General features: G+C 43.6%; 2 protein-coding genes and 1 long non-coding RNA gene across 3 annotated transcripts; 1 reads left to right on the top strand and 2 right to left on the bottom strand.

The window, feature by feature from the left end:
• Window positions 1-12,908: 12,908 nt before the first annotated feature.
• On the bottom strand, window positions 12,909-19,814 carry LOC140847281 (uncharacterized). Its single transcript, XR_012127121.1, has 3 exons — window positions 19,669-19,814; window positions 18,949-19,224; window positions 12,909-17,418 (listed from the first exon to the last, which is right to left on the bottom strand). It is a non-coding gene; the product is annotated as an uncharacterized lncRNA (long non-coding RNA).
• Window positions 19,815-38,239: 18,425 nt separating this feature from the next.
• ALG2 (ALG2 alpha-1,3/1,6-mannosyltransferase) lies at window positions 38,240-42,092 on the bottom strand. The gene is made up of 2 exons (XM_037003925.2): window positions 41,538-42,092; window positions 38,240-39,162 (listed from the first exon to the last, which is right to left on the bottom strand). The coding sequence occupies exons 1-2, from the start codon at window positions 41,883-41,885 to the stop codon at window positions 38,260-38,262; spliced, it is 1,251 nt and encodes a 416-aa protein (XP_036859820.1). The 5' UTR covers window positions 41,886-42,092; the 3' UTR covers window positions 38,240-38,259.
• Window positions 42,093-42,206: 114 nt separating this feature from the next.
• Window positions 42,207-50,112, top strand: SEC61B (SEC61 translocon subunit beta). The gene is made up of 4 exons (XM_017655515.3): window positions 42,207-42,345; window positions 42,540-42,637; window positions 47,006-47,107; window positions 49,825-50,112. Exons 1-4 carry the CDS (start codon window positions 42,343-42,345, stop codon window positions 49,910-49,912), a joined length of 291 nt encoding a protein of 96 aa, XP_017511004.1. The 5' UTR covers window positions 42,207-42,342; the 3' UTR covers window positions 49,913-50,112.
• The last annotated feature ends 13,022 nt before the right edge of the window (window positions 50,113-63,134 follow it).

Here is a 63,134-nt window from a genome sequence, read left to right as displayed (position 1 = left end):
TATTATTAAATCCTCACCCCCCTCTGGTGTGGTTACTATCTATCAACACAGTTGAATGTCCGTATGTTATGGAATCATTGACTGTGTTCCAATGGAGATTTATTTTCATCTTCTTATCTAATTTAAGGATGTGTGAGAATGGGCATCATTTGTAGAAGTAGGCTTTTTTTTTTCAAGGTAGATTTGAACAGTATCCTGGAAATGAGGACTTCGCTAAGAGAACTGAATAAATTGTGGTAGAAAGAGGTGTGGTCCTCAATTCCCTGACTGATGCTGGGAGAAGATCTGCAGATAGAATTGCTCTCACAATGAGTACTAGTCATTTCAATTCAAAGACAGAACTTAGGGATTTTGTTTTTTCTTTACTCATTATAAAGAAGACATATCACCAGAATGTAGGCCTTTTGTTGAATGTTGGAAAAAAGTGAAATAATTTTTCATACATAATAGATTCAGTGAAACAACGTAACCAGTTTTATACAGTCTCTTCTGCCTTTGGTATTTCCTGATTTGGAAAAAGTGTTTTAAAAATACACGGCTTGATGACTTATCTTGCAACTCTACTGTTTTTGGTTGCTAATTGAGGATTTACAAAATAGTAGGACTATTTTGAAAGATGAGTGAAAAAACTTGATGTTATAAAAGCCAGGGCTCAGCCATGCATGATTTTTAACAATTAGGAAAGACAAGTAATATTAAATCATCATGAAAATAAAGGATTCTTTGAACTAAAGAGAAATGAAAAAAAGAAGAAACATAAGATAGCTGGTTTTTTTCCTGTCGTGTAAGAATAGAAATATAAAAAGGGATTGGCAACTCAAAAAAAAGGGAGAAGAAATAGTTGAAGGAAGGTAAGAAAAAGAGCTAAGAAAAAGTATTGGTGTGGACCATTAATGGCTATATTAGCATCAAAGTGGGCTTTGAGACAAATATTACTAGAAATAGAGGACATTCAATATGTCAAGAGACATGAGACAATTACTACTAATGTATATGCACCTAACAACAGAACCCCAAAATACATTTAAAAAGTGACAAGTTTGGAAGGAGAAACAGTTCAATAATAATATTTGGGGATTTCCATATCCTACTCTCAATAATTGATAGTGTACTCTTTTTTATGCTTTTTGTCATGTTATTCTATCAGTCAATTTCTGATATTTGTAGACCACCACCCACCAACAGCAGAATGCACAGTTTTTCAAGGCCACATGGAACATTCTCTAGGAAAGCCCATAGGCTGTGCCATAGAACAAACTCAATGAATTTAAAAGGATTAAGTCATAGGAAGTATCCAACCATGTTGGAATTAATTATAGGTCACCAACAGTAAGAAATTTTGAAAATCCCTCAATACTTGGAAATTAACCCATTCTAAATAATCCATGTATTGAAGTAATCACAAGGGAGATTAGAAAATAATTTTGACCAAATGAAAATGAAGACAACCAAAATTTATGGTATGCATCTAAAGCAATTCTAAGAGGGAAATTTAAATACCTATATTTAAAAAGGTATTTAAAACCCGTGAAAGTAGATGCAAACTCCTTAACACAGTATTAGCAAGCTGAATCCAGCAACAAAGAGGTAATAACCAGTACCAAATAGGATGTATCCTTAGGGCTGTAAGCTTGATTTACTTTCCAGAAATTTGTTTTATTACCATATTAATAAAAGACCCTGGAAAGGCATTTGACAGAATTCAGCACCCATTCTTGGTAAAAATTCAACAAACTACGAATAGAGGGCAACTCAGCTTAATGGATTTTCAATCTATGAAAGACCTACCTAACAAAGTGGTGGAAGAGTGCCTTTCTTTGAAATCAGGAACAAGTGAAGAATATCCACTCTCATAATTTCTATTTAACATTGTAGTGGAGGTTCTAACCCCTTCCTGTTTTCCCTCCTTCCAAAAAAATTAAAGGCATTCAAGTTGGAAAAAAAAAAACTCTACTTACCAATGACCAGATCCGGCAAGATCCTAAGGAATATACCAAAAAAAAAAAAAAGCTACTAGAACTGATCGGTTTAGCAACGTTGTAGGATCCAAGATCAATATACAAAAAAAAAAAAAAAAATCTATTAAAATTATTTGTATTGGCAATGAACAATCCCCCCAAATTAAGAAAAAAATGTTCCACTCAGAGTAGCATCAAGAATACAAAGAATATAAGTATTTCAATGAAAATGACAAAAGTTACTGGGGGTAGTTAAGGATCTAGGTAACTGGAGAAACATTTATGGATTCGAGGATTTAATATGTACTATTAGAATGGATTAGAAGATTCAGTATGCACCATTGTAATGGCAATTCTCCCCAAATTGTTCTGTAGATCCAATTGAATCCCTGTCACTATTCCAGCAGGGTTTTTTTTTTGTTTTGTTTAGAAATTAGCAAACTGGTCCTAAAACTAATATGGAAATGCAAAGTACCAAAGATGGCCAGAATTATTTTGAAGAAGAACAAAATTAGAGGAATTAACCTACTCAATTTCACAACTATAAAGCTGCAAAAATCAGGACTGTTTATTGGTATAAGGATAGGCAATATAGTGCAATGGAACAATATGGAGAATCCAGAAATAAACCCTTATGTATATGATGTATTGATTTTTGACATACGTGCCAAGATAATTCAACTGGAGAAAGGACAGTCTTTTCAGTAAATGGCGCTGGAACAATTAGATACTCATATTTTAAAAGATTGGAAGGAATGGGAGAAAGTTACTTTGATCCTTACCTCATTATGGACATAAAGGTAAAAGAAGTAAAGGCTATAAAACTTATGGAAGAAAATGGGAGAAAATCTTCATGACCTTGAGTTAGGTAAAGACTTGAGTGTGATACCAAAAGCAAAAATCCATTAAAGAGAATATTGATGAATTGGACTTCAATAAAATCTTTTGGGCTTTAAAAATCATTTTTAAGAGAAAAAGATAAGCCAAATGTGCAGAGAAAGATTTTACAAATCATATACCCAATAAAGGGCTTAGACCAGAATATGTTAAGAACTACAACACAATAAGACAAATGATCCAATTAAAAAGTCAAAAGATTTGCTAGTCATTTTCCCAAGAAAGCATATGAATGACTAATAAAAACAATTTCTTAAGGATTATTGGTTAAATTAAAACCACAATGAGAAACCACATTCACTTAAAATGACTGTTGTAATAAAAAACAATGCCTTCCCCCAGACAATACCAAGTGTTGGTGAGGATGAGAAAAACTAGAATCGTCATACATTCCTGGAATGTAAAGTGGTACAGTCCCTTTTGCAAACAGATGGGCAGATTCTTAAAAAGTTAAATATAGACCTACTGTAGGCTGAGAAAATCCATTTCTAGGTACTATGCATAATAGGGCTGCCAGATAAAAGACAGGACACCAAGTTAAATTTGAATTTCAGATAAACAACAAACAACTTTTTATTACAGCCTGTCTCAAATATTTCAGGAGACATACCAAAAAAAATTGTTACCTGAAATTCAAATTTAACTGGGCATGCTGTATTTCAATTTGCAAATCTAATCCAAGAAAAATGAGAACATATATATTAACACAAAGAATTGTAGGTGAATGCTCATAGCAGCAGTGTTCTTCATAACCCCAAATGGAAGCAATTGAAATGTCCACCAGCTGGTGAACTGAATTTTTAAAGTATTTTATGTCTCTAGTGGTTTACTGTCCAGCAATAAAAAGGGATGGACACTGGTACACGTTGCAACATGGATGAACCTCAAAACCATCATGCTAAGTAAAATAAGCATGATGAAAAGACTGCAAACAGGCACAAGGGAACTTTCTGGGATGATGGAAATGTTCTAAAACGATTATTGGTCATGGATGAACATAAATGTACTAAGTCATTAATAGCCTACAGGCATAGGGTGATGCATACATAGTGTATGTATGCTCCAATAAACTTAAGACAAAAACCTCACTGCTACTCCTCCCACCCAGCGTACCTTACGTGCTGGTCCTACTGAGGCACCCTTCTGTTCCCAAGGCGCCCTCCCTGCCTGCTCAGGCTCTGCTGACTGTCAGACCTGCACATTCCCCCCACCTCTGCCACGCGAACTGAAATATCCCCAAGGCTCAGCTCCAGTGGATTTCCTCCATCATTACTTCATCCTGCCTTCTGGTACATCACTGATCCCCTGTAGGATTTCATTCCCGTTTTACCCCTTAGGGGTTTTTAGGACTCTCTCTCCTTCACACCCTTCCCTTTCTGAGCCCCTAACACCAGAACTAACAGGATAGCTTCTGTGATTATTTGATGCTAACTCTGCTGGGCCCTTGGCTTAGGGAGCATGGCATGTGTGGGGTACCCTGTAGAAGCACAATACCGCTACTTAGGGGCATCTTTGCTTCCTAGCTCCCCACACTCCCTTTATGAGGCTGTGTCACATCCTACACAGGCTTCCCCCAAAACTCTCGTCCTTGAATGGCTGCGAGGCCTGCCTCTGCAATGGGAAATCAGAACCCCGAGAATAGGGGCCGTGTGTCATTCATTTTAGTGAACCCCTTGCCTAGCCCAGGGTTTGGCTCAGAGCAGTCCCCAAGAAGAGTTTGAGTGAATGGACTTCCAGTTAAAGGAGTACTAAGTGAATATGAACTAATCTGAAAATGCAACTCTGGAACTGGATATTTCATTTTACAGAAGCAAAGCCTTTCTCCCCGAGGGAGAACCTGCCAGTTTCTTGTAAAGGCATTCCAGCTCCCAGCTGCTTCCCCTCCGGTCATCGAGGAGAAGACTTTTCTGTCCTTACCTCTTGGTTGCTCTTCTGTTTACTTAATCTGTCAACTACTTGCATTGTCCTTTTATCAGTTTGTCTTTTTCTCATACTTGATGTCATTTTTTTTGTTTTAAACAATGGGTTCTCCTTAGAATCTAGCACCTTTTAGTAACACAGAAGTTTGGAGCTTTTGTTTAAATTATTTTGAGTGAAATAATACTTTTACATTCTTGAATATTTACTGAACATTAACTATCACAAACCCTGTACATATCATTCATCCCTTTCTATTTCTTGGCATATACTATCCTTCCAAATTCAAAAACAATCCAAGTTCGTATGTACAGCATTCCAGACCTCAGCCCAGCTTCTGATTTTAGTGAACTGGATAATTTTGGAAGTTTTTCCAAATCTAATATTTTGTGATTCTAATACAACTTTTTTGCTTTATGCTTCTTTTTTAAACCATTAGGTGAGAGAAGTCTGCTTTTATCTTATCAGGATGGTGATATTTGTAACCTTTGCTTTAAAAAGGATCCAGACTTTGGTTTATTAGATGCAGGACCTGGGTTTTTAGGGAATGTAGGGTAAGCATGGGTGAGTGTGATGTGGGAAGCCAGTGCTTGCAGAAGACAAATCGGGTTGGGTTGGGTCTGGCAGCGTGTCTTACTTAGCAGGTGATTTGATTCCTCTTGGACTGTGGTGATTTGGCCATTTGAGTCATTCCAGAAGCCAGTGTGTGGGTCTGTGACTCTGGGTGTGCAGGAACCTGGGCAGTATTTGGCAGGCAGTAAGCACTCAGTATCTGCTGAATGCCTACACGCCAAGGTCACGGAATCTTGCGTCCACTCAGCCATTCTTTCTGCAGCTTCCAGAACATAGGGTTACACTGCTCGGTCACCCGTTTTCCGTGACCAAGGGTGCATTCATTTTGGAAATAATACTTATGTAAAGGTTTTTTAAAATTAAAGTATCATGGATATACAATCTTATGTTGGTTTCAAATGTATAATACAGTGTACCCATATTATTAAATCCTCACCTCCTCTAAAACAGTTACTATCTATCTATGTAGGAAGATGTTACAGAATCATTGACTGTATTCTCCATGCTGTACTACCATCTGTCTCTGTGACCAACTTATATTGTGATTGCAAACTATTATGCCCCTTTATCTCCCTCCCTCTCCCCCACCATCAGTCCCAGCGCCTCCCACTTATTTAAAGGTTCTTACCTGGTACCCAGTTACTCCTCATCTTGGTACCGCACACAGAGCTTTTGCCCCAGGACAGCCATGTCAGAGACTTGAGACAATGTCTCTTGGCTCAGTTCCTTGTTAGGACAAACAGACCCCTGTGCTTGCCCAAGCATCTCTCTATGATCCTTATTTCTTACTTATATTCCTAGTAATTCATGCTCCTGATAAACCAGAAGATAAATCAGATTTCAGGTTTGTGCAGGTTTCAAAAAGGTAATGTTTTTCATAAAGCAAAACAAAAAGCCTTCCCAACTCAGCATGTTCTCCAAGAAGTTCTCAGTAGATGGCAGTGTTGGTCTTTCTTTGTTTTTTGGTCTGGTTCGGGTGGTGGTGGTGTTTTGTTTTGTAAGACTGCATAGCTGAGGTTTCTGTCTGGCTTTAACTGTTCCAGAAGGTGTAGTTCTTTTCACTCGATCAGTCTTCTTTGCTCAGGACCTTACCAAAAACTGTTAAGTCCCCTAGACAGGCTAATAATTAAGTAACTCTTCAAACTAGTATTCTATATACAACATTTTAATTACAAAAGTTATACATGCTTGTAAAAATTCAAAAGGTACCGAAGTATAGAAAGTAAAAGTGAATAAAAGTTTTCCAGGTGTTTTTCTGTGCATATAAAATATGTATATAACATTATATATAAATGGGGGTCATGCTTTTTATGTTATTCTGCAACTTGCATTTGTTTTTTTACATAGTGTGCCTTCCTCCACATCAGTACCTGATCCTCACCCCTCTTTCATGGTTTATAACATTTACATTATGTTCCAGAACTCTAGTCACGTCTTCTAGGCTTGAACTTCTGAATACTTAAACATAATAAAAAATAACATTGACCATATTGTGGTTATGTAATATTAATCACTGCAGAACAAAGTGTGGTCAGAACTATAGAGAAGTAAAGAAAATCCTATGTATTTAACCCCTGCCAACTGAATGTCAAGATTCAAAGCTGTTTTTTTTTAAGTGGAATCTCCCACTTTATTTTTAATTAATTTTTTTATTGAGTTATAATTGATATACAATATCATATTCATTTCAGGTGTACAAAAGTGATTATTTTTATACATTATGAAATGATCACAATAGGCTTTATTACCATCTGTCCCCATACAAAGTTATTATAATACTGTTGACTTTATTTCCTGTCTTCATTTTTATTTTCCTTGGCTCTCATTGTTTTTGATTAGCTTATTTGTTTCAATCCCATGTTTTCTTGAAATCTCATTCTTACATTCCTTTTGCTTTGCTCAGGTACCCCCCCTGAGTCATTTGTCAGTTTGAATACATCCAATATAAGCTTTCCCTGCATAGCTGAAAATAACTTCTCTCCACTGATGGCTGGTTTGGCCTGGAGTATAAATCAGGCTCAAGCTCATAGTCCATTGGAATTTTAAAGGCACGGTTTATAAGTGTTTCTTATGGGAAATCTGAAGTTAGTCAAATTCTCATTCCTTTGTAACTGACCTATTTTTTTTTTTCCTTTCTGGAAGCTTTTAAGATGTTACCGTTGTTCCTGGGGTTCTGAAGTTTCTATAAGTGTCTAGGTATGGACTTTTTGTTTTTATTTATCCTGCTTTATCCCAGTAGGCTCTTTCAATCTGATGGATTGTGTTTTCCCTAACTCAGAAAAATTTTCTATTCTGTCTTTGATTCCCCACCCATTTCTTTAATATTGTTATTATTATTTTTGGTTCTTTCTTTCTCAAACTCCTACTGAATGAATGAATGTTGACCTTCTGGATCTTTCCTCTGTCTCTGGACTTTTCTTTCATTTTTTTACTGCTTTGTGTGTTTCCTGGGTTCTAGAAGATTTCATTGACTTATAGATAGCTGGTCTGGTTTTAGTCGTAGCCATTCTATTATTCCTTCTCTTTGCCAGATTTTTTTATTTTGCAATTATTTTAAATTTTCAGAAATGATCTCTTGTTCTATGATGGTGTCCATTTTAATGGCAGCTAGCTCTTGCTGTACGGATTTAGCATCCTCTCAAATCTCTCCAAAGATACATAAAAGTTTTTCTCATAAACGTTCTCTATTGTAGCTTACCTTTTTCAGGATGGCTCCTTTTGTTTATTTATCTTTGTTTAGCTCTTTCATTGCTTTTCCTCAAATGTTTGGTGACCCATGGCTGTTCATCCACTTTCATAAATGAATGACTATGTTAGTCTGTCTAAATACCTGGTAAGGCTGTTTCCCGGGGAGGGCTGGCTACAGGTTCCCACAAGCTGTCAGGCCATGTTGTGGAGCAGGGACACCTCTGGACTGCCTGGGGATTCCCATACCTGCCAGTGTAAGAAGAAGTATAAATAATGGACTGGAGCACTTCTCTGTGTTTTTCTCTTGCCTCTTCCCCTTGACAGATATGTCTGTGTGGATGTCTAGAGTGATTTTAGGCTCTGTTCTGCTCCTCTCTTGAGTCTGACATCCATTTCAGGATCCCTTCCTGGATAAATCACCCACAGTTTTTTAGAGGATACTTTTGGGTCCTAGAGATGCAAGGGTCAAAATTTCTACTAGTTGCTCTTTATGGGTTGAGGGTATGTTAGTGGGTAGAGGGAGGGAGAAAGGCGGGAATCATACAGAATTAGCTCCTTGTGAAGAGTTCCAGTGAATTCATTTTCTCTATCTTTATCTTTGTTGGGTTTTTGCATGATGGGACTTGGTGCCCCTGCTGATGCCCAGTGGGCCCACCCGTTATCCCAGCCCTGGCTCTGCCTCCAGAAGCTTTGAATGTAGATGCCTCAACTGAAGGAAGCTGATTGTTGACTGCTGACGGCCTCCTTGAATGGTCGCTTTTCTCTCCATCTCTCCCACCCCAATTGCCACGTCCTCATGCTGGGTTCCAGGGTCCTGAATTAATCTCGTGAGAAAGCACTGGAGATTGGACAGTATCTACTCTGAGCTTTCTACCTTTCTAAAAAGAAGAGAGGAGCCAGGAATTCACCTAGGTTGGAGGAGGAAGGGAAAGGTTTGCATGTTGGGTGGGGTTAGGGTGGATGGGATCCGTCTCAGAGCAGAGAGAAGATCTTGGGGATGGGGTGGGGGTGGGGGGGCTGCTCGCTGGGCCACCTTGGCCACCACAGTATTGTCACATTTCTGTCTTTACAGTTTTCCTTACTCCTTTCTGCCTCTATTAATCCTGCCTAGCTCAAAACCTGTACCTTCACTACGGGGATCCCCGTCGCCAAGCTAGCAATGCCCTTCTGTCTCTTACACACACACACACGCTGTTTCTGATTCATGCAGTCTCCTTCTGTCTCTTACACACACACACACACACACACACACACACACGCTGTTTCTGATTCATGCAATGTCCTTCTGTCACACACACACACACACACACACACACACACACACACACACACACACACACACACACACACTGTTTCTGATTCATTTCTGTGTCCCCAGAGTCTATCACAGTGGTGCTTAAAGAGCTTAGGAGCTTCTTGTGGAGCAAATATCCTTTTTAAAATTTTATTTTTGAACAGGTAATACACTAACAGGATCCACAAATGGTACAGCCAATATGGAAAAACAGTATAGACATTCTTCAAAATATTAAAAATAGAATTACCATATGATCCATTTATCTGAAGGAAATGAAAACAAGATCTTGAAGAGGTATCTCTACTCCCATGGTTATAGCAGCATTACTCACAAAAGCCAAGACATGGACTCAACCCAAGGGTCCACCCGTGGCTGCATGGATAAGGAGGATGAGGTGTATATATATTTTTCAGCCACGAGAAAGAAGCAATTCCTGCCATTTTCAACAACTTGGATGACACTTGGAGTCATTATGCTAAGTGAAATTTAAGTCAGACAGAAAAATTCGAAAGGTATTTCATATGTATATCATGTATATGTGGAATCTAAAAAACAAATTCCTAGAAACTGTGTAGAATGGTAGTTACTAGAGGCTGGGGATGGAGGAAATGGGGGAGATATTGGACAAAGGGTACAAACTTCCAGTTATAAGATTAAGAAGTTTTGGGGATCTAATTTCACAGAGCATGGTGATTATAGCGAATAATCCTGTATTATATATATACTTGAAAGTTGCTAAGAGTAAGTCATAAGTGTTCTCACCACATAAAAGAAAAGGTAATTATGTGACCAGATAGAGGTGTTAGTTAACGCTATGGTGGCATGAAACATTTGTGCCAACATTATCTTGCTGGGTACCTGACTCCCTTAATGTACCAGTGGGAAGAGATCCGCTTGGCCTGTTTAATGGGCAGGCGAGTACACTGTAAGTCTAGCTCTTAAACCCAGGAAGACCTCCTGGGATTTTTCTCCGCTCTCATCGCTGTCAGAGGGGTTAGGTCTCTGCCCACCTGCAGGGCTCTCAGCCTGAACTTCAAGGCCATTAATCATCCGGGACCAGGGCTGCAGGAACAGCCTTACTAGCAATTAACCTACAGTGAAGGGAGCATTGTTTTCCCCTGCCCGCTCTTCTTTCATCTCCACGCCCAATTACTCTAAATTAACATTTACTAAGCAAAGTGCCTGTTAATTGGAAGGGCGGTAGGAAGAAAGGCCACACACCTACCCAGTCTAACTTAATGACCTCAAAGGAAGCCATTAATTAGCGGGAAGCGTGGCACATTCAGATCTCCTTGGGACCGTAGCGCGTTCGCGTTCCTGAGCTCCGCTCTGCCCCTGACCCCCTCGCCAGCACTTCAGCTTATGAAAACACACTCATAAATAAGACATCACTTTAAAGAATGTCCGTACTGGCTGGGGTCTTTACAGATGCCTGGAAACAATCTTCTTACTGTCTAGCTGGGGAAACTGAGGCTGAGAATAAGGAAGTGGGCTGCCTGGGGGCCGCAGGGTCAGTCGGCTGGCTGCTGCCCTGGCCTGGCTTTCTCCCACTCCGCCACTGCCTTCGCAGTGGCTTGAAATGTGTGGCAGCTTCCCTTCTGATCCCTGGATGCCGGGCACCCGAGTTTGTCAACTTGCATGCCGCGGAAGGGTGAAAAGCCAGAGGCTTCTGGGAGCGTGAGGAGGGGCGGGTGCCTGCCCGGGGCTGCAGGGTCTCCAAGCAGCCGTCCTAGAATGCCGTCCGGCAAGGCCTGCTCCCCTGGTTCCCCCCCACGTCCTCCGCCCAGCCGTCTGCGCCCCTGCAGCCCCTTCTCCCTCACCTCCGCCGTCCTGCCCCTGTGAGGCCTTGGCGTCACTCACCCCAGCTCTTCCTGCACCTGGCGGCCCCCTCGGTGCCCTGGCCAGTTCTCTCTCCTCCAGTCTCCACAACTTCCTGCCGTGCTTGAAGGCTCTAACTCATCCCTCCATGTACTTCTCAGACAACCTCACTGCCCTCCCCAAGAAAATAGACACCCTGCCGGCGTGGGGGTTCGCTTAGCCTCCCTTCCGCCCTGCTGGGCTCAGCTGGCCCTGTCTCCAGGTGTGGCGGTGCCCTGAGCCCCCTCCCGGCTCCGGGTCTGTGGCCCTCAGGACCTCGCTGCTCTCTTCTCGCTGGCTCGTGCGCCTCGCTCTCCCCCGGATCCTTCCCCTCCCGGGAATACTCCCCAGGGGCGCCCGCCTTAAAATAGCCCAGCTCTGGGCCAGTCATCTACGCATGACATGTCCTCACCTCCCACCCACTCTCAGCTGCCCCAGAGTCATCCTTCCAAAGTGCCTAATGACCTCCTCATTATTGAATCCAGGAGACGTTTTAGGTTTTGGGGTTTTTGAAATATGACCTTTTTGCAGAATTTTCTCCTGTTGATCAGTCCCTGCCTGTCTCCATGAAACCACTCTTCCCTTCACAGGCATCTCTTTCTGCTTGTCCCTTCAGGTGCCTTCTCTCCTTGGCAAGCATTCCCCACGGGCAGCCCCATCCCCTCTGGTGGCTTCCATTACCAGCTCAATGACCACGGTGGTGGCGGTGATTCCTGAGTGGTCCTGAGTCCAGACCTGCCTCCTGAGCACCAGGCCTGTCAGCCACCTGGGAGATAACTCCCTTGGGGGTCTTACAGGCATCCTACACTCACCATGTGCACAGTGAGCGCATTATCTTCCCCCTGTCTGCTCTCCCCTAGGGCTTCCTGTGTCATTTAAAGTACCCCCATCTCTCATGTCCAGTCAATCAGTTAATCACCGAGCCCTATACTTCAGTCTTACAGGGGCCTCTATTCCCACTGCCATTACTTTAGCTGTGACAAATTCAAGTCTTACCTCCCTACTGCCAGAGTGATCTTGCTAAACCCATGTTTTATCAAGTCACACCCTTCAGTGGCTCAGCACTTTTAAGCAGGTTAAAGACCAAGCTTCGTAGAACATCTTACAAGCCAGATTTCTTGATACCATGTTGGGAAAATCCATGGACTAGGGCAAGAATTCTCATCTCAGCCTCAATTTTCTCACTTTTAAAAATCAAGCAAACATCCCTTCAACATGTTGGTTCTTGGAACTTTGATGCTCATTTCCTGATTTAAATCTTGAAATGCTTCCATGGAGAAGGTATTATTGTCCCATTGTTACAGATGCAAATACTTGAGTCTTACAGGATATTTTCACAAGATAGTTAAGGCAGGATTTGAACTCTTGTCTGATAATTCCTATGCACTTTCCATGATCCCAGAGTTGAGCAATCCAAGGGAGCCTCTGGGGGTGGTGGGCACCCTGACCACGCCACAGGTCTGAGACCTCCTCCCTTTGCAAACATCCTTTCTGTGTGCACACGGTTCTGTGTGCACACGGTTCTGTGTGCCTGGGCCCCCACCCTGAGCTCTGGGTCAGAGAGAAGCTGTGCCCACACGGGGTCTCACACGGGGCAGGGATGACAGACGAGCAGAGGATCAATAGCCATCTGTCTGGGCTCCACTGACAAGCTAATCTTTTCAGTAAACATTTCATTAGCTCCTGCCAGGCTGCTTGCACCTGCTGACAGGAGAGGCCAACTGGGGGGGCCGGGGGGGCCTGTGCTTTATCACAGGCTCAGATGTCAGCAGGGTCTCCTGGCCCTCAGGGCCAGCTAAGCTCAGCTAGAAGGCCAGTGCCACACATGGCGGAATCCAAGTCATTCCCAAGATTTCTGCAAATTTCTGGAGACTTATGTTCTTGTTACCTCTAGCTCTTCCCTAGACCTTCTGTGACTCACCGTCAAAATGAGACCCCTCACGACCCTGCCCTGTTATAAACTCTTATAATTTCACCATATTTACTACTGCTGCTGATACTGAGGTCAGTTGTATTAATAATACTAACAACAAACACCTAGTGAACACCACGCTTGTGCCAGACACCACGCTTAGTGACTTACATGCTCACTTTTGGTGAACGCCACAGCAACCCTATGGGTTAGGTGCTGTTTTACTGCCCCGTTTGGCAGATAATCAGAGCCCCTGAGAGGTTATGTGGAGGAGCAGGAGCTAGAGCCTGGGGTTATCCACTCCTAAGCCCAAGTCCTCGCCCACCATATTGCATCTGCAGTTCGTGGAATTAGCTGACAAGCTTCTGGTGCTCCCAGCAGACTGAGGTCTCCGCAAAGCGGGGGAAGTAACTCTGATGGCTTCACCACTGGGTCTTCGGTGCAATGAATTTTTTAAAGATGACAGGAGGTATATTGCTCATGAGTTAGTTTAGCCTTTATTGCCCCTAAGCCAATGGCAATAAGAACTGATTTTTGTTTGGTTTGATTTGGTTTGGGGAGAGATGTTCGTTTTTGCCATGCAAACTCACTTTTCTCTTCAGGTGCTTCAGAGGAAGGCTGCTTCCTGCACAATGACTATTTGGGGTGACCTCTCATTTGGCCTCACCACCTCTGTTTCTTATGTCCAGAAAGTTTCCTTATGCTAGCTAGCTGTTAATACCTCTACCTTCCTGCTCTGTAAACAAGCTGCCCCAGTTCTGCACAGCTGGGTGTCCGCACTGTCAGATTTACCCAGGAGTCTGGAGCTCTCCACTTCCTCGTGTTTCCCCTGCTCAGTCTCCTGCTTTGGGCAGCCCGCCATGGAATTCGGGGTCTGGAGGTGACTTGATGGGGACTGGGGTGAATCTGTCTCAGGGACAGCCCAGCAGCTTGGTGGCATCTGGGAATGTAGGCCCACTGGTACCAGATCGTTCCTCTTTTCATATTGCTGGGAAAGGACCCAGCCAGAACTCACAGTGTCTGCCTCTGAGGTCCTTGGTCTTAAGCAATACATCACAACATCCCCATCAGCCATGCTGTTTGAAGAAAAATAGTAAACTATGATAAGCTAAAATAAACAATGAAAATCACCCATGGTGTTTCCACCTAGAAAACCACAGTCAAATATGTGATGTGGAGGGTAAAAGCATTCAGATTTTTTTCTATACATATATACTAGCAAAAAAGTATTAATTATCATATCAGCAAATGATTCTGAAGTCAGATATTCTCATTTAGCATTATATGAATGTATTTTCATGTCAATAAACACAGATTTATTTAATTTTTAGTGACTTTATGGCATTTTAGTGTATGCAGAGTATGATTTATTTAACTAGTCCCCTATCGATGTGCACTGTTTTTAATTTTTTAGGCTTTTATACAATGCTGCATTGAATATCCTTGGACATATATCTCTGTTTACCTCAGTTTCTTTCCTAAGATAGGGTTTCTCAATAGTGACACTATTGACATGTTGGACTAATAATTCTTATTCTGGGGGGCTGTCCTGTTAGCAGGATCCTTGGCCTCTACTTACTAGATGCCAGTAGCACCCCCTACCCCCCAACATCCTGACCACATCTGCAGATTGCCAGTGTCCCCCCGCTGGCAAGATTGCCCCTGCTTGAGAACCTCAGCCCAAAGTACAAAGTTCTTAAATCAAAAGATTAAAGAATATGCATATTTTAAGACTTTTGTTCTTTATTTTCAAATTGTCTTCCAAATGTTGCATGATTTACTCCCACCCAATTCGCCACCCAAAATTTTACCAATCTTAAAAGACAAAAACTTCTTTCCCTGTTTGATTTTTTGAGTTACTACTCAAGTGAGATTGAACATTAAAAAAAAACCTATTGATTGTGTTGACTGTTTTCTGTGGTGAATCATCTTGTTTTATAATATACTATATTTTTTGGAGTATTTTTTTTTCCATGTCATCTTTTAATATTAAATAAAATGTATGTGTTTTTCCTAGCTTGCTGTTTGTCTTTACATGTTGATATTTGTGGCAGTCTCTGTTTGGAAGTTCTTAAGAATCTTATAAGCAGGTTCCAGGCAAAGCCTTGCACGTGTGCCCCATTGTGGCTCTGGGTCCTAACCAACCGTCTCCATCTTTGCCTGCTAGAGGATCCTATTTGGGTCATGGTCTTTTATAAGATCTGCTGAGTGCGTATTATTGTGTTTGAGTGAAAAGTTCTTGCTCTGAAAGCTTGTCAGGAAACAGCCTTGATCTGGGAAGACTGACCCGGGGCTTGATCATAATTAGTTCAGGTTAATTATTGCCAATCTGTAGCTTTGCAGCACAGGGGCCTGTCTTCCCCTAAGCTGGGGCCTCTGGAGGTTTCTTTTATGAGCTCTGAACCCTGAGGGAGGACTTAAAGTAATGAATTTTCCTGTAATCAGATTTGAGGGTTTGTTCCCGGAGCCATCCAGTCAATTGGAGAATTGAGCACTGACCGGTTTATTTGGCCAAAGGATGCGCAAGATGAAGCACATGGCAGCCGAGAAGCAACCCAGTGAGTATACTGAAAAAATGACTTGACATTTTACAGACACCTACCTCTTCTATTGCAGGAAGCTTTTAGGGGGAACAGTTTCATTTACAAGGAGAGGATATCATCTGGGAGCTATTCAGGCATGAATAGGTCCATGGTGTTTCCAGGGTCAAAGAGTAAGAGTCTAATTAGCCTTGAGTGAAAACTTGCTTCACCTTAAACTTCCCAGTGGGAGTAACACAGTTTGGATGTATTTGTAAATATGTAATTTCCTCAACATGTCTTCAGCATTCATTCATTCATTCATTCATTCAATCACCAAGGGCAGTGGGGATGTAGAAGGCATGACTCAGGGCTCCTGCCTTGTTTAAGGCACTAACATGCCACCTGTATAATCGGGAGAAAATAGACGCTTTGTGAGAGTTCGTGTTATGTGCATTTGGGGTCACAGTGTGAAGCCTTGTGGCAAAGTTAGTGAGGCTGGTTCAGGGAACAGGAGGATGGTGAGAAGGGCCAAAGTGGGGATGAATGGTGAATATGTGCCACTCAGTGAATAGGCAGTATGTGGGCGCCAGTCCTTCTCCCAGGGGAATCTCCCATTTGAATCTCAGAAAATGCCACGGCCTCACTAGGTCTGAACCTGGAAGAAATTTCTTGCAAATGAACTTGCCAGTCAAAGAAGAGGAAAGGGGAAGTTCAAAGATGAGTTGTGTTGCTTTTGAGGCCATGGGGCCAGAAGCAGAAGGGCACTCCCAGGGAGCTCCCTTCTCCATTGGCAGGCGCCGGAACAGCAGCAGGCCACGCTCAGGTGGGAACCCTTGCAGAGAGCAGTGAACCTAGGCCAGAAGCTCCACCGGCCTGGAGCTGGGAGGCGGCTAAGCGGGAGAGAGATGTAGGCTGCAGAGGGGACCCCTCTGCCCTCTGATCCCCCACTGGGGGGAATTGTACATATCCTCCTGGCTCTTAAGTATGTTCATTTCTTGTTTTCCTTTGCAACTGCATGATTTTTCTTTCTTTTTAAAGCAAATCTCTTGGGTGATACAAAGGGAATTCTTTAGATGGAGTTTTCATTCAACCCACTTCTCAGGAGCTGCTCACTGGTTTCAGACAGGAATGTAGTTTACCTAACTTTAGATAAAGAATGTTCTAAGGACAGAAATTCCAAAAGTTCACTCTAGAGTTAATTCTATTCTGTAGTTAATTCCAATGAAGGAGAAAAGATAGAGGCAGTCAAAGACAGAGGCATGGGTTCAACTCAACTGCCTTCTCTGAAGATGGGGCAACACACACACACACACACACACACACATGCACACACATACGCGTGCATAGGGACAGCAAAGACATGTAGGGACATGGTCAGGATGGTAGCCCAGGGTGGCTGAGATCTGTGGAAAATGACAAAAAGGCTTGGCTGCTTCTGCTCTCTAGTTCAAAATTGCTCTTAAATGCTGGAAACAGAGGCCTGAAAAAACAATGGCTTAAACAAAATAAGGGTGCATTTATATTCTCAGGCAGTGCTGGGGTGCTTTGCTGGCTTCACAATGCCATCAAAATCTTCTTTCTGCTCTCCCATCTTTACTTACTGAATTGGTTCCCTCTGCAAGGTCACCTTAGGGCCCAAGATGGCTGCCAGCATGCCTATTACATCTGTATTCCAGGCAGGAAGAAGGAGGCTGGCAAGAGTAAAAAGGGTGTCTTCCAAATGTGTAGGCTACTTTTAAAGTAAGTCCCCAGCAATTCCTCTGATGACTTCGGCATACATCTGACCGATGACCTCATCTATAAAGGAGATTGAGAAGTGAGGTTCTATTGTGGGGCACATGGCTACATTCAACAATACAGGAATTTTTTACTAAAAGAGCCAAGAGAATGGACCATAGGGAGGCGACTGGCAGTTTTTGGCACAAAACATTGTCAAGGAAGGCCATGAACAAAGAAGGGAAAGCATTTTCCGCCCCCCCTCAATCTGGGGTACACGGTACACTGTTAACAGGCAATAGAAAGCCTCAAGCAAATTCATTTCCATCCTTTCTTTAAGTGTCAGGGGAAAGTTCAGACCCAGGGAAGTTGAGGAGTCAGAGCAGCATTTGGGAAATAGTGGTACTGCCAGAGGCTGCCTCCTTACCCGCTAGGCATGCCCACTGAATCACAATCTTGGGCTCACAGCCTGGAAGTCTGCATTTTGCCAATGCTTGTATTCAAGTTTGAGATCGACCAGATGACAGAGCTGTGGCTTCGCTTTACAAATGCTTTGCCTTGATGCATTTACGTTCAGGTAGCTCCTCCTGGCCCACCTCAAAACTCATTTTTCTCTTCACTATTTGGTATCTGGATAATTTTCTCAGCTCTGCTCAAAGCAGCTTGCATTTATCTTTATTGCTGCTCTCTTTATTGATTTAGGTCTATCTCTGTAATTCGTCAAACTTGGATTGTATTTTAATCTTGTCCTCCAAAGTAGCTAAGATCCCTTCCAGCTTTGTATCATGCAGAGATCTGATTAGCTGGGTCTCGATTCCATCCTTCAAGTCATTAATGAAAGTATTAAAGGGTCCTGGGTTAGCATGAAAGTCCTCAAATTTCTCAGCTGTCTGGTTCCCATATCTGCCCCTGACTTCTGTTTGCCACAGTCATAGGTTGGTGATCACACCCACCATTTCTGAGGTAGCTTATTGCTTCCCCATTCACAAATCCATGCATGTAGTACAATTCCATGCAGGAAAAAAAGAACCTATTAATTAATCAATTCATTCATTCATTCATTCAATAAACATTAGAGGAACAAATGCCCTTAGGCATACTGTGTTTTTCCTCTCACTCCAAAGGCATGTTGGCCACAGGGTGAAGAGGTTTATACTAAGTGTGTGCATTAGAAAGATCAATTTTTTAAAATGTGAAAGTCAGCTCAGCTCCATCTTTGAGATACACCATTCCAGACTGAGCCAACCTCATGACAAGCAGCTTCTACATGATATTGCAGTAAGAGCTCACTTTTCTGAGCATTTCCTAAGTGCCAGTCTCTGTTCTAATCCCTTTATATGTGTTCATTTAATGCTGACCATACTCCTATGATGTGAAAGCTGTCCAATCCTCATCCCTTTTCTAGATGGGCTGAGGCACAGAGTAATTAGGCAGCAAGTGTAAGGTGCCAAGCTGGCTGGTGTCACAACAAGAACTCAAATTCGGCAGTCTGGCTCCAGTGCCCACACTCTGGGCCACTATCTTTCATTATGGTAGGAAGGATTGAGTGACCGATTTGCTTGGAAATGCCCACCCAGGGCTCAGATCCCAGAAATTATCAGAGGGACTTACCAGGGTGCCCATGTGTTCTCATCAGTTGTCATATGGAATGCTTGAAAATTGTCGGTCAGTATTATTTGCTCCTCTTGTATAAATGGAAGATAGAGGCACCAAGATAGCTCCCCGAGAATCAATCCTCCCAGAGGCTTGTCTCAGGGGAGACATGCCTCACAGTCACCGCCTAGGACTCCTTGGAGAGCGGAGGCAGCACACGTGAGTGAAGGGACAAAACTGCAGGTCAGAAGTTCAGTCCAGACAGAAATTCTTTCTGTGTCCTCATCTTCGAACCTATAGCAAAGCACCAACAGGTACCGCACCTACAAAGCCCGCCTTTCTGCAGAGAGCTCAGTAGGCCTGGGAGACAAGGCTGGGCCAAAGTTTTCCCTCATTCAACAAACTCACTCGCTTGCCCCCGGCTGGGCCTGGCCTTACTCCAGGAGCCGAACGAGATGAGTCCCTGCCTTCAGAAGCATAAAACTGAGCAGACATCAGCCACAGGCCCCACTCGCACCTGTGGCAGAGGCGGATCAGAGGTGTGGGCCCCAGGCTGGGGCCACAGCTGTCACCTGCTTCAGGAGGGGTGGGGAGCTGGGCCGTGAAGTCAGGTCTCAGCAACAGCTGGGGCTGGGCTGTGGTGAGTCCTGAGGGGGAGCCAGCCCGCACGCCTGGCCCCAGGAGCACCGGAGCACGGCAGACAGGGTGCCAGAGCACCGGACAAAGCCAAATTCTCACCTCAGACTCAGTCCCTCGGCCAGGCACCCAGGAGCTCTCTCCTGAGCTGATGTACATCTCGTCAGTCAGCTGCGCCAGAGCAGCGAAGGCCAGGGGCCCCCAGGATAAAAACTGTCTGTCGCCACCACTTTTCATTCGGCCAGGGAGAGGAGGCAGCGAGACTGACGGGTCTTTGTTCTCTTGAGTTGCCACAATAGAGCATTTTGCCCTTTGGCCACCAGAGGGCGATGGTCGTCTACGCATAGGACAGTCCCGTGGTGACCTCGGGGCAGCGCCTGGGAGATCTGGGAAGTCGTGAAAGGTGACTTTTTTAAGGAAGGATGACGGGGGCTTCTCCCGCCATGACTTTAAAAGCCTGTACAGCGGCGTTTTCCCATCCTAGAGAGCGGCCTAGTTTCAGCATCGCTCCTTAGGTACGAGGATACGTGATCCGGGGAGTCAAGGCCCCTATCCCCCGACCCCCAGAGGCTGTCCGCCGCAGCCTTAGTGCCCCCTCCGTGAAATGGGGCGCACGGCCTGCCGCCGCTGCCTCACCGGCCGTCGTGAGGTGCAAACGAGAAGGAGGAAGTGAAGGAGCCTGAAAAGACATGATGTCTGAAGACGAGAGGTTTCGATCCAAGCCCCTTCTACTGGTGTTTATTGCCAGTGTCCTTCCTGTCGCGGAGAGGGCGCTGGGGAGCGAGGCCCCGAGCACGCTGGAGAGGAGCTGCCCTCCTGCTGCAGAGGGCGCCCGCTCTGAGGCCGACGGCAGAGCACAGTGTCCCTACACCTGAGACCTCCAGGGCAGGAGGGAGGTGGGGCCGCCGGCAGGGGCTGGTGGCAGCCCACAGGGCGAGAGCTCTGGTCCCTGTCTGGCAGCCACGGTGGGACCCAGTGGGCAGGAGGTGGCAGCTCTCCGCGCCCCCAGCCCTGCTGCTCCAGCACCGCCTGGCCTGCGGTCCTCGGGCTGTTTTGACATGGGAGGTGGCGGCAGAGAGAGGGAGATTGCTGAGGTGGGCGTTTAGGGGAGAGGTGAAGGGTATCCTCGATGCACAGGGAGCCCGGGGACATGCCCCCCTTCCTTTGGGCCCTGACTTCCTCACCTGTGGGCCGGGTAGGTTGGACTGGGTGTTCGCTGACCGCTGTCCCCTCCCCACCCTGTCCCAGAAGTCCACACAGAGCCCATCCTGGGACTAAGAGTCCCTGATCCTGATTCCGCTCAGCAAGCAAGCACATGCCTCAGCCCAGATGCTTCTGCCCCTGTGGGCTGACTCTCTGGGGCCAGACATCCTGTGACCACATGCAGTGTCGGCCCTGGACCTCGACGTCCTCCCTTCTTGCCAAAGCCCTCTCCCCTCTTGGTCTCCAGCACGCTGCCCACAAAGGGGCATTTTGTCTCTGACAGCTTCTTTCCTTTTGTCTCCATCTGCAACCTTCCTACCCCAAGCCAAGGTGCTGTCCACAGCTTCATCCTCCCTAGTCCCCCATCCCCAGTACGTGACCCACCCAGAGCCCATACTGGGGGCAAGGGAGCCATTCCAGAAACAGGAGCCGGATGAATATTTAAAGGAAAGTAGTAAGTAGTATATTAACAACTTACATGGATATTGTAATGATCCCAGTGAAATATTCCCTCACCTCTTTTTCAAATTATCATTCCAAACCACGGAATACATTAGGTTTTATGTTCTACTTGCTTCTTTGGAGAAATATAAATCTTGGAACATCATCTTCATATGACAGGGCAAAGAGTCCCCTGGGACACAAGATGTTTAAGAGCATTAACCAAGAATCAGAAATAGTTTGCAATTAATATCGGGGTTTTGTTTATGGGCACAAATAAATTCCTAGTCTAGAGCTGACCTGTAAAAATCTGTCTGTGATGAAAACTCTGACTGCAAATGATGGAATGGGAAAACAGTGTGAATTTAAAGAGGTGATTTGCGGGGCAGGCTGGCAGTGTTTAGGAGCTAATATTTTCTGGCCATAAATTTGTATGCTATTCAAACATTCCTAGTCACCTACTAAAATAAATATGATAAAGACTAGGAATTTATATCAATGCTTCACAGCCATTCAAGAAGGTCACGTGATACAGAGCTGTTCCTTTCTCTGGGATCATAGAAAAGAGGCCTTCTTCACCTTCTTCTTTCACTAGTGGTGATGCTCAATGACTGAAGGTAGGTGGGGGCCCCAGGGGAAGAGCACGGCTTTGGGAGTGAGAGGAAAACCACATTTGCCTTCCCGCTTGTCAGCCTGTGTGGAACTGGCCGGAGCTCTCACTTGTTCAACACCCATCACAGACTCCCCTTGGCACCTAAAACTAAGTCTGACCCTCCAAATCCTTAGGTGGTCTGTACAGTCCTCTGTGATTTGACTCTGCCTCCCTATCCAGGCTCATTTCCCATCAAACCTGGCTTTTGTGACTCTGTACACATTCTCCATTGCTTGGTCCCTTAACCTACAACTTCTGCCCAGAACGTCCCTCCTCTGGAGCCATTTGGCCAATGACTGCTGATTTTTAAAAACAGCATAAAAGTCATGTCACCTCTGAAGCCTTCTCAAAGGCTCCTTGGAAGAGGTGGTTTCTCCCTCCTCCAACTTTCTTATGAACCCTGCATGTCACTCTCTGCCTGTCTTGTGACCTTGCAGCCAGCACAGTGCTAGAACCTGTTTTCCTACCTTGCTGGTCTTGGACTTGGCCAGAGGGCTTGTTTAGACCAGTGGGATGTGACTGCAAGAGTGAAGGCCTTTTTTGTTCTCTAGTAATTCTTCTATTTTCCACAAGAAGAATGTGTCTGTGGCAGCTGCCATCCTGAGGAGTATATGGAGTCCATGGAGCCAGTCTATCTAACGCAGTCCTTGAGCAACTCCAGCTGCTCCGTGGCTTGGGGCAGGGCTGCCACAGCCACAACACAGATCTGTCAGTGAGAAAAACAGATGCTTATTGTTGGATGGCACCAAGTTTTGAGGTGGTTGGTTGTGCAGCATTAGTGTGGCAATAGCTGACTGATACACCTTGGGGCTGAACCCCAGAGAGGACATGTGTGTGTAGAAGAAACCACCGGCTATTTTGGAGCAATTAAAAACTACTGGGGCTGATGTTCTAAGCCTCTCAGAGAAGTCCATGTTTGGCATGGAAGTGGTGGTGCAGCTCCTGGCAGGCAAGAGAGCTAGAGAAATGGGCTGAGATAGTGCTCTGGATATGTGTCTGACTCTTGGATGGAGACCCAGGGATCCCCACATGCCTGGTGGAGGGTGAGACGCCTCTGGGAGGACTCTTTGGTGTTTATACAGAGGTCAGCACAGGGAAGCTATGAGGTGTGGGCTCTGCACATCCGGGTTATGGGAGGTCTTCAGTTATCAGCCGGATCCCCCAGACCAGACAGGACCAGCCACTGCCAGAAGACTCCTGCACAAGGGGCCCTACTGTACGAGAGCATAGCGGTGATAAATCCATGTGGTTTTAAGCCACTAAGTTTGTGGTGATTTGTTACAGCAGCAATAGGAGCTGAACACAAGCCAGAAGCAATATAATGACCCAGTGAGAGAGGGCCGGGCAACAGAACTATTGTTCTGTAAAGAAAATGTAGATATTTATGGAAGATAGTAGAGAGCTGTGGTTACAAGTCAGGCTCTGGAGAAGAATGGGTCCTGGGATCTGATTCTGTTTCTGTATTTGGTAGCTGAGCTGTGTGATCCTGTGCAAGTGACTTATCCTCTCCTCTCTAAGCCTTAATTTCTTCATTGTAAATCTCATATTGTTGTGAGGACCCAAATGGGCCTGGTAAGCTCCCACTTAATGGTAATATCTATTATTATTATTATTAACAATATTATTATTACACAAAAGGACCTTCAGCAACATGACTATCATCTCAGTGAGGATGGCTTTATTTTTGTTGTCCTCATTTTCTGAGTCTTCCATAATGGATAACATTTCCTTTGGGGTAAGAAAATGCAGTAAGAGATGAATTCAAACAATTAAAGAATCTGGTAATGTTTAGAGTTTTGAAAAAGTCTAATTTATTCTCAGGTAATGAATTAGACTTCGTTGCTTCTTGGATAATATTTTCATCACTTTAATTTTTTCTGAGCTAGTTACAAATATTTTCCATTGTCAGTTCTTTTAAGTCTTTTTAAGAAATGTACAATATGTGTACCGTCTTCGATCTGATTGCTTTTGCCCTCATGGCTTGCTCCTGTGGTCTTCCCGTGAAAGGGACTCCGAGTGGGGGCAGCAGGAACACAGCCCTGGGAAAATGTGGGTTGGACGCAGAGAGGCTGGCCTTCTGAGAGGAGCAGGGAGGCAGATTGAGATGTCCTGGGACAGTCTTGATACTAGACTCTGGCGGGAAAATGCGATGTTAAATTGTGATTCTAAGCCAATTATGGTTATTTAAGAGAGTAATTAGTTGTGGATATTTCTTTGCAAATGGCTTGAAGCTGTGTCTTTACTTAGTTATGTAAATGTTAGCAAGCAAAGAGATTCATATTTATAATTTTAATTCACCAAGCATAGTGTCCACCATGTGCCAGGCAGACTGGAGAATGGATTTGGGTGAGAAGTGGTGAGTGGATGAAGAGAAACATGAAAATGAATAAATCAAGGTCACCAGCTTTAAAAAACTTATGATCTACTTTAACATTTTCCCACATTTACTTTCTTTTGCTATTTCTTTTTAGGTTTTTTTTTTACAAAACTGTTTGAAAGCATCCCTATCATTTCAGCACAAATCCAAGAATAAGAATATATTCATGTGTCACCATATACTATTATTACTAAGATCTATATTCAAATATCTGTAAGACGCAGACGGGGCACCCAGTAGCCACGCTGCAATCATGAAGGAATACATGTCTATATTCAAATATCTGTAAGATGGATTCTTTTTTAGCTCTTTTGATTTTTAATATACTCTGACTTTGTTGTTGTTTTTAATTACCCGGAGTAAAACTGACCTTTGATCAGTGTAGCCAATGGCATTTCTGTTCCCTGAATAGCATTTGCTTGCATTGCACACTCCTGTTTGAAACAAAGTTAGCGGGTTCCATGGGGTTTGCCCAGCATCTTCTTATTAAGCAACAACAAATGCCTGTAAGGAAACCTGGCCGTTTGCCTCCCCTTCACAGCTGTACCCAGGAAGTGCTCAGGCTCTCATCTCATGGGCCATCTAATTTCCACCAAGGCAAGAGGACCTTCTGCTGTGGCCAGTTTCAAACTGACACCATTCAGTTAGGCAATATTTATTAAATGTCTGCCATGCCCTGGGCTCTTTCCCGTGTACTATATTGTTAAATGTTTACAGAAACTCAATAGAGCATTATAGTGACTGCATGGGGAATATTACTCATCTTTATTTCCTTGCACTCAATTTGGACTCCTTGAGTTCTTCTTTCATCATGATTATTTTATCTTTCTGCTTCACTTACTAGAGGGGACCCTCCCCTGCCCTTCTTCCTCCTTTCCTCTGTCTTCTCTCCGACTCTCTCCTCCTCCCTTCTCACTCCCCCTCCGATCCTCCCCTGGCCACCTCCCCATCGTACCCCCTTGGCACTCCCTCTCCCCTTCCACCTCTGCCTCCTCTCTGATCACCCACACTGAGCTCCCTGAGGACCGGGCTGTCACCATAACAGTGTCCCCCACCTGCTGAGAGCTCACTGCACCCCAGGCACTCGGATGATTCTCTTCAGTCCTCACGGCAACACTGGGAGGCAAGTTTACTGGTGATGATGCTTTAGGCTGTGTGCAGCTACAACCCACCCAGCCGTGGAGCCACCAGGAGGCCGTGTAGCCTTCTTGCAGCCGTAAGTCTGTAGGAGGGGCTGCTGCTCTGGTGCGGCTGTCTGATGGTGGCACCGAGGGCTCTGGCCTTCTGCTCTGCCACCCGTCCCTCGTGTATTCCTTCATGATTGCAACATGGCTACTGGGTGGCCCGTCTGCGTTCAAAGGCAGGAAGCAGGCGGGGAAACTGAGTATTGAGTTTGTTTAGCTCTGCAGTGGGGAGAAGGGAGAAGGGTTGGGAACGTCCAGTGAGCCATCTGCCTCATTATCCGTCCCACTTCTACAAAAGCAAAACTGGGACTCGGCATAGTCAGTACTTGCCCAAGGGTCACACTACTGATAGTTGCAGAGAAGAATTTGAATATTTATCTGTTTCAGTTAACTTCACGGAAGTTGTTCAATAAGCATTTCTTATTGGCTGAGGGCCCTCGATAATGCGCATAACTGCACCGTCCTCATGCGCACCTCTATTCAAAGATCTCCGGCTGCTTCCTGTATGCCAGCCCTGGACTGAGCACTGGGGGTCCAGAGAGGAACCAGGAGGACACACAGATGATCCCAGTACAGGATGGTAAGGGCCCCACTGAGCTGGCGAGCGAGAGCAGATGGAGCAGAGCATCAAGAGCTAAAGCTGGGAGATGCACCTCGCCCAGTGTCACCACCTAGAAAGTGGTAGAGGAGAAACTCAAAATCTGAGTTGTCTCCTTAAGAGCTGAAATTCTGCCCTCTCCCCCTGCAGCCCTGCTGTGCACAGCAGCCCCTGGAGTGAGCGGCTCTGGCACCTAAGTAAGAAATGCACCCTGGCCCAATGTAGGTGGTTTCTGAACGACGAGGATTGGCACTCACAGCATTCCACAGAATCCATGCCCCGAGCTTACTGACAATGAAAACACTGCGTCCACAGAGCAGCTCCGCCTGAACACCTCTGGCTGCCGCGGCAAGCTACCACAGACTGGGGGCTTAAACAACAAATGTTTGTTTTCTTACCGTTCTGGAGGCTGGGAGTCCAAGGTTAAGGGGCTGTCAGGGTTGGTTTCTGGTGAGACCGCTCTGCGTGGCTTGTGGATGTCCGCCTTTTCGCCGTGTCCCCACACGGCCTTTCCTCTATGTGCATTCAGAGAGAGAGAGAGCTCTCTGGTGTCTCTTCCTGGACTTACGAGGACACCCGTCCTATTAGATTAGGACCCCACTTGTTATGGCTTCATTTAATGTTAAGTACCTCCTGCAAGGCCCTATCTCTAAATGTAGCCACAGTGTGGCTTAGGGTGTCAGCATATAGATTTGGGGGCACACAGCTCAGCCCTTAACACCTGTCCAGTGATTTTACAAATATTTTGGTTCCATCTCAGTGAGGCCCAGCACAGTGTGGATGGCTATCTGGATCACCCACATGCTAGATACTAATTTTCCTCCACTGCTGACCATTTCCCCCACTCTACTGAGTTCCTTCAGCTCTCCACTTCTCCTGTAGATCAGGTGGAAGGAAATGCCAGTTTATCACAACTCAGAAAAACCTGAGCTCAGCCCTTAGTTTCTTGCTGAAGTCTTTTCTTTGCATCCTTCCGCTGTGGAAGTTGAAACTGCCGGATACTCAGTACCCCATCTCCTTTGCACCAACCAAGACCATCCCTGGCTTAGCCAATCAGACACATTGATTTGAACTGCCAGCTGATGAAGCAGAGGAGGAATCCTGAAGAAGCCATTCTGGCAAGGTGTTCACAGCAGCAGCAGCTTCCCAAGGTGGCAGATCTGGCAGCGACATCTGAATGTAACATCAGAGAGCTGGCAATGCACTCTGCGGTGTAAGTGCCATGTGTCTCCATGGCGGCAGCCAGGTGCTCTCCACTGGGGTTCTGCCGGATGGTTTCCAACTGTCCCAGCTGTCTGGTCTCCAGGGCTCTCTCATATACTCTGTGTGCTACTTGATGTCCTACAACAGATTCCTTGTCTGTGTACATTACTCAGAGTAGATTTCTGTTGCGTGCAACAAAGACCTCTGGCTGATGCGGGCATGACATCTGGAAGGGCATGCAGGCACTATCTATTACTGAAAAGAATAATAGTCTTACTACTAGCTTACTATGAAACACAAAAGATGCCACTAACTTCCTTTTTTCATAAATAACCTTTTTATTTTAGAATAGTTTTAGACATACAGAAAAATTGCAAACACAGTGCAGAGAGTTCTCATGTACTTCACACTCAGGTTTCTCAATCACTAACACCTTATGTTAGTATGGCACAGTTGTCACAGTTCGTAAACCACCACTGACACATTCTTACTAACTAAAGTCAAATGTTACTCAAATTTCTTGTTTTTACCCAATATCCTCTTTCTGTTCCAGGATCCCATCCAGGATACATTTAGTCCTCATGTCTCCTTAGGCTCTTCTTGGCTGTGACAGTGTCTCAGACTCTCCTTGTTTTTGATGATCAGTTTTGAGGAGTACTGGTCAGGTGTTTCATAGAACTTTCTATTGGGATTTGTCTCGTGCCTCTCTCATGGGTAGCTTGGGGCTATGAGTTTGGGAGAGGAAGAATAGAGAAGCAAATTGTCATTCTCATCACATTATATCAAGAGTACATCCTACCAACATAATTTATCACTGTTGATGTTGGCCTTGGTCAGCTGGCGGAGGTTGTGTTTTTCAGATTTCTCCACTGTCAAGTTGTTTGTTTACCCCTTTGCACACTGCCCTCTCTGGGAGGAAGTGACTGTACAGCTCCCAAATGAATGGGCAGGGAGTGATGCTCCACCTGCTGGAGGGTGGGGTATCTATATACACTGTTTGGAATTCTTCTGTGTGGGAAATTTGTCTGTTCTCCCCATTAATTAATTTATTTAATCATTTACTCATACCAGTATGGACTCACAGATCTTTCTTTTCTGTTTTGGGTTATAATCCAGTACTACTTTATTTATCTTGTTGCTCCTGTGACCCATTGACATACCCTTTCAGAAAAGTGGGTTTTGAATTTAATTTTTAGTCCTTTTTCACTTCTTGGCATTGTAAGATGCTCAAGGCACATCTTATATATTTTCTGCACCATCCTAGGATGAACCATATTTCTAAGGAGCCTTGGTCCCTTTTGCTGGAGAAGAGGACTGGAAACCAAAACCTGGGTGCTATGTCTGTTTCTGACTGAAGAACTGTTGCCATTTTTAGCCCTCTGGTCTGAGAAGGCAAGGAAATACATGTGTGTAAAGTGGCCTGTGCATGTACACAAGCCGATAAATTTGTCTATCTGTGACTGTATTAAGCTAACCATAAATTAATATTGATATCTCTAACTCTAACTTATTACTGCATGGATCATTCTAAGCTTATCCCCTTCTTACCTTTAAACCTCACTCCAACAGTGAGAGACCACCTGGCTCCCACCACCTGCCTTCCCTTTACTTAATTGTTCAGTTTCAGTACATGTACAGTGGCTTCAGCTTTGTTAGCCTTCAGCTCCATGGGAAACAATATGCCATTCTTCTTGCCTTTAGTTTTACAGATACTGCTAATTTCCACAGTTACTTAGGGCAGCACCTTTGGCTCTCATCTTTCTGTGCAAAATTCCTCTTTTCCCCTGTTTGTCACATTTCAGTTCATGTAGAGTCAGCCTCAGTCTCCAGACCCCTTCTTTTCTCCTGTCCTCCCTTCTTCTTTTTTACTTTTCTTTCCTGTCCCTGAAGCCCTGGTTTCATCCTGATAGCCCTTTATCTGGTGTAGACTAAGGAATACAGGTTTGGTCTCTATCCTGAAGGAGCAAAGTGAGTTCTTACAATCAGGGGTGATGCTCCATAGACCTCTGGAGGACAAGGGCCAGGGTTCCAGGTTCTCTAATGGATAGGTAGGGAATAAAGTTTCATAAAGAAACTATTATCAGGCAGCTGTGTCTGGGGAGGTCCCTTCCTGTGCACTAGGTGAAACCTAACCAGATGGGGGAGGGTTCTTGACTCTGATCGAGAAAGAATTTGTAAGATAAATTCTAGCCAAAATAAGCAGGCGAAGAGAGGCAACAAAGGGCCAGGTAGTTTATTTGAATGCAATTCCCTGGTGAGGTTTCTCAGTCTACAGAAATGGAGGCTGGGAAAGTCGTGCGTAAGTAGACCTGCAGTGAGTTTTTAAAGAAGGTAGGGAGAGGCAGAGCTTAGATTTATAGCGGCACGAGGATTGGCTAGCCCAAGGCACATTTTTCAGGTTGGTAGGGGGCAGCAGCTGGGGACTTTGGCACGTCATCAGTGTCGGATGTGCTCCCCCCTCCCCCCAGTGCCTTCAACCTTACAGAATTCTTGAACAGGTCAGTTGAGTGTAGGAAAGGAAAGAACTCATTAAAGTAAGAGTAGAAATGAATGTCAACAGTGATGCAGGCAACAGAGAGAAAGGGAGAACGTAGGGAGGAAAGGGAAGTTCGTTGAAGTCCTGCTTGACAAGTAAGGCAAATTCCTTGCCAACTCCTAAAGCCAGGGTCTCCTGGCATCCTCTGGTGTCCAGTGTCTGCTTTTATCTGCATGGCATGGGAACTAAGCCCCCACCACCCCAGGATTTGGGGTGGTTGCAGAGCACTGGATGGAGTGAGATTATGTTCTGAGAACTTCCATTTCCCTACTGATCTGAAATGAAACGGGGAGAGAGAAAAGGATTGTGTTAAGACTAGAAAGCTGAATGAAATAGCAATGTGACAGACATTTACCACCAGAGATAGAGGCTGGAGAGTTCTTGTCTTTCTCATGGAAGAGTGTTCAGAGACAAGTGCAATGGATTTATGCAACAACAAAGTTTATGTGATGTAGGACAGTACCTAGTCAGACGGGAGTGCAGGCGACCTCAGAGGGGAGGTGCACTTAAGAGTTTAGGGTTTGGGGTTTTATAGGGCCTTTTGGGTAGTGGTCAGCATAAGGCATGATGTCTACAGGTGATTCATAATTCCTTTGAAGTTTTGTTTTAAGAATAGGGTTATTTAGGTGACTGTGTTGGTCCAGATCTCGGCCTTCTTTATACACATAGGTTCATTTACACCTGGGAGGTCTACCTCCTGTCCTGGCTACAAAGTTACTTAATTGATGAAGGAGCTGGAAGATCAGCATATAGATTAAGTTAAAGCATAAACTGAGCCTTTTTCATAGGCTAAATAGATTTTTACAATGGCATGACCCTTGTCCCATTTCTCTGCCCTATTTCAAAACTATGAAACAAGGAAAATGTTCTCTTTCTAATGTTCATGGCCTCTGAAAGCATTACTTCAGTATGTTATTGTGGTAACAACTACCATCTGCAGACAGGAGGATGGAAAGGAGGAAAGGGGGTGGACAGGAACAGAGGCCATCGCGACAACTGGAAGATGAGGACTGGCTGCAGGGGTGTGGGGGCCAGTCACGCCACAGCCACGCCACAGTTCTAAGGACATGGGTTTTCCAAAATCAACTCATTCGTAGAAACAAAATTTCATTTGTCTTTAAACATTATGTTCTTCAAATTTCTCTACTATGTTTATTTACAAAATATCACCAGAGTATTGTAATACTTTGAAAAATCACCCACTCTTCCCTGAAAGGTGATCTAAGTAACATTCTTATAATAATCCCTGTGGCTCTGGGGTAAGGATGCAGTTTGAAGTGGCCTCCCTCACCAGTTCTGTCCCTGGGGACATGGAGGGTGCCTGACAGCTGAGCATTTCCTGCTTTTGATAAGCACCTTTCTTATTCTAATTTCACCTTTCCTAAAGTAACTTTTCCAGCTTCCCCCTCTCACTCCACCCATTACATCCCTGTTTAAACAATGTCTATTCAGACAGCTTGAGAACAATGATAATTTGGGTTGGTTTAATCGGGGAACGGAAACCTGTAGAGGGTCTTATCTGGGGTGAGCGTCTCAAGCATCCAAGATTATCTCCCTGTCACCTCGTGACCCATCTTCTTCGTGCCACCTTTTAATTTTGGTAGCAATTACAGAGTATATGGATAATGCCCATTAGCATATTCATGGTCATCTCTTCATATTTATTGTCAGCACAACTCATTAATCTTCATCTACTTTGTGTGCTTGACAGCTCAATCTATTTTGCAATCTCTGGGAAGCAGCCATAGCCCCCTAAAGCCTTTGTTTTCCTGTAAATAAACTGTGTTGGGGCCCTGAGGACAATGGTGCACCCTCCGATGATTGACACCAGCCACGGCTACTAATCAGGATGGGACTTCATTGCCAGCTGAGTCGAGTGCATTATGGGGCCATTGTTCCGATGCTGCCAGGGCAAGAACACACACAGCCAGTCACCTTCGCAAGATGGGCTGATTGTTCTTCAAGATTAGACCGAGTTGCCTTATTATCCATCCCAGACAACAAGGCATCTCACCCAAACAGACGCATTTGTGGAACTGCCGGTACACTGGCCAGATTTGAATTGCTAATGTGTAATCTGCCCAGCACAGATGTGCAATGAATATTTGGACGTTGTTTTGCCCGTCAGTCGAGGAGGCTGAATTGATGAGGTGATGAGTATTCAGTGATGGGTCTTGGACATTGGCCAACAGCAGAGTTGGAGCACTTGAGCCCACAGTAAGCAGATTACCCCCCAAAGTGCCTTTGCTGTAAATTGGTGGCAAATTCTGTTACAGAGACTGGTGGAAAGTTTCCTTTCCTTTCTGGTGAATTAGATGTTTTGTTACGTGTTTCAGACTTGGGAAAGGTATAGAAGTTGCCTCCATTGTGCTCTTACCTGCCAACTCTTAAGGTTGTGAGTAATGTGAAGATGACTGTGTGGGTTTGAATTTGCCATTTTCTAGCTTATTTTCTCAAGCTATTTGTGCCTCAGTTTTCACATCTGTTAAAATGGGTTGAAAATTTCTATCAACCATATAGAGCTGCTGTGATGATGATGATGAGTTGATATACACAGAATAAGTCCTAGAAGGGTGCCTAGCTCATAGTAAGTGCTCAACAAATGTTAATTACTACCATATTATTGATCATTTGCTTTTTCTTAACACTACTATGGTCAATTAGCTTGGATGCACTGGAAGTAAAGCTGACGCATCTTCATCACCTCAGGATGTCTCATGGCCTTTCCTGTGCTACTTTACCTAGTACATTTCCAGTTGTATGGAACATTTTCATACTTAGATGGCCACAGAATCCTTTTACCTGAAGCACCTTTTACAGTTTGTTTTCCCCAGAACATACTATGGGAAAAGCTGCCTAGAATATAACACAACATTTGCAAAACTTTGAAAGGAAAACATTAATAATGCAAATGTGTATATTCTCTCTGAAAAATGTTACTCCAAGGTGTGTTCTACATGAAGGAAACAATGACTCTGAAGTAGGAACACAAGGATGGTAGATAAGAATTTATAAGAAGCTGAGACCAATCGATCATACTGAAGTAAGTCTAAACAATTGTAGCAAGCATCTTGTCTAAACTGACATATAAAAGTTTAAAATATTTGACAGCAATTATTTACATTGAAATAATGGGATAACAGCATATGTCAGTGAGGATCAAAAGAATGAAGATGGGAAGAGAAAGCAAGTCTCTTTTTTAAGGAAAAAAAAAAGGAAGGTTATACCTATACAAGGTATAACAAAAGCAACTCCAGTAATCCTTAATGAAGCATTAAAGGCCAGCACTCTAAGACATGAAGGGAAAAAAACCCTGAGTCCAAGGTTTCTCTGCTTGACAAATCAAAAAAAAAATCAAAGTTAGAAAATGGGTAAAATATAATTATTCAAATGTGAACAAAATCCAAGTCAGGTCTGGGAAGATTAATATAAAGAATGCATAAGTATACAAGTCAAAGAGTATCAGACTGTTAACAGTTTCATTTATTTTTTTCCAGTCCTTTGCACATGGTGGGTTCTACGTGGATATTAGCAAGGTTTTTTTGTGGAAGGGGAAGCAATGGGCAAAAGGTATGCGGAAGAGGATGGCTTGTCTGCCAGGGTCCCTGGTGTTAAGTTGTTAAGGAATCTCCATTTGGAAAACTGGGGAGGACGCATACTTTTATCTGCTGGACTCAGCTTCTGGGAAGTGCTTCCCCCTGCTTCCTCTGTGCCCCCTGGGCTCCTTTCTCCCAGCTGCTGGGAGTTCCTGTAGCTGGCTAATCCTGGGGGCTGGCCACAGGTGATGGGAGCCAATGGGAGCCTGGCAGACAACACAGAACTGTGCTCCCTGACCTGCAAAATTAATTTAAGAAGACACCAGTGCTGAGAAGGGCCCATCACAGCCCGTCACTGATGTCTTTTCAGACTCTGAAAGAGTGCTGGCTCTTCTTGGTGGCGGAGATAGTAAGATGGTGTCTGGGCTGCTACAGGTGCCCATGCCCTGCCATCAGGAAGAGACTAGTCTCCAATGAAATACAGTGAAGTCCTGTACCAAGAATGGTGTTCTGGTGGCATTTGACTTCCTGGTTGCATTTGAACCTCAAGCCTAGGTACATCCCTGCACTTCTGGTTTCCTTCTTCTGCCTAAGCTAGAGTTGGTTTTCTGTCACTTGCAACCAAAAGAGTCTTGACTAATACAGTTACATTGTTAAAAATTTTAAATAGTGGTATGTATGCCCTGATGTATACTGTATTACTCTATTGAACTGAAGTGTTAAGTTAGGTTTCCAGGTCCCACAATGCAAAGGGATCACACAAATTGGCCAAGAGCAAGCTGGTCAACACAGTAATTTGGTTTGAAAATAAGCATTATCAGTTAGTAATTTTTTTTTGAAAATGCTTTTTTTTTGGTGTACTGCTAGGCAGTTTTGCAGCCTTTTTATACATCTGTTTTTTTCTGATTTTTCTGCTTTTGCTTTAAAATTTTTAATACTTGCTTTTTGAATTTAAAGTCTATGATTTTTCCCTTAGGATCTTGCAGTAGCAAAAAGTTGGAGCAATCTCAATGTATAATAATAAAGGATTACTTCAAAAAACTATATAGCCCAAATAGGGCCACAGTTTGAAACACAAATGTCTAAAAATATGTTATAAAAACATAAGTGATTGATATTTTATACTTTTATGTTCAATTTCCCTCTTATGAGAAAACCAACTCATGGAGTATCAGAAAATATAAGCAAACATAAGAAAAATTTAATGCATACTAATAATCACACTCACCTGGGGACAATGAAGAGTTGCAATAGTTCTTAGGGCCCTGGAACTCAAAGTTAAGTAATACAGAAAAGCAAAGGCTAATCTGATTTCATCATTTTAGCCCCCTATTCTAATTCTGCCTGCCATTTTTGGGTGAGTGGCAGGTCACAAAGGTTAAGTTGCAACTGTGTTACATCTGTGTCCCCCCAGTAAAATCCTAACACACACTCCCTGAAAGTCTGATCTAGGCTGTATTTGTCTCAATGGCCTAGTGACAGTACTTCTTACAAGGTGTTTCAGCATTCACTTGTGGGCATATTCTGGGTCACAAGGCCAGTTTGCTCGTCCTGTGAGCCCCACCCAATCCCCAGTCCTCTCGACATGGACAAAGTGCTGGTTCCGGCAGCCCCTTGGCTCAGGAGCCTGCGTGGTTAGATCCCTCTTTATCCTCCCTCACATGGGCTGCTATTTAATCAAGGAGGACAGCTTGGAAACTGGGCCTGTCACTGGGAAAGCTCCTCTCCCCTCTGCTAGCAGGCAGGAGGGCACTGGTATCTGGATGGTGGTGCCCTCACAGGCTGTTGGGGACACAGCTGCAGGGGCTGAGGTTAGAAATGAAGTAAGCAGTTCAAAGGAAGTGGCAGGAAAGAAGGAGTTTTTTGTAAAAGTGGAACTGATGTGAGGGGGTTCAGAAAGAAGTTACAAGTCTGTAACTGTCGCTCTGTGTGACCACAGGCAGATCCTTCTCTTTTTGGGCCTGTTTTCCCATCTGTGTAAGAACAAAGTAGGTTTGGGAACCTCTGGGGTCCTACTCAGCTGAGTGTATTTGATTCTGGGAGTTGGAAAAGTGAAGAAAGGTCACAGGACAGTTGGTGGTATTGGCTGAGGTGGACAGAGAAGAGCTCAGGTGCCTCATTTCCTCGTGGAAGGAGCCAGAACCAAAGGGCGGAGTGGAACTCGTGTACTGGGCAGGTCAGAAGGTGGAGGAGTGTTTATTGAGGAGGCATCTGTAACACAAACCAAAGAACTGTTGGCTGGGAGTCAGAGACCTGGGTTTGAATTACAGTGCCAGGGCTTCAGCTCAGCTTTCCTAGTGTAACCATGGCTACAGGGACTACCTGGAAGGATGCTGTGAAAAGGAAACAAGACAGCCCAGAAAGAGTTCCACAAACTCTAAAGTCTGTGATATTTACACTTACCAAATGGGGACAAGCTGAGAAATTTTGCACGTGCAGTCCTTAGTGGATCAGGGGACCACTGGCTGCAAGCCTGCTCATTTCTCTTTTCAATTGTGTGCCTTTGGGCAAGTCTTTCATATTTCTGAGCTGTTTTGTGTACAAAATGGGGGATAATCATACCCACCTCATAAGACTGCTTTGAAGCTGATAAGCGAAAACAAACAGCAGAGCCTTTCTAAGCCTGAGGAGCTGAACAGGCCCAAATGCAGTGCTGCAGAGGACCTCAGTGCAGACTCCTGTGTGAGGAGCTGGTTTGGGAGAAGGCAGACTGAAGAACAGTAAGGTGCTTAGACTTCAGAATCAGAGAATCTGGAGGTGGCCTGCCCCTCCAGGCTGTATGACACAGGAACTTGGCTCAACCACATTCATCCATAAAGGTTAGAATACCTATGCCTCAGAGCTGTCAGGATTCAATCAGCTGTTTGCTATGCAGCTTGTTAGGCCCCACAGTTACTGCTAGAGGGATTATTACCCACACAGCCCTGGAACATTTCACTTCAGCGTTCCATACTGCTATCTTCCCTAATTGCAGTTTAGTTTTGGAAGCTGTGAACACCTCCTATGGGCAAAGCTCCATCCTAGGTCCAGGAGCCAGGAGTGACTGCATCAGAAGCTGGAAGCTCCTGGCAGGCAGGGTTCTGCATCCCTCCCAGACCTGTGGTCTTACTGTCACCTGCTGGAGTTTAAGACAACGAAGGGAGTTAAACTCAAGGTCCATGAACCCATGAAGGTCATTCTGGAAGGAGCTGCATAAAAATAGTCAAATAGGCCAAAGTTTTTGTGCTTTGAATGGGTAAGCTCCAGTTCTAGATCAGAGCGTGACCGAGTCTGTCCTAAGCCAGTGGTCACAGCCACCAGGCCTTTCTGGAAAGGCTGCAATTTCCTGAGACACATGCACCAAGCCACAAGATGGGGATGACTTACTTTACTGGATGGTGAGCTTTCACAATGCCAAAGAAAAGAGAACTCAAGCTTCATTCTGTAGAAGACTCAACATATTTGACATCCTCATTTTAGAGAATTCCTTTTCAGTACAGTTCCATTAAAATACTCCTGTGATAAATTATCACCTGAAATTTCATCCTCTTAAGACTCCCCAAAGAAAGTAATAGTACAACATGGAACCTCTAGTTTCCAATATCCCCAAATTGCAAAATAGCTAACATTTATGTAATTTATAGGATATACTTTATATAGATCATGGTAATACATTGTAACTACTCTATGGGGAAAGCAGAATAGTGCAGTTATCCCATTTTACAGATGAAGAAGCTGAGGCACAGGGGACAGTGACCATGTAGGTAGGAGGGTTGATTCGGGAACTACAGTGATCCTTTCTCATTAAGCTATGAAGCCAAATTGATCAACTTTAATTATGATACACCTAAATGATCAAAACTAAGTAAGGCACAATAATTTGTCCAAGGGAGGCTGTTAGGCTCTCAGGTGCATTCTTTCAGTTGATTAATGTAGTGCCTTTGGCTAGTGATCTTTGTTGTTCTTAAAAATTGAATTTACTTTTAAAGCTATGTTGAAAAGTGCTTTATGTTCATTTGTATGTACACCAACAGGTAAATAATGAACCATAGCCTGATTAGTGTCATTCAAGAGCTAGAGTACATGGAAAGGGAGGATCAATTCCAGTTTGGGAGATGGGGAGAAGGTCGACAAAAGCTTCCCAGTCATGGCATTTGAGGTAGGCCTTGGAGGATAAAAAGCATTTGTGTTACACTTAGTAGGAGCTTACTTAGTAAAAAACAAATATTAAAAAAACTGATGACATGGAGAAATAAACCTTAAGCTGCACACTATGTGCATGACAATATTCCATCTTCATTTCAACAGTCAGATTATTCTAGGTTCCAACTTCAGGCTTGGCTGTCTATATTCCTAACAATACCAAAATAGATCACAGAGGCCCAAAATGGATATTTTATTGTCTTTTTCTAAGACAAACATCTTTTTGGTCACATCTCAGTGTGCAAAAAACATAACAAATCATCTTTGTAAAAAAATACTTATTCTTGCTCTGGATCCAGGCAGAGGAATGACTAACAAAAATTTCCAAACAGAGGACAGTGACCATGTAGGTAGGAGGGTTGATTCAGGAAGTACAGTGATCCTGTTCTCATTAAGCTATGAAGCCAAATTGATCAACTTTAATTATGATACACCTAAATGATCAAAACTAAGTAAGGCACAATATGACGCCAAATTTATAGGCAGAACAATGATCCAGAGAAACTATAATTAAATATTCTGCTGAACATGGGATTGCACCACATTTTTACCTTAATCAACACTGGTATGACTTGGAATAATTACAGCACAAAAGATACTGGTTTCCTGAAAAAGTAGGCAGGGAGGTGTGGTGTATAGGAAGGTGGCTCAGATTCAAGTATATTTATTTATTTTTTTAAATTTCTTCTGCACTAGATTCTAGGTTTCATTTTTGGTTTCAAAACTGGGTCTATGATCTACAAAAATGATAAGACACAGCATAAAGTCTTTAAAAATTTCATTATACCAGCAGTTTGGTGACATATTGGTAGAGTTGCTCTTTAAAAGCTTCAGGGGAAAACTTTTCTTTCACCCTGGCTCTTCCAGCCAGTCCCATTGTGGCTTTTAAGGAAGGTTCATGGATAAACTTTTCCACTGCTTCTGCAAAGTGCACTGGGTCAGGCTCACACAGAAACCCTGTGACACTGTGTGTGATGGACTCCAAAGGCCCTCCTGAGTTAACAGCAATGACCGGGCACTGCATGTACATGGCCTCCAAGGGGACGATGCCAAAGTGCTCATTTCTTGGTGTGTAGAGCACACAGGTACAGCCATGGAGCAGTGAGATTTTCTGTTTGTCTGAGAAAGACCGCAGGAAGGTCACATACTGGCCAAGGTCAAACTGCTGGACCATTGTCTTCAATTCCTGATAGTGTTCCACATTCTCCAGGACTCTCTTGTCGTAACCACCTGCCATAATCAGATGAACCTTGTCCCAGTCTTGGGATGTCAGTCTTCCACGCAGCTTTACGAGGGCTTCCAGTGCCAAAGTCAGGTTTTTCTTCCTTTCATATCTGTTGATGGAGAGGAACAGGAATTCTTTCCCCTTGGGGACTAGGTCATCGAGCTTTTCAGGAACAGCTGAGTCAAAGCTGGTGACATTCAGAGATGGGTAGAGGACATCAGGGTCTATGTGAGACAAGGATTTGAATGTTTCTTTAAAAATGGCAGCTGTGAACTGGCTGTTGACCAAGATGCAGTCTGCCATGCCTGTGGTATATTCCTCTATCCAGTCAATCGGGGCCCTGTATAGACGTTTAAGAAAAGAATCTCTCCTGGTGAGCAGCAGATCTGGGAAGTGACAGTAAAACAGGATCTTCTTACGCCGTCTGGCCAGCTTGAACACTGGGATACAGGCAGACACCTAGCCGAAGCAAAAATCAAAAGCAGATACAGTGACTGGTCAACTCAACTTCTGCCTAAAGCAGACACCCACCCTGCCTGCTAGCCTATGGGCTTCTCAGGTGCAAGGTCTGATTCTGCTTTGTGTTCCCCCAGACTCTTACCCAATACAGTGTTTGGGGTATAGAAGGCTGGCAGACAGTTGCTGGCTGTGTGCTAAGGAATGAAAGCTGCAATTCCAGTGGTTTCCTCTAGACCAGCACTGTTTCACAGAAGTGAAGATCTAGTAACCACATTAACATTTTTTAAAAGTGAAATTAACTTTAATGTATTTCACTTACCTAAAATATTATCATTTCCTAAAGTAATTGGCATCAAAAAGTTAATGAAATACTTTTTCCCACATTAAATCTTTAAAAATAAGTTGTGTATTTTAGTTAAAGCACATCTTAGGTCAACTAGCCACATTTCAAGTGCTCAGTAGCCCTACGTGACTACTGGCTACCCTACTGGACAGAGCAGCTCTAGGACTGTTCTCCTCCTAAAGAACTGAATGGATGAACTAGAGTAGTTTTAGAGCACAGGCTCTGGAATCAAGATTGCCAGGATTTGAATCTCAGCTCTAGCAGATCATGATCAAGTAATCTACCTCTCTCTGGGCCTGTTTCTTCTACTGTAACATGGTGACAATTACAGTTCAGAAAAACCTGTATTTTTTTGTGATTATTAAATGGACTAGTATATGTAAAATGCTTAAGAATTTAGCACATAATATGTGCTCAGTAAATGTTAACTATAATCATTACTGGGCATGAACTACCTGCTGGCATTCCCAGAAACTTTCCTGTTGGATAATCTTTACAAATTAGTCTACAGCTCACTTAATTAACACTGGCAGAAGGTGAGCTTTAGGGATATTAGGGATTTCCCAGAGCTATTTAGAAAGTAGCAGGTATGGAACTTGAATCCTGGTCTTCTACTTCCAAGCTCAGTTTTTTTTCTATCTACTACACTATAGTCTTAGTGGCCTTGTGCTTAATGACAATTACACATGCAGGATGTTTGGTAAATGTCCACATTTCTTAAAAAGAAATAGCTTCTACACAAGCAAGGATGATCAAAAGTAACTTGGAAGAAACAATTAAAGAAACACAAATACAAATGTGATGTGATTTCCACCTATCAGTTTGGCAAAGATTAAAATGGTGATATCCAATGTGCACTAGGCCATGAATAATAGGCTCTATCACACTGTGAGACAGCAAAGTGACACAATCTCTTTGGAAGGCAAATCTGGCAATAACTATATTTAAAATGAATTCTTATTTTTAGCAATTTCCACAAACTTATTTCTAGCAATTTACTCAAAGGATATGCTTGCAGAAGCACACAAAAAAAGGTACAAGGAAGTTCACTACAACACTGATCTTTTAAAAGAGAATGGTCATAATATAGTATCTTTTAACAGAAGAATGTATAAATTATAGCACATTTGAACAAAACTGGATTTTCCAGCCCCATGATGAAGTGATTCTCCAATACTGGTATTATAAAGATGTCCCAAACAGAAACTTTTGGTGGAAAAAAACCACAACCAAGCTTTATCCCAAAGTAGGTGTATCATAATAAGAATTATAAACTCTAAGATGTATCTGTGAACACACATATGCTGGTGTAGCTACAATTTATGGAAGGATACAGGAGTAACTGTTAAGAGTGGCTACCTTTAGGGGGTGGGAAGTAGGATGGAGCTTTTCCATTACACTCTTTTACATTCTATGAATTTTTAGTCCCAAGTCAATGTTACTTTTTAAAATAAAGTTTTGGGGGAAAAAAGACAAAGAGTCTAGAATACCTAGAGACCAGATCCAGGGAGACATGACTTACCAAGATAAAGAACTTGGGTTTTTCTCCAAAGACTTAACAGGGAGGAATGTTAAAGTTTTAATAGAGGCATGACATGTTTAGCCTGGTGTTTTTAACAGGACATGACTGAGTCCTGGCTGCAAAGGCTACATAGAATGATGCATGCAGCCTGGTAGTCAACAGAAATAATGCAAAGAGGGTAGACATATGAATTACTCATTAGTAAAAGGTGGTTGGATGGCTGACTTCTAATGCTTGTATTTCTTGGAACCCCAGGGCCCACCTGCTTCAGATTTATAAGCCAGTGAAAATGCAGATTTCTCAACTAAAATTTATGACCGTGGCGTCCTCTAATCTGCAGCTTTAATGTGGCCACACTGAAGTTCTAGAACCAGTCTCACTCATCTCTGCTCCAATCTGTCAGAACCGCAGGCCGGCAGAGGTCACCAGAGGTCATGTATTGCGCCGCACAGGGTGACAAGAGGAGGCGCGGCGAGGATTGGGCAATGACTTCACTAGCGGCCGTCTCACCTGGTCGCACAGGACCACGTCGAACTCCTCATCGCCGAGGAAGAGCACATAGAGCGCCAGGTAGATCATGCGCACGTAGGCGCAGACGGCGGCGCCACGGCCGCCCCAGCCCAGGCTGCGCGGCAGCCAGTCGCCCGCGCAGCGCACAGGCAGCTCGCAGCTCTCGGCGAAACAGTGGCCCGGGTCGTAGTGCGCTGTCCAGATCTGCACGCTGCATCCGCGCTCCTGCAGCGCCAGCGCCGCATCCAGCACGAGCCGCTCGGCCCCGCCCACGCCCAGGTCCGGATGCAGGAACAGAACCGACGGATAGAGACCTGTATCCTGATTGTGGCCTCGCTTCTCCGCCATTGCACGGAAACTACGCCTGAGCCCTTATGGGCTTCCGCGCAGGCTCCTGGCGCGTGTTCCCAGCTGGCTACTGCGGAGCTGGCCGCGCCTCGCGGCGCGTGCGTCCGTTAGGCCACATCAGCGCAAATCTGTGGGCGCCTAGTAACTGCCAGAGAAAATTTCTGATCTGGCCGTGCCTGGATCCTTCTTTGATAGGGACTGAACTCTTTGAAGGATGCCATGATTCTGAGGGAGGAGACTGAAGATCTGTACTTCCCAGAGAGCAGCAGAACAAGTCTCCAGTAGCATAAGTTCTACAGGCATATAGTGGGGCAACCCACGCGTCCCTGGAGTCGGCGAGGACCCTGCCAGCGGGTCGGGGGCGGGGCCTGAGCTAGTCTCTTCCGCCCCTGGCCTTCAGTGCTTACCAGCTTTCTGGCAGTCAGTTTCAGTCCCCTGCCACTCTCCAGTCTCCAGCATGGTATGGCGGCTCCAGTCTCCCTTCCTTGATCCCCGCCTCTCCCAGGCTCCCCGACTCCTGCCTTACTTCTCTTCTGTGGCTCCCTCCCTCGCTTTGTCTAGCCTCCTGTGCAGGTGTAGGTCTCGGCCATCTGGGCTTGGGGTCAGGGAGCGGGCGGGGTGCGCTCACTTTTCTGTCTCATTGTTTCTTTGTAGCCTGGTCCGACTCCCAGCGGTACTAACGTGGGCTCTTCTGGGCGCTCCCCCAGCAAAGCAGTGGCCGCCCGGGCGGCGGGATCCACCGTCCGGCAGAGGTGAGGACAAAATGAGCCTCAGGCGACGTGGCCGTAGGAGCAGTTAAGGCCTCTTGGTCTAATGGGTCTCAGGAGGGAGGCAGTATTTTCTTTGCATTGCTCAGTTTTGGTCATTGATCTTAAAAAAATAAAGTTTAACTGGAATAGGGATAGAGGCAACTTTGAGAAAACTGATGTCATTAAACTGGTTTATCTGGACTGAGCTTCGTCTTTATATGCAGAGGTCCCAAACACAATCTAGCTTGACTTGTCTAATAAAAAACTGTCTCTACTTTCACCGATTATATCCCCTTATTTCCATATGTCAGTGTTATGCATTCGTTCCGTCCAGAACTTAAGCGTCATCTTGGATTTTTCTTTCCATTTCCATTTTCACTGCCCAGTTCAGCCCTTAACTTCTCTCTTCTAGACCGTTGCTTTTTCTGCCTAACTCCTCCTCTCCAGGTAATTTCCACAATAATCCATCCTTTGCTCTGCTTCTGTCACCCTTCTGCTTAATTTCTATGTTAGTTTCTCATTTGCTGACCTTTAAAAAGAACGGGTGGGTGGGTATCAAGGCTGGTGGTTGTTTTTTTTTTTTCAGCCGAACTGCCTCTCTTCATCTTTCTTGTGATCCACAACAGTAAATTTATTACTGTTTCTGAACTCACTAGATGGACACCCCCTAGTTTCTACTTATTCTTCACTCAGTTCAGTTATTTACTCTTGAGGTCTTCCTTGACTCAGAAAGTAGCAGTAGCTACTAGTCCTCTTTTCCTCCCAAAGCATTTTGTTCACATCGTTGTAATGCATTTGTGTTCCCATGTTTATCTCCTTCCTTAGAATTTGACAGAAACTGCCCATCATCCCTGATGCAATAAATGATGAATGAGTGAAGGAATCAAGCTACCCTGTAGTCTTGGCATTTTTGAAGAAACGAGTGGGGTTTTATCTAGAGAGGAGACTGAAGGAGTGTACATGATAATTACCCTTTAGGTTGTGAAGAGGGATGAGACTTTGGTTGCTGGCTACAATGGATAAGTCTAAAACTGATGATTTGAACTTACAGATTTCAGTGACAGATTTCAGCGTAGAGCAAAGAAATTATAATTGAACTGTCAGAAACGGTAAGATTATCCTGAACAGTGTGAGTTCCCTGTCACTGAGATGTTCAAGGTAATGCTGGGATGTACCAGCTGGACAGTGTGTCAGGCTGTAGTGTAGGTCTTTGGGCTTGGAGTGCTGCCTGTTCCCACTCTGGATTTCAGAGATTCTTTGTGCTGGATAGGAAAATGTACTGTGGGTACAGTCCTTGGGGAATGGGTCTAGTTACTGAGAACGGTGAGTACTGTGGCAGAGATGTTTGAGGGCTGTTCCACTATGTGCCTGTAGAAGTTATGGGACTCAAGACTTGCTCTGCCACTGTGTGGGAAGAACAGATCTTACATTTCCTTCCTTCGGATCACAGTATCCTTCAGAGTTCAGTCCCTATCAAAGGGAGGATATAGGCCATCTGAGAATTTGTAAAGAAAAAAAAAAGAAGTCACATATATATTAAATGTAAATATAATAAAATAACTAACTTAAAAATAAAATAACTGCTGCATAAGTGAAATGGAGAAATGAACATTTGAGGACAGATGTAGTTTTTAAGATGTGAGTGTTGTCATCTTTTAGAATTCACTGCAGCTGGGGCCTGTGTAACTAGACAGACAATGGTCATATGTATTGAGAGACTCTACAGTGTGCCCTTCTGGAATTTTGGCACTCTTTAAGTGTTACTTCATGAATGTAATGTTGAGAGGTACTGGCTGTCCAAGAGTATATCCTTGCTTTGTAAGTCTGTAAGAAAAACTTGAAGCTAACAGTTACTAATAATGCTTTGTATTATGCAGTCCACAGATTTGCATTTCCCGTGCTCAGTGAGGTAGTAGAGGTAGTACCTTGAAGAAGCAATTGTATGGGATTTAAGGCCAGGCTGGAATTGGAGTCTTTGCTCTGTTAATTCAGCATAAAAGGAAGTTGCTCTGAGGATGTAAAGGAGCAATAATGCTTTATAAACTGTAAAGCTATAAAATGCTACACAGTACCCAAGCAGGATTAATGGGAATCAGCAATCGTAAGATGATAGAACAGCCAAGGATATTAAGGTAGTCATCAAGTAGTTATTTAGGGAACATGCCAGACACTGCTCCAGCTCTGAGGCTATTCTGTGAACAAGATAGGCAGGGCTTAACTTCATGAACCTTATTGTTCATGAACCTTACAGAAAGGCCATAGGCAAGGCAAATAAGTAATGTAATATTGGGCAGTAAGGGCTGTGAAGAACGATAGAGCTGGGTGGGGAGCAGAGTGGATGGGCGTAAGGTGACCAGAGTAGGTCACACATGAGTAGAGACCTAAAAGAGGCAAGGGAGCGAATCAGGCAATGGCCTGGGAGGACCAGGCTTCCTAGACGCAGGAATGGTAAAAGTGTAAAGAATGAGATGGCAGTGAGTGTGGCCTCTTCAAGGAACATCCAGAAGGCCACCAAGTTGGAACATTAAAGGTTATTATGGAAACCATTGTGTTAGGGTATAGAAAGAGGGGGTCAGTTACACTGGCCAGAAGAGGAGGTAAAGTGGACCCTGAATAGAAATTTATGAGATTACAATGGGCTCTGTTAACCTTTACATAGCTTTCCAGTGGGGGGATGGGAGGTATTTTGAGTACATTTTGGTATTTCTAGGTGCTCTGATGATCAAATCCTCTGCTAGGTCCCATGTGCCAGCAGATGTAAGAAATCTTCAAAGAGACCACTGATTTCCTTTGGGGCTCCTGTAATTCCAGGAGACTTTGAAGACAGAAATGGACTTGGGAGGTTGTAGGAATGGTGGAAAGTTCATGGGTTTTAGTCCTGGCTCAGCCAGTGAGTTATCATATCCACACTGGCTTTACCATCTAGCTCCATTTTTTAAACATAAGGAGGAATAGATTAAGTGATGTGTATCCATGTGTGTGAAAGTTCTCCTAAGTGAATTACTCTGTAGATCCCTATACAATTATGTGTACTATAACAGTCAGTTTTCCTATAGAAACAGTCATATAAATGGAATTACAAGTTCTCAGGCTGCCATGTAGCCCATGATTAACGTGTCTGAAATATAATCTTTCTAGTCCAGTAGTCCCAAATCATTGTTTGAGACTGGATGTTTTCACAGTCCTAGCATGAACACAACTTGTTTTCTGGAACCCCACCTGGAATTGGCAGGGCAGCTGGGTGAGCTCCCGGAGCTCCAGCCCAGTGCTGCTTGTGCCCAGTTTGGGGTCAACGCCATGGTGGGGTCAGGGGGATCATGACCCCTGTTGGGAGGGCAGTGAGAAGAGAAGGTGGGGATAGAGTTTCACTTCTGGTTTTTCTAAGTGCCCCTCTCTTTTCAAAAATCCAGAATCAGCAGCCCACAGATAACTGGAATGGGGTTTTGAGGGAGGTTGTACTGGGATTTGGTTAATGGTGAGGAGCAGCGATGGGACCAGGCTTTCCCTTTCTCCTCTTTCCCCTTAGGATTTCTGTGTTGGTGATAAATGGGCTGAAGAAGATTTCTTCTGCCATTTCTCACACTTACTCTCAGGTTGTACCACTCCAGCACTGAGGCGAGATGAGGAGCGGGGTTGGAGGAGTGCCGTGTGGGAGAGCGGGGGCCGGGAAGGGTCCCCAGTGACGGAGGAGAGGAGGGAAGGGACTCCGGTGCCTGTTCTGGTCATCGGTCCAAGTGCAGGCTGGCTTCTGTGTGTGCTGGGCTGCCCGCATTCCTGCCCATCGCACAGGCCTTGCTCCCCTTGTGGGGGACAAGTTCTCGTTGGGGGTCTTTTGCATTTTCTCACATCCTTGCTCTCCAAGATCTACAGCCAGTATATCAAAGTAGTGAAAACAGATCACAAAATAATTTTTCACAAATGTATACTTCATTTTGGGATCAGGGGTTCATTATCTGACCTCACAAAGATACAGGTGAAGAGAAACGGAAATGAATGCTGTGTCCAAATGAGTCGCTGGTGTGTGGGGGCAAGTAGATGGGCTCTGGAGTCAGAACCGGACCCCCAGCCGGGCTGGGCCACTTGCTTCCTACGTGCTCTTAGGCACTTTATTCAACCTTCTCTGATACTCATTTTCCTCATTTCTACAATGGAAATGGTAACTGCTTTGCAGGGTTACTGCCTGCATTAGCATATTGCAGGTACACAGTTCTTAGGGGTTATGATCAGTGGAGTAAAAGCAAGAATTTAGGGGTACTAACAAAGAAAAAGGTTTTTTTTTTCTGGTTCTTCTAACAATATAATGACAGCATGTGTTACAATATTATAAGAGTCGCTAAGAAAAGGCTGTTTGGAAAATGTTTTCTCTTATAGGAAAAATGCCAGCTGTGGAACAAGGAGCGCAGGCCGCACAACCTCAGCAGGCACAGGGGGCATGTGGCGCTTCTACACTGAAGATTCGCCTGGCCTCAAAGTGTAAGTCCTGGCAGCAGACCGTGTTTCTGTTCAGTGTCACAGCTGTCTGGCAATGCTGTCTCTCTCTGCCACTAGTGGTGTTTGCTCTGATGACATTTATAATGTACAACGGCGTCATTTGTGCCAGGTGGGCTGGGTTTGCTTTGTCCATATATTACTAAGTTTCAGGCCTGGAATGACATCTCTTCATGGATTGAGTGAAAACAAAGGAAAATCTTCATGTAGCTTCAAAATAAATGGTGGGAATAGAGAGAACTGGAGGGAGAGTTGTTTAATTAGAAGAAATTGCTCATTTGGTGTTCTTGTCCCACACTGAGAAATACGAGTAACCATTTGACTAAGAGTTGGGTGATTTTTCAAAGCCCTCCTGGAGGCATTGGCTGATACTATTACAGCTTAATGGGAGTTTCTGCATTAGCACCGTGTTACCCAAAGTTCTTTGGCCTCCTTGACTTCTGTGGGTGCTGAGTAGATCCCAGAGGGTGAACATACCACTTTCAAGTTGTTTGGATGGGAAGTGGGCACCCGAGGGACCCCTGTCCTTTGCCTTCTTGCCTCACTTTCTGGGGTGTCTGGCGGTGTGTGGCAGACCTAATTCCACAGGTGACTGGTCAGATAGGCTCCAGAACACCACTTCCTACAGCAGCTCTCATTTGCACAGCACTTCAGGTTAGAGAGGCGAAGGTACGTGTCAGAGACAAGAACTGGACCCAGGTGTTCTGCCTTGTTCCAGTGCTGCCTGTCTGGTAGAAAAGAAACAAAGTTAGGTTTCATTTGGATTCATTTAGTTAACTTGGCCAGTAGCTTGACTTGGATCTCAATTTAGTTTATGAAGACATCTAGAATTCTTGAGATTTGGTTTTACTTACTGATTGCGCTTTGCTCTTATATTGAAGATAGGTAGGTAAGGTGAGCGTGTATTTAGGAAGTAGTTCTTGGGGTTGGGCATTATGTGAGTTGGCATTCCAACTACCTTTCGATTTCTGTTGGAGGTATTTTTTTTGGGTATTTCAGAGAGAAGTTTTGCCCCTTGCCCTTGAGGGTGCCCAGGGACTCATTCTGAACCATTCCCAAGAAGGTGGGGAAACCTGTTGGCCTTGCATGAGTCTGGCTTGTGCTCTGGGCCTCCTGCTGGTGTGTGGCCAGGCCTGCTGGTGCTGCCTGAGTCCCCCCGGGGACAGACTGGCTCCTCCTGGAAGTGCTGTAACCACAGACTCATCACACACCAGAGGGAGGTGTTTTTGGTGAAAGGACATAGTTAGGAATTCGTTATAGAGCCACAATGGAGCAGTCAGATGACACCTTGGAGCTGGTTGGCTCTTCTAGGAGTTTAGGACTCTTTTCGGGTTGGTAATAGCATTTCCTGAGAGCTTGCTATCACTTGCATTGTGTATGTATTAATTTCCTGAATACCTCAGCAACCCCCTGAAGAGGTAGTATGAGTATCCCTACCTTACCGGTGAGGAAAATGAGGCTTGGAGAAGGTAAGATACAGGGCCACGGTCACAGCTCCTGAGTGACCAAAGTGGTGTCCAAATTCCAGCACTTCAAGAGCTGCACCCTCAACTTTATGCCCTATGGCTGATGTTACTCTGACATGGCTTTGTATGATCATGTACAAGATGATGAAGATCTTGTCCCATGGACTTTTAAATTTGTTTTTACTCCTGCAATCACACACATTTTGGCAAAACAGAATAGTGTAGCAAGGATTGCCTTAACTATAAAGATGCCCGGGGTCTTTTCCAGTGTCCACTCTCCAGCTTTATGTGGGACATGAAGTGACATCCCAAATTCTCCAAAACCCAGTGTTGGGAGGAAGAGTCACAAAGGCAGCACCTGTAACATTTCACCAAAGTCAACACTCAACAGGTTGTGTAAAATCAATGAGTTCTCCTTTTAAGAAGCCCATTACTAATACTCTCCTGGAAAGGCATTTGATTTAGCAAAGGACTGATAAATAAACTCTATTTCTTTCCTATGATAAACTTTTAAATATAAATTAAACGTGTCACATGTTGCCTAGAATGTTTTCTGTTTGAATGTGGGAAGAAGTACCTTAAAGCAGTAAAATGAGCAGTATGTGTGGGATCAGAATCCTAAGTCAGGATCTGACCCTTTCATTCTGGCTATGTGTTCTTAGGCAGGTAATAATTAATCTTTCTGAGCCCCAGTTTTTCTTACTTATAAAATGAGATTAATATTTGTTTTGTCTATGTCGTAAACGTTAATCAAATGGAATCACGTATTTGAAAACAGCTTTGTAACTTTTAATGTGATACCTATCTTTGTATGCCTAGTATATTGTAGTCAGACAGTGAAGGTTGCCTTTAAATAAATACTAATTTTAAATAATATTCTGGTAATTGGATCATTTGCATTTAATGAGTTTGGGAAATTTTTCTTATTTGTGTTATGGAAAGTAGCAGTATGTGAAATGAGAGAGAGTAGCATCTCCAAGACATTAGATCATTGTATTTGTATGTATTGTAGTATGTTTTACTAAAAGATAAGATTCTTTCTTTCTAAGTAACCACAATGCCATCACCACACACTCTCAGAATAAACAGTAATAATTTGGGGAATATATGATGTAGATAATCTTAGATGACTCTTAGATGCTCCCCCTGCCCTTTTCCCCTAGGATACCTTTAGTGTTACAAATATAATAATGTATTATTACTAAAATTAAGCATGTCTTCTCTTCTTATTTCCAGTGGCCCTGTTCCAGTATTGGTTATGAGTCTTCTGTTCATTGCTTCTGTATTTATGTTGCACATTTGGGGCAAGTACACTCGTTCATAGATTCGGCTACATCCATCTGTTTGTCATCTGAAGGAGAAGGAAGAAAAAACTCAGCATATCTTGGACCAAAAGTATAGTGATTTTCTGTTCATGAGGAAGAAGTTTCCTGTAAGCTTACTATTTTACAGGGAACCTAATGAGAATTTATTTTAAGGAATCTGTTTTTTTCTATGGCTAATAAACTTTTTAATTCATTTATACCACATGTCATTGCTGGTATCTGACTGCTAAGGCCCTTAGTCTCTCTGCTTTCATTTTTTTTTTTTTTTTGAGAGGGCATCTCTCATATTTATTGATCAAATGGTTGTTAACAACAATAAAATTCAGTATAGGGGGGTCAACGCTCAATGTACAATCATTAATCCATCTCAAGCCTAATTCTCGTCAGTCTCCAATCTTCTGAAGCATAACAAACAAGTTCTTACATGGTGAACGAATTCTTACATAGTGAATAAATTCTTACATGGTGAACAGTACAAGGGCATTCACAGAAACTTTCGGTTTTGATCACGCATTATGACCTATAAACAATCAGGTCAAATATGAATATTCGTTTGATTTTTGTACTTGATTTATATGTTGATCCCACATTTCTCCTATTATTACTATTATTTTTATTTTTAATAAAATGCTGAAGTGGTAGGTAGATGCAAGATAAAGGTAGAAAACATAGCTTAGTGCTGTAAGAAGGCAAATGTAGATGATCAGATGATCAGGTGTGTGCCTATGGACTAAGTATTAATCCAGGCTAGACAAGGGCAGCAAGACATCCACGGATGCAGAACATTTCTCTCAAAGCAGGGGGGGTGAGGTTCTGAGCCTCACCTCTGTTGATCCCCAAATTCTCACCTGATGGCCCCCCTGCGACTGTGCCTGTCTTAGGTTGTTCCTCCCTTGAGGAATCTTACCCGTCTCTGGCTAACCAGTCATCTTCCGGGGCCATACAGGGAAATGTAAAGTTGGTAAGTGAGAGAGAAGCCATATTGTTTGCAAAGGTTAGCTTTTTACTTCTTTGCAGATTTATGCCCTGTGGCTTCTATGCCCAGCACTTGTCTCGAGGTATCTTTACCACCTGGAGGAATTATGATACTCGGTAAATTCGATATGAGGCACGAATTCTATTTAAGGGTTGTAATTAGGAAGGAAGAAGAAAAGCTATAGATGTAGCATATGAAGGAAACATGGGAGGATTGATTATTTCTTTGACATATCTTCTTGTATAGTACCTTAAGTATGTATAGGTTTTAAACTACTAACTAATTTGCACACACATATTAACATAATAGGAATACGGTGACATAAACAAAGCAAATCTATAATTACCATCCATCTCCAGTGAAGCCAAGAAAACCATTTAGGCACCCTAGGCATTTGTGAAAATTTATCTATGATATGATGGATATTGTCCAACTGTACTTGAACCATCAGACAAATTAAAGCAGCCCATTTCTGGGATCTGTTCACATCCCATATGTTCTTTTAACCATAGATAGTCTATAGTCATGAGATTTTGGAGTGCTACAACTTGCACCCCTCCCAACTCCTGGTTGAGTTCCAACAGTACAGATCCAGTCAAATTCGTTGTCTCTGTATGCACATGCCAGCCTAGACATCTCCCTCCTCATTCTTATGGCAAGTCCAGGAGACGGTGGGCTGGATGCAGCCACAACCGCAGCATCGTCCGGATCCCTGTGGAGGCTTTTTGATGATCATCCTCCGGCACAAGTCCTCCAGAGAGTGCTGATGCCGGAAGCTCCTCCTCTTATCGTATCTTAGTTCATTTTCTGGGTATCCAAGCTAGGCCTTGATCTTCTGCGTAGAAACAAACAGACCCTTTGCCCACACTTTGACATGCCCTCTATACCACTGTGCAGAACTCATTGGAGGTCAGCACACAGTAACTGCTTTTTTTTTTTTTTTTAATTAAGAGAAAGGAATGTTATCAGAAAAGAGTACCTCCATAGCTGATCATCTGACACCCTTTAAGTGATCAACATTAAGGATATTTAAAGCATGCATTGATCTTTGATTTAGCGATAGTTTTATCCTGTTAAGGAGTAATCCCCCTTTTCTTTCTTTTTTTTTAATTTTTTTAATTTTTAATCTACACTTACATGAAGAATACTATGTTTACTATGCTCTCCCCTCTATCAGGTCCCCCCTAACAACCACATTACGGTTACTGTCCATCAGCTTAGCAAAATGTTGTAGAGTCACTACTTGTCCTCTCTGTGTTGTGCAGCCCACCCTCCCCTTTCTCCCTCCCCCCCATGCATGCTAATCTTAATACCCCCCTTCTTCTTCCCCCCCCTTATCCCTCCCTGCCCACCCATCCTCCCCAGTTCCTTTCCCTTTGGTACCTGTTAGTCCATTTTTGGGTCTGTAATTCTGCTGCTGTTTTGTTCCTTCAGTTTTTCCTTTGTTCCTATACTCCTCAGATGAGTGAAATCATTTGGTATTTCTCTTTCTCTGCTTGGCTTATTTCACTGAGCATAATACTCTCCAGCTCCATCCATGTTGCTGCAAATGGTTGGATTTTTCCACTTCTTATGGCTGAGTAGTATTCCATTGTGTATATGTACCACATCTTCTTTATCCATTCATCTACCGATGGACATTTAGGTTGCTTCCAATTCTTGGCTATTGTAAATAGTGCTGCGATAAACATAGGAGTGCATCTGTCTTTCTCAAACTTGATTGCTGCGTTCTTAGGGTAAATTCCTAGGAGTGGAATTCCTGGGTCAAATGGTAGGTCTGTTTTGAGCATTTTGATGCACTTCCATACTGCTTTCCACAATGGTTGAACTAATTTACATTCCCACCAGCAGTGTAGGAGGGTTCCCCTTTCTCCACAGCCTCGCCAACATTTGTTGTTGTTTGTCTTTTGGATGGCAGCTATCCTTACTGGTGTGAGGTGATACCTCGTAGTTTTAATTTGCATTTCTCTGATAATTAGCGATGTGGAGCATCTTTTCATGTGTCTTTTGGCCATCTGCATTTCTTTTTTGGAGAACTGTCTGTTCAGTTCCTCTGCCCATTTTTTAATTGGGTTATTTGTTTTTTGTTTGTTGAGGCGTGTGAGCTCTTTATATATTCTGGACGTCAAGCCTTTATTGGATCTGTCATTTACAAATATATTCTCCCATACTGTAGGGTTCCTTTTTGTTCTATTGATGGTGTCTTTCGCTGTACAGAAGCTTTTCAGCTTAATGTAGTCCCACTTGCTCATTTTTGCTGTTGTTTTCCTTGCCCGGGGAGAAATGTTCAAGAAGAGATCACTCATGTTTATGTCTAAGAGGTTTTTGCCTATGTTTTTTTCCAAGAGTTTAATGGTTTCATGACTTACATCCAGGTGTTTGATCCATTTTGAGTTTACCTTTGTATATGGGGTTAGACAATGGTCCAGTTTCATTCTCCTACATGTAGCTGTCCAGTTTTGCCAGCACCATCTGTTGAAGAGACTGTCATTTTGCCATTGTATGTCCATGGCTCCTTTATCAAATATTAATTGACCATATATGTTTGGGTTAATTTCTGGTGTCTCTAATCTGTTCCACTGGTCTGTGGCTCTGTTCTTGTGCCAGTACCAAATTGTCTTGATTACTATGGCTTTGTAGTAGAGCTTGAAGTTGGGGAGTGAGATCCCCCCTACTTTATTCTTCTTTTTCAGGATTGCTTTGGCTATTCGGGGTCTTTGGTGTTTCCATATGAATTTTTGAATTATTTGTTCCAATTCATTGAAGAATGTTGCTGGTAATGTGAGAGGGATTGCATCAAATCTGTATATTGCTTTGGGCAGGATGGCCATTTTGACGATATTAATTCTTCCTAGCCATGAGCATGGGATGAGTTTCCATTTATTAGTGTCCCCTTTAATTTCTCTTAAGAGTGACTTGTAGTTTTCAGAGTATAAGTCTTTCACTTCTTTGGTTAGGTTTATTCCTAGGTATTTTATTCTTTTTGATGCAATGGTGAATGGAATTGTTTTCCTGATTTCTCTTTCTATTGATTCGTTGTTAGTGTATAGGAAAGCTACAGATTTCTGTGTGTTAATTTTGTATCCTGCAACTTTGCTGTATTCCGATATCAGTTCTAGTAGTTTTGGAGTGGAGTCTTTAGGGTTTTTTATGTACAGTATCATATCATCTGCAAATAGTGACAGTTTAACTTCTTCTTTACCAATCTGGATTCCTTGTATTTCTTTGTTTTGTCTGATTGCCGTGGCTAGGACCTCCAGTACTATGTTAAATAACAGTGGGGAGAGTGGGCATCCCTGTCTGGTTCCTGATCTCAGTGGAAATGCTTTCAGCTTCTCGCTGTTCAGTATAATGCTGGCTGTGGGTTTATCATATATGGCCTTTATTATGTTGAGGTACTTGCCCTCTATTCCCATTTTGCTGAGAGTTTTTATCATGAATGGATGTTGAATTTTGTCAAATGCTTTTTCAGCATCTATGGAGATGATCATGTGGTTTTTGTCTTTCTTTTTGTTGATGTGGTGGATGATGTTGATGGATTTTCGAATGTTGTACCATCCTTGCATCCCTGGGATGAACCCCACTTGGTCATGGTGTATGATCCTTTTGATATACTGTTGAATTCTGTTTGCTAATATTTTATTGAGTATTTTTGCATCTACATTCATCAGGGATATTGGTCTGTAATTTTCTTTTTTGGTGGGGTCTTTGCCTGGTTTTGGTATTAGGGTGATGTTGGCCTCATAGAGTGAGTTTGGGAGTATTCCCTCTTCTTCTATTTTGTGGAACACTTTAAGGAGAATGGGTATTATGTCTTCTCTGTGTGTTTGATAAAATTCCGAGGTAAATCCGTCCGGCCCCGGGGTTTTGTTCTTGGGTAGTTTTTTGATTACTGTTTCAATTTCTTTGCTTGTAATTGGTTTGTTTAACTTTTGTGTTTCTTCCTTGGTCAGTCTTGGGAGGTTGTATTTTTCTAGGAAGTTGTCCATTTCTTCTAGGTTTTCCAGCTTGTTGGCATATAGGTTTTCATAGTAGTCTTTAATAATTCTTTGTATTTCTGTGGAGGCTGTTGTGATTTTTCCATTCTCATTTCTGATTATGTTGATTTGTGTTGACTCTCTTTTTCTCTTAATAAGTTGGGCTAGAGGCTTATCTATTTTGTTTATTTTCTCAAAGAACCAGCTCTTGGTTTCGTTGATTTTTGCTATTGTTTTATTCTTCTCAATTTTGTTTATTTCTTCTCTGATCTTTATTATGTCCCTCCTTCTGCTGACTTTAGGCCTCCTTTGTTCTTCTTTTTCCAGTTTTAATAATTGTGATGTTAGACTATTCATTTGGGATTGTTCTTCCTTCTTCAAGTGTGCCTGGATTGCTATATACTTTCCTCTTAAGACTGCTTTCGCTGCATCCCACAGAAGTTGGGGCTTAGTGTTGTTGTCATTTGTTTCTATATATTCCTTGATCTCTATTTTGATTTGTTCATTGATCCATTGATTATTTAGTAGCATGTTGTTAAGCCTCCATGTGTTTGTGAGCCTTTTTGTTTTCTTTGTAGAATTTATTTCTACTTTCATACCTTTGTGGTCTGAAAAATTGGTTGGTAGAATTTCAATATTGTGGAATTTACTGAGGCTCTTTTTGTGAGCTAGTATGTGGTCTATTCTGGAGAATGTTCCATGTGCGCTTGAGAAGAATGTATATCCTGTTGCTTTTGGATGTAGAGTTCTATAGATGTCTATTAGGTCCATCTGTTCTAGTGTGTTGTTCAGTGCCTGTGTGTCTTTACTTATTTTCTGCCCAGTGGATCTATCCTTTGGGGTGAGTGGTATGTTGAAGTCTCCTACAATGAATGCATTGCAGTCTATTTCCCTCTTTAGTTCTGTTAGTATTTGCTTCACATATGCTGGTGCTCCTGTATTGGGTGCATATATATTTAGAATGGTTATATCCTCTTGTTGGACTGAGCCCTTTATCATTATGTAGTGGCCTTCTTTATCTCTTGTTACTTTCTTTGTTTTGAAGTCTATTTTGTCTGATATTAGTACTGCAACCCCTGCTTTCTTCTCACTGTTGTTTGCCTGAAATATGTTTTTCCATCCCTTGACTTTTAGTCTATGCTTATCTTTGGGTTTAAGGTGAGTTTCTTGTAAGCAGCATATAGATGGGTCTTGCTTTTTTATCCATTCTATTACTCTATGTCTTTTGATTGGTGCATTAAGTCCATTTACATTTAGGGTGACTATTGAGAGATATGTACTCATTGCCATTTCAGGCTTTAGATTCGTGGTTACCAAAGGTTCAAGGTTAGCTTCTTTAGTATCTTACTGCCTAACTTAGCTTGCTTATTGAGCTGTTCTATACACTGTCTGGAGATTCTTTTCTTCTCTCCCTTCTTATTCCTCCTCCTCCATTCTTCATATGTTGTGTGTTTTGTTCTGTGCTCTTTTTAGGGGTGCTCCCATCTAGAGCAGTCCCTGTAGGATGCCCTGTAGAGGTGGTTTGTGGGAAGCAAATTCCCTCAGCTTTTGCTTGTCTGGGAATTGTTTGATCCCACCATCATATTTAAATGACAGTCGTGCTGGATACAGTATTCTTGGTTCAAGGCCCTTCTGTTTCATTGCATTAAGTATATCATGCCATTCTCTTCTGGCCTGTAGGGTTTCTGTCGAGAAGTCTGATGTTAGCCTGATGGGTTTTCCTTTATAGGTGACCTTTTTCTCTCTAGCTGCCTTTAAAACTCTTTCCTTGTCCTTGATCCTTGCCATTTTAATTACTATGTGTCTTGGTGTTGTCCTCCTTGGATCCTTTCTGTTGGGGGTTCTGTGTACTTCCATGGTCTGTTCGATTATTTCCTCCCCCAGTTTGGGGAAGTTTTCAGCAATTATTTCTTCAAAGACACTTTCTATCCCTTTCTTCTTTCTTCCTCTTCTGGTATCCCTATAATACGAATGTTATTCCTTTTGTATTGGTCACATATTTCTCTTAGTGTTGTTTCATTCTTGGAGATCCTTTTATCTCTCTCTATGTCAGCTTCTATACGTTCCTGTTCTCTGGCTTCTATTCCTTCAATGGCCTCTTGCATCTTATCCATTCTGCTTATAAATCCTTCCAGGGATTGTTTCACTTCTGTGGTCTCTTTCCTGACATCTGTGATCTCCTTCCGGACTTCATCCCACTGCTCTTGCATTTTTCTCTGCATCTCATCCCACTGCTCTTGCATTTTTCTCTGCATCTCATCCCATTGCTCTTGCATTTTTCTCTGCATCTCTGTCAGCATGTTCATGATTTTTATTTTGAATTCTTTTTCAGGAGGACTAGTTAGGTCTGTCTCCTTCTCAGGTGTTGTCTCTGTGATCTTTGTCTGCCTGTAGTTTTGCCTTTTCATGGTGATAGAGATAGTGTGCAGAACTGGTACAAGTGACCGCTGGAAGAGCTTCCCTTCTTGTTGGTTTGTAGCCTTTTCCTGGGAGAATAGCGACCTCTAGTGGCTTGTGCTGGGCAGCTGTGCGCAGACAGGGCTTCTGCTTCCTGCCCAGTTGCTTTGGGGTTTATCTCCGCTGTTGCTGTGGGCTTGGCCTTGCTGGGGCTGTTCCTCCAACATGGTGGAGCCCCGTTGGAGGGGGAGTGGCCAGGAGGCTATTTATCTCCGTAAGGGGCCTCTGTGCTCCCTGCTGCCCAGAGATCCCCAGATTCCCTGCCTCTGGTCTAAGTGACCTGTCCTGCCCCTTTAAGACTTCCAAAAAGCACTCTCCAAATCAAAACAACAACAGCAACAATGAGAGAGGGAATAGAAAGAAAGAAAAAAAAAAAAAAAAAGGAAAAAACAAGCGATTTTTTTTTTTTGTCCTCAGGTGCCGGTCCCAGGCACCCGCTCACTGGTCCTGCTGCCCTGTCTCCCTAGCACCAGGGTCCCTGTCCTTTCAAGGCTTCCAAAAAGCACCCACCCACCGGTCCCGCAGGGAAGGAACGCTCGATATTCTTTGTCCTCAGGCACTGGTCCCAGGCACCTGCTCACCAGTCCCGCCGCCCTGCCTCCCTAGCACCGGGGTCCCTGTCCCTTTAAGGCTTCCAAAAAGCACTCGCCAAAAAGAGAGAAAAAAAGGGGAAAAACGCGCGATTTCTTCCGTCCTCAGGTGCCGGTCTCAGGCACCCACCCACTGGTCCCACAGGGAAAAACGCGGGATATTCTTTGTCCTCAGGTGCCGGTCCCAGGCACCCGCTCACCAGTCCCGCCGCCCTGCCTCCCCAGCACCGGGGTCCCTGTCCCTTTTAGGCTTCCAAAAAGCACTTGCAGAAAAGAGAAAAAAAAAAGGGGAAAAACGCGCGATTTCCTCTGTCCTCAAGTGCCGGTCTCAGGCACCCGCCCACAGGTCCCGCAGGGAAAAACGTGGGATATTCTTTGTCCTCAGGCGCCGGTCCCAGGCACCCGCTCACCAGTCCCGCCACCCTGCCTCCCTAGCACTGGGGTCCCTGTCCCTTTAAGGCTTCCAAAAAGTGCTCGCCAAAAAGAGAAAAAAAAAAGGGGAAAAACGCGCGATTTCCTCCGTCCTCAGGCACCGGTCTCAGGCACCCGCCCGCTGGTCCTGCAGGGAGAAACGCTGGATATTCTTTGTCCTCAGGCGCCGTTCCCAGGCACCTGCTCACCGGTCCCGCCACCCTGCCTCCCTAGCAACGGGGGCCCGTCCCTTTAAGGCTTCCAAAAAGCGCTCGCCAAAAAAAAAAAAACCGCTCCGGTTTCTTTCCACCCGCCGGGAGCCGGGGGGAGGGGCGCTCGGGTCCCGCCGGGCCGGGGCTTGTATCTTACCCCCTTCGCAAGGCGCTGGGTTCTTGCAGGTGTGGATGTGGTCTGGATGTTGTCCTGTGTCCTGTGGTCTCTATTTTAGGAAGATTTTTCTTTGTTATATTTTCATAGCTCTATGTGTTTTTGGGAGGAGATTTCCACTGCTCTACTCACGCCGCCATCCTGGCTCCGCCCCTGCTTTCATTTTTATAAGTAAATATGTAGAAAACATGTTATGTGGAGATTGTTTTCTTTGTTGGATTGACATATCCTTGTATGACCATGTAGTTATTCAAATGCAAGAGACTGTAATTGGAGGCATTTCTGTCCTGGTAATTATCATTTGGGGTGTTCTGCAGTATTTAAGGAGTATGTGTGCTTATGACTCCATCAGGCAGACCTGTGTTCAAAGGCGGCTGGTACCAAGGGAAGTGAATAGTTATAGAGATTGTGAACTAAAAATCTTGGATGAAATGTTTGCTCATTCTAGTCTGTTCTTTGTCTCTAAAACCATTGATAATATTTTCACCTCTTCTCTCTCCCAGTTCTTAATTCTGAGAGTGTAGACCAGAGTGTAGACCATCTGTTTATCACTTTTTCCTAAACCTTTTATGAAAGAATTCATTTGATAAATTGGATTTCTCAAATAAAATTTGCTTGAAAATTACAGACCTTAATATTATAAGAGTGAGATACCAACATTTCTAAACTGAGTTGATATAATTCCAAGCAAAAATAAAAACTTGTGAAGTTTCACTTAGCTAATGCTGCCTTTCCGGGTATAACCATTCAGTGTCTGGTCGACCCTAGGAAATACCAACGGTAGCTCAAAAGGTACATCGTCCTGGAGTTGAGGATTCTAAGCCAGAATTTCCAAAGAGAGATCCTTGTGAAATGCCCTACTTGTTCAGTAGAATCAGAAAATGATGAAGTGATGTGTTAGTTAAAAAAACAGGTAATTAAAAAATATCTCTCTCACAAGGTAAGCCTATTAAAAAAATTGTAGAGTAGTTAAGCAATTTCATAAATGTTTTTCTTAAATCCTAGCTGTAATTTTAGGTCCAAAGTATCAGATTTAAGTGATGAAAGTATGTATCTTTAAAAAAGACTTCCTAGGGCAATATGTGGGTGAGTGTGCTCTTGTGAACCCTAACACATGGTCAATTGGGAGAAAATGAAAAACTGGTTCCCTTGGATCCTAGGAATTACTTACTATATGAAGTAAGTATCATTACTTTGAAATTCAAGAGAAAAATTCTCAATTTCTTTTGGAAGAAGTTAAAAATAGTAGTGGCTATAATGGAATTTCCCCCCTGATATTCAAGTCAATGGTAGCAGCTGAAAATTAGGCATTTAATTTGGAAATCTCTTCTGTCCAGAGGGGTCCATCTTGGGGGAGCTGTCAGGGCCACTAGGGGGAGCTCTTTGGTTGCGACTCTTCACATGTGCTGCCTATTGGCCCCATCTGCCTAGCAGAGGTCTTCCTGTGCTGATGGCTGAAAGTCTAGACTTACTGAACTAGTGATTTATAAGAAAATGCCAGTTTTCAAGCAACAAGATGCTTCATTCAGCAGAAGGAAAACTGGGGACTGGGGCGTAAAAATGTACAGAATCTATTATGTAGCTACTTTTGGCTCTGATGATACAATTCTAGTACTAAAACTGAGAATCTTAGTGTTAAGCTATTCCCTTCTCTATTTTTCCCCAGATTAATAAAAATTGTAAAATACATTTAATACAAAATATACCATCTTAACCTTTTTAAGTGTGCAGGTCAGTGGTATTAAGTACATTCATATCATGTAACCATCACCACCATCCATCTCCAGAACTCTTTTTTTATCTTGTGAAACTGCAACTCTAAACCCACTAAATAAAAAATCCTTTCCTGTTTCCCCTTAGCCCCTGGCAATCCCAGTTCTACTTTCTGTCTGAATTTGACTCATATGAGTGGAATCACAGTATTTTGCCCTTTTGTCACTGATTTGTTCCACTTAGCATATTGTCAAAACTCATCCATGTTGTAGCATATGGCAGAATATCCTTCCTTTTTAAGGCTGAATAATACTCTATTATATATATAGATCACACTTTGTATTCATTTTAAAATAGGGATTCCTAAACTAGTGTCTCAAGTCCTAGAGAGCCATGAGCAATTTATAGTAATTCTGAAAGCCTGATAGCCTAGATGATTACCTATGTTAAGGCTACCTTGGCCCAAGAATTCCGAAGTTTTCTTAACTATAAGCTATAATTCTAGTCACTTCTGAGTGCACACAAGCCAGCACATGCTGAGTGGAAACCAAGTGATTAAAGCTAGGGACATGAAGTATAACTGGTTTGGGCTGAGCCTTTTAAGTCTTTGGGAACAACAACATTAGGGAAATGGCCCGAGTCTCTGAGACAAGGATGGGAAGACTAGTGTCTTTGGGCCCAATAGTGCCCTGAACACGTTCTAGTAAAACAGTAGATGAGAAGAGATGTGTTCCTGGGAGAGGTGAAACTTGCCATAGCTTCTATTTTCACACCTATTTTCTATTTCACACACTAGCTGTTTAGCCTAGACTCCAGATTCTTTTTCCAGGTGCTATCGTTCAGCTCTGAAACAGGCATCACATGGGCCAGGATCATTGGGCCTGTAGTTCATCATTTCAGGCCCATCACGGGCACGAGTGTTAATTTTGTCTCCTTTTCTCTTGGAAGCTTTAACTATGGTACTGCTTGTTTTAGTCTCTACTGGGTGTGGGGAAATTCGCCCTGCCTTCTGTGATTTTGCATTTTATGTATTTCTGATGTGGCAGATATGCATGGTTAGCTAGCTGTGGAGCTGGAAGGACCAAGAGGCCACAGAGTTCTGATTCTCCCTTCAGCTCATAGCAGGGCCTCCTTCCGTAGAGTATATGCTGCCTGAATGAACAAAACAAACCCTTGTCCAACTTCCTTTTGTGGCAGGCTTGCTGCTCTGGAACCTTCAGTTGGCTCCAGGAGGCAGTAAAAAATGTCATGTGCAGGTAGGTATGTGATGATTGTGCAGGGCAAGGATTTCCCTAAGGGGTAGGCCGTTAAATACTGGTGTGGCATCCTCCCACGTCCATCAAGATGGTGTGAAGGCCGAGGACCATGGCTCTGTGCTCCACCAGCTGGATGCCTTGCTGTGAGAGAGCTGTGGAATCTTCCAGACTTGGGGTACCCCTCTGTGAGTCACATCAGGCAGGGAACGTTTGTCAATGCCATGTTCATCCTCTGCACTGCGTGGTGGTTTTAGTGGTAAACCGAAACTGAAGCAAACAGGTAGGTGTGAGATGTCCTCACCAATCTCTAAACCTGGTGCAGGCTTGGTGGTCTGACCCAGCTCTCTGCTCTTCCTCTTTCTTTTCCTCCTCCCCTTCCACGCTCCCATTACTTACTTCTGTTCTTTCATTTATTAACTCTAAAATTCAAACATTGCTAGTTTGTTACATGTACAAATAGTTCTGATTTTCACTTACATTTTTCCAAATTATGTTTGTGTTCCCCAAAATTCATATGTTGAAGTTCTAACCCCTAGTATTTCAGAATGTGACCTTATTTGACAATAGGGTCTTTACAGAGGTAATCAAGTTAAATTGAGGCCATTAGCATGGTCCCTGATCTGGGATGACTTGTGTCCTTATAAGAAGAAGATACATGGACACAGCCATACAGGGAGGACTCCATGGCACTGGACATCCATCTACAAGCCAAGGACAGAGGTGGGGGCCAGTTCTCTCCTTCACAGCCCTCAGGAGGAACCAACACTGCCAGCACCTGAAATTCTGACTTCTAGCCTCCAGAGAGACAATATATTTCTGTTGTTTAAGTCCCCTCATTGTGTTACTCTGTCAGGGCAGCCCCAGCAAACCAGGAAACACATACATTAAAGGGGAAGCCAGTCCATAATGCTCAGCAATGCTTAAGAAAGAAAACCCTTCCTGTTGTCCAGTTAAGCATCTGCAGCAGCTCTTCCCCACTAGTACACCGATTGACTCATTTTTCTAACATCTCCCCTTTGGGGAAGAAGAAATCAGCAGGCTCTGATTCATTGCTCTGGTATCTTCATTTTTGAGGAAGGTGGTGCCCCAAATCCGAAACAAGCATTTTGGGTCACCAGATGTGGATAGCCCCCACTGTAAATAAAAAACTGGCCTGTGTATGTGTGTGTGTGTGTGTGCACATGCATGTGAGGTGAGAGCTATTTCTACTTAGATTGTTTAGTCTGGAGACATGTTCATCTCAACAAACTGAGAAAAACCCAGTGTTCTGACTCAGGCGACCAAGAAGAGGACTTTGGTTGGTGGTTAAGTTCTTGGCAGGGAATTGGTAGTGAGCAGAGTTTGCTTAGCAGAGTGGATGGCATTCCTACCACTACCAATAAAGCTGGGACCAGCAAAACCTGGCACAGCCAGCTGGGATCTGATGGTATATGCGACAGCTTGGAGATCCAGAT

This window comes from Manis javanica, chromosome 2 (assembly GCF_040802235.1).
Source record: "Manis javanica isolate MJ-LG chromosome 2, MJ_LKY, whole genome shotgun sequence".
NCBI classification, from domain to species: Eukaryota; Metazoa; Chordata; class Mammalia; order Pholidota; family Manidae; genus Manis; species Manis javanica.
The sequence above is the reverse complement of the archived record's forward strand: the minus strand, read 5'-3'. Positions and strand labels throughout refer to the sequence as shown.

Coding starts and splice junctions, on each gene's coding strand:
- SEC61B (XM_017655515.3), top strand. Junction 42,638..47,005: donor GGATCCACCGTCCGGCAGAG/GTGAGGACAAAA, acceptor TTTCTCTTATAG/GAAAAATGCCAGCTGTGGAA. Junction 47,108..49,824: donor GATTCGCCTGGCCTCAAAGT/GTAAGTCCTGGC, acceptor TCTTATTTCCAG/TGGCCCTGTTCCAGTATTGG.
- ALG2 (XM_037003925.2), bottom strand. CDS start 41,885: ATGGCGGAGAAGCGAGGCCACAATCAGGATACAGGTCTCTATCCGTCG. Junction 39,163..41,537: donor ACGTGGTCCTGTGCGACCAG/GTGAGACGGCCG, acceptor TGCTTCGGCTAG/GTGTCTGCCTGTATCCCAGT.